The following is a 72,089-nucleotide window of genomic DNA, read 5'->3' on the forward strand; positions in this document are numbered from 1 at the left end:
TGCTGGAACCTCCTTCAGTAGTGCAGAGTTTACATTTCCTTAGTGCGCTCACCCCAATTAGAACAGCATTAACATACACACACATATATTACCTAAAGTGTAGACAATTTCCTTTCCTGTTGCTTTGATAGCAGTTTCTCTCTATCAGGATAGTATCTAATTCCCTGGGTGTGGGGCCAAAAGGCAGCAAACTTCAATCCCAGTTTCACATGTTTACCACTAAGTATAATCCAGGACAGGCCACCTTAACTCCTTGTGCATTAGTTTCCTTATCTGTCAATATTCAGAGCACTAAGCAAAATGAAAAAGACTGGTATAAATCAACAGTTACATGTGCCATAGACAGCTTGCCCTCAAAGAACTTAATTTAGTGTTTATTGTGTCCTTTAAAAGTGGCAGGGGACATTACTTCTGTCACTCTTATATAAACATTACCACTAGCCCATGGGCGATCTCTGTGCTTATAGAGGAATTGCTATCACAACTGTCCCTTTAAAGGTACCAAAAGTTTGGTAGACGGCCACCATCGGTTTTGACAACTGTATATCAAACTTTTTCTCACCGCTACCTTTTCTCTAGCGGCAGCAGACAGAAAAATATTACATCAGCCCTAAATTTGGCGGCTGTCTGAAGCCCCAAATCTGAAGGACTAAGCTTTCCTTTGACAGACCCAACGATGGCACCGCTGACAGAAAGCTGATAGGGCAGGCAGACTCAGAGTTGGGCAGACAGGGTTTGTGACAGTTTGTGACAGTGTACCCTGTCCGCCTAACTCTTAAATCAGACCCTTGGTTTTAATAGAAAGATCACTTTCAGTATACATACACGGAAAACTCCCACATCTAATAGCCAATGATAAGTATTTCTTAAATTAAACAAATTAAACAAAATATCAGTTAAAATCATAGTTCTTTGTCTCTCTATTTTTTTTTTTACAGGGTATATATCAAAGGAATAATCTCTGCCCTCAGAGAAAAACTCATAACATAAAAGGTATTTAAAAAAAGAAATTACAGGTAACTGACTACATTCATGGACACCAGCTTCTAAAAAGACACATTACCATTTCTGTTTAAAAAGCTACAAACCCCAGAGGATTTACACAACATCACATTATGTCCTGCCCCAAGTACACACCTTGTCAGTAGGCACTGCAACAACTTCCCTCCGATTCACTCTTGTGTGTTTTTTAAGCAGGACCCTCAAAAGCACTGCGTGGGTAGTGTAACCAGTAGGGACGTCCACAATTGTTTGATATAGCGGTCCTATCATGCCATTATTTAATTTCTCTGACTGCTGCCCTATGCTTCTTGTAACGCTCTTATGGCCTCCAATAAGAAGCATTGGCAAAACCAATAGGTCTTACCTATACAAGAGCTATTGGCTTTGGCAATGTTGTGCATCAGTGTGGCTGCTGTCTAACATGGATAAAAGTTAGTGGAATGGCGTATCAGGGTGGAGTTGGTGAGTAGAGTGTTGTAGAGTGAATTTGTTGGAGTGGCGTAGAGTGGAGTAGGGGGAGTAGAGTGTTTTAGAGTTGGCAGAGAGTGTTGCAGAGTGGAGTGGGATTGAGTAGGGTGGAGTGGGTTGAAGTAAATTGAGGTAGTGGGGTGAATTGGAGTAGACGGGGTGGACTGAGTGGAGTGTGTGGATTGGATTGGAGTAGGGCAGACTGAAATGGGGGTGGACTGGATTGGGGTGGATTCGAGTGGGGTGGATTCGATTGAATGGAGTGGGTGGTTTGGATTGGAGTGACAGGGCTAGGATGGATTGGATTGGAGTGGGGTGGACTAGATTGGACTGGAATGGGGTGGATTGGATTCACTGAATTGGAGGGGTGGATTGGACTGTAGTAGGGTGGATTGGATTGGAGTGGAGTGGATTGGAATGCAGTGGGGTGGATTGGGGTGGAGTGGGATGGATTGGAGTGGAGTGGGCTGGATGGATTGGATTGGAGTGGGGTAGACCTCAGTGGGATGGGGTGGACTGGATTGGAGTAGAGTGTGGTGGATTGGGGTGGATTGAAATAGCGTATGGTGGATTGGATTGTGGTGTGGTGGGCTGCATTGGGATGGATTAGATTTCAGAGGGGTAGATAAGATTGGAGTGGGGTGTGTTGGATCGGATTAGATGGATGGGAGCGGGGTGGATAGGAGTGGGTTGGAGTGGGGTGGATGGCATTGGGGTCGGATGGACTGGTGGGATGGATTGGAGTGGGGTGGATGTATTGAATTGGAGTGGGGTGGACTGCGATGGGGTGGATTGGATTAGAGTGGGGGGGATTGGAATGGATTGGATTGGAGTGTGGTGGATTGGAGTAGGTAGCCTGGATGGATTGGATTGGAGCGTGGTGGATTGGGGTAGAGTGGGGTGGATTGGATTGGAGTTGGGCAGAGTGGATTGAAATGGGGTGGGTGGATTGGGGTCTGGTGTACTGGAGGGGGTGGATTGGAATTTGGTGGGGTAGATTGGATTGGGGTGGCTTGTGGTGGATTGTATTGCGATGCCATAAAGTGAATTGGATTGGAGTGGGGTGGATCGGATTCAGGTGGATCAGATTGTATTTGGATTGGAGTGGAGTGGATTGGATTGAGTGGGGTGGATTGGATTGGATTGCGTGGGGTGGATTGGATTGAGTGTGGTGGATTGGATTGAGGTGGGGTGGATTACAGTGGATTGGCCTGGGGTGCGTTGGATATGAAAGCACTGGATTGGAGTGTGTTGGATTGGATTGGATTTGGGGAGGGATGGTTTGGATTGGGGTGGAGCAGACTGGACTGGGACAGATTGGAGTTGGGCAGAATGTTTTGTTTTGGAGGGGTGAAGATTTGAGTGGGACAGATTGTTTTAGATTGGAGTGGGGTGGATTGGAGTGGAGCAGACTGGAGTGGTGCAGATTGGAGTGGGATAGACTGTTTTGGATTGGAGTTGGACTGATTGAAGAGGGGCGGGGTTGAGTGGGACATATTGTTTTGGATTAGAGTGGGGCGGATTGTTTTGAATTGGATTGGGGCATGTTGTTTTGGATTGCAGTTGGGCAGATTGGAGAGGAACAGATTGTTTTGGATTGTAGTGCAGCAGATTGGAGTGCAGCAGATTGTTTTGGATTGGAGTGGGCAGATTATTTTGGATTGGAGTGGGTTAGATTGTTTTGAGCTGGAGTGGAGCAGATTGTTTTGGACTGGAGTGAGGCAGATTGTTTTGGACTGGTGCAGATTATTTTTGATTGGAGCGAGGTGAACTGGAGTAGAGCAGATTAGACTGGGGTGGGTTGGGAGGATTGGCGTGGGGTAGAGTGGATTAGATTGCAGTGGGGTGGATTGGTGTGGGGTGAAGTGGGGTGGACTGTAGTGAGGCGGACTGGAGTGGGGTCGATTGAGGTGTACTGCACAATTATGTGTTAAAGCATAATTTCAGAAATTACACATAATAAAGAAACAAAGTTGTTTTGCAATATTTAGAACAAGATAATCATCCTCTTTTGAGAACAGCACCCATAAGCAAAAACAAAAGAAAACATGAGAGCAAAAAGTGAGAAAAGATGACTTGGCAAGATAAAAGAAAGTTAGCTATAATAAAATAGAACATTGCAATTTTGTTTGCCCTGCTAGGAACATTTGTGACAGACACAAGCCTACTGTTTACAGAGCACTAGATGTTAAAAAGAACAAAATAGTACCTCCGTCACGTTGGGAACACCGGCGGGCACTGATTAAGTTGAATCAATCAGTGTTTGGCACCTGCGCCATACAGAGAAACGGAAATGATGCCAGGCCTGCAGTGACGAATTATAAGACTGCAAATAAGAGTGTCGCGCAAGCCAACAAATGGTAAGTGACAGGCGGGCTCCAAGCCCTTTACTGTACACAACAGTCTTGCAAGCAAGACACTTGCGCTAGCACATTTGCTTGCAGGATAGACCTTAAAAAGGGCGACCAAGGCACCGATGCTAAAGTGCAACACTTCTACATCACGGTCCTTTCATGAAAATACAAGTACTTTGTTGGTATAACATCGGGAGTCATTACTTTGAAGTTTGTAATTTTATTTTTTATTTACTGTCAAAATTTAAAAAAAATCTTTTTATTGCATGTTGTACAACAAGGAGACAGAAACAGAGAAGATAAATAATAAAAAGGAGATAAACAATGTAGCATCAAAACACAGCCGTGAGCGTGCCATTCCCCATCTGTATGCAGAATCTCTCCCCCCCACCACCCGTCCTCCCTCAAGTCTACAGGATGTATTAGATTGGTAAGTGTCACCTTTGTCGGCCATTGAGACCGGAGTTCTCCATTGGGGCACAAAGTCCTCCTTGGTGATTATTCCATTTCCCAAAAATGTTAGCCCATTTGTTGGGACAGCCGCTGCCTTCATAAACTGCTCGTTCTGCAATGATGCAGCAGTCCATATCCCTTTCCCTGCGTCACCTGTGTCGCTCTCCAAAGACGAATGATATTTTGCTTAGCTACCATCAGACCCAATGTTAGCCAAATCTGATCCATGCGGGTAACATCAGTGTTGTCGCAGACATTCAGGAGACATTATTTTGCGGAGACCTCCCTATTGCACCCACCCACATCACTGAGACAAGTAACTACCGATTCGCAAAACTACTGAATGGCAGGGCAACTCCATAGCATGTGGAAGAATGTCCTCTGTTGGCCACAGTTTCTCTGGCATAGAGCAGTCACTGCCCATCCAATATTTTTCATTTTAATGCAGTTATAATAACACCCAGGTAGGACCTTAAGTTGAACTAGACAAAATCTGTACCTTATAGGTACCTTTCGAGGGAAAGCTAATGCTGAATGCCATTCATCCTCTGCTAGGTTCATGAGGTCCTGTTCCCGTTTTCTCACAGTTTAGCTAAATTATCAGGGTTGTTGTTCATCAGTTTACGGTTTGTAAGTGAGATTGCCTTTCTGGGCACAGTGTTGTCTAATAGTCTATCCTCAAGTATGGAGGCTTCAGGGAGCCTCCACGCTTCAGGGAGGTGTACAGCACCTTCTTTTGTGGATGACACATTTGCAGGTAGCGATATGGCTCACTGGGAATTAGGTGGTACTCCCACTACAGTTGTGTGAACGGGATCACCCCTGCCATAGGTCTCCCATCTTGGAAATACCTATAAGGTCCCATTTATCAACCCCTCCCCCCCACGCCCCAGTGTGCCCAGTTTTACAGAGTCCCACAAGGGTGTGACTTGTATAATTTTATCGTGCCAGCCCAGGACATTCTTTACTATGTCTGAGATTTTGAGCATGACTGCTGTTGGGTTAGGGATTGGTGTACTACGCTTTCCTCCATATATGGCTCTTAGGAACCCCTAGGTTGCATAGCATACCTGTCCATTCGGAAAGCTGGTTTTCCTTCAGGGGCATGGACCCTTAGTGTCAATACTGAAACTATTTTTAAGATTCATTTTTACTTTTTTAATCAAATTCTTATAAAACTTATTTTGAACGTGTATATTCAGTAAACATGAGTACAAAAATATAATTTACGAGGCATTTTTACTCCCCATGGAAAATAAGCTCTTCAGCATTTATATTTTTCATAGATTCACGTGCTTCAATTATTCTCCAGCATCAGGCTTGGAATCTCCAGAAGTCAATATTATCATAGCAGTTTTTCTATACAGCAACTGACATTGAAAACAAATGGACAGACTTTCATAAACCATGAGCTTCTCATCCACCTCGTTTTATGACCGAAGTCCAGACAATCAGTTCAAGGAGCTCTGAGTTCCAACCACTGTTCCACTGTCAGATTTTCGGAGGTCAGTTGATTTATATAGGAAGCTTCATGAACAGGGAAAAGGGTAGGCATTTGTGAATCTAAGAAACTTTCCAAGGTGAAGAACTATCATTACAGATAAGTAACATTTTCTTCTTTAACACTGGATCATTTAGAGATTCACATGTTTCAATTAAGATCGCCAAATCAGTTAATGCGTTAGACTCTATGATAGGCGTGAATGAGACTCACTGTATTTTAACAGACTGCGTAGTACTGCTTTTTCACCTGTAGTTTTATTCTCTGATTGAATTTCAAAGCAGTAATGCTTGGATATGGTATTGGTAGAGATCCACGTTGCTGCTGCACAAATGTCCTTTAAAGGCATCCAGACAGCGTGCCACTGTGTTTAAAATATTCGTGGTGATATGCGCTCCAACTGCTTTTCTTAAAGAATGACCTGTTAAAATGTGACAAAAAGAGCTAGCCCTTGTTTTGACAAAGGGTTGATAGAGTTCCAGGCCTGATTGAGCCAAATGATGCAGGCAAGATGTCATGAGGATGCATTTCCTGTGGATAAGCATAATTTGCTGGTGCCCATATGCAAAAACCTTTCCAAGTAATTTGAATACGTGTTGACAGTGGAAAGTGTTCTAACTGCACCAAGAATCTCACAACACCATTGTGGTATATTCAAAAGGACATACTCTATGTCTGTAGCAACCAGGCATTCAGATGCTGAGAAACTGGATTATGATGAAGAGCTCAACCTTGGTTCTCAACTTAAAAGTAAGAGACGCTTTGAACTTGTTTTCAGTGTCTATTGAGAGATTCCAAAGGGCTGTGAGCCAGGACTACCTGGCCTCTCCTGGTGCAATGAGGATTATCTTGCAGTGTTCCTGCTTCAAGTTCAGTAAGATCCTGAGGATCAAGGAGAAGGGTGGAAAGGTGTAGGGAATTTCCATAACCAGGGCTTCAAAAGTGTTTCCCCCTGAGTCCCTAGAAATAACCACTGCTTGCCAAGTTTTGGGATTTTCAATTCAGTGGTGCTAAAGGATGAGTGCCCTTTATTTGAAAGATCAGTTGTGACTGTTGGCTGTCGAGTTCTATCTCATGACGTTCCTTGTTGTTCCTGCTCAAGGAGTCCGCTATGGAATTCTGAAGACCTGGTACATATCTACAGCTAATGAAATGTTGTGCCTTAACAGCCAATGCCAACATCATTGAGCCTCCTGTGAGAGCTGTAAAGATCTTACTTCTCACTGTTTCTTTATATAATAGAGCTAGGTAGTATTGTCTTCCATAAAGACTTTGATCCTGAAGCAACCACAGACCACACGTTCAGAGATATAGCAATCATGTCCCCCAGCTTTTCAGTGAGGCGTCTATTGTCAGATTATATTATAAAAATATGCTGACTTGCATAGATGTTGTTAGTGTCCTTCCGGCATTATAGGGCAACATTTATGTTCCTTAAATGGCATTGTGGCAGTAATAGAATGCATAAGGACATTTCTACCAAAACCTTGCTGGCTTCCTCCGGATTATCATTGCGGGGTTGATTGATGTTAAGGATAGTAGCTTTCTCTGTAAAGACAGAAGGTATTGCATGATCCTGGTTCGTAGAATTTTCTTTGAGCATTTGCTCTGCATTTGTAATAAGAAAAATCATTCTTCCTTTGCCGGAAACCCAGAGACCTGGCTGTAGCTGTATCAGTCTTTATAGCTTGGAGAGTATCCAGAGTCTTCTAAACAACTCAGCCGATTACTTCTTCTGAGCACGCCCGTTGCCTTCTGGCAAAATTAGTATTTGATGGGTCTAGGGCTGCTTCAATAAGAGTGGAGGACGTGTCTAGATGATGGCGTTTGCGGTTTTCCTGTGCGACCAGCCCTTGAAAGGAGAGATGCCATGCCACAGTTGTTAACCATACCTTGATAGTATGACTGTGACATTAGCTATCTTCACTGATGTTGCTGCGAATTTGCCCATTCTCTTGCCCATTGTATCTAAATGTTTGCTGTTGCAGTCTGTAGTGACCAAGCATAGAGCAGGAGGTTAGACAATCTTCTTTGTGCTGCTGCTGATATAACTCAGTCTGTTTCAATTTGATTTATTAAATTTGCCAGTGCAGTGTCTTGGGCTTTATTGTTTTACTCGTGAAGAGAAAGCAGCACTGCTCTTGTCACTGGATTTCTCATACAGGTCAAGCCCTCCTGCCATGGGGCTTGACCTGTATGAGGTCTTGTATCAGGAAGGACTTCACTGATCTGCAGGACCTACCCTTGAAATCAAAGAGGAATGTGGTCTTCACCACAGTGGCAACTAGTAGGCTACATTTTTGAGAGGTTTCATCAGTCATACAGTGAAGCTGTTGGATGCCATCGGATAGGGAGTCTCTTTATGAAGGTTCCAGGCTATGATCAAGAGCACATAAATCCCAGCACTGATGAACGGTTTCCTGAATATCTTCTCCTTTGTGACTGCAATTGTCATCATTAGCATCTGAACTGAAATCCTGTGGCCCCTTTGGTTGCAGAGTAGGTATTGGTGTTGGATGCACCATCTCATCTGAAAACAGTAACACAGATGATGGAGTCAAAATACTCGAAATATATCTTTGGTATGGGAGGGTTGCTTTGATGGTACCAGTGGTGGTAGGAAGGGAGCAGGCAGTGGCAGTCTTTCATAGAAATCCTTTATTGTTTGCCCCAGTGCTTGTAAAACGTCCAGTGAACTTTAGATCATAAATATTTGTGGTTACATAGGAGGCTTATCGAAAGGTTTCGGACCACCATAACCACAGGACCTTGTAGTGAAGACCTTGATCCTTTTTCATATCATCTGCTACATTATCTGTATCAGGATCATGAGGACCTTCTGCCAGAGAGTGTGCATCTGACTGAAGTTGTTCATCATCTGACCGAATGAGATCAACATCATAACTTTGTCTTTCTATGTTGCTCTGTGAGGATGAGGAATCATCCAACAGCCTTGGTGGTGTTTCATGTGTGATTCTGATGAGTGATACCAAACATAACATTGCAGATAGATAAGGTGTTTGAAATAGAGACAGAGTCAGCATAGTGGTCACTAATGCCAATAATGCGTTCGTCAATGATACTATTATTTACTGGGGCCTAAAAAGCTGTTCTCATAGACAGAAAAGACGCAATCAGTGAGATTTTTGTCAACAGTAGTGCCAAATGAGTCTTCATCAACAGAACTGTCGACTATGGTTTAGGTGACAAAGGTTTTCTCACTGATAGTGACAAACCTTTTTTTTTTAACGACGTTGAATGTAATCTGTGTAGACATTGTCAAAGGCGTAGATGTTTTTGCCGGGGCAACCTTTAATGTTGGCAAAGCCTTGGTTCAACAACAGTGTGTTTGTCAACAGAGATGTAGACGATGAGAAGCTTGTTGACGGAGTAGTTTCCATTGATGATTTCCTCAAAGGAAGTTTGCCTTTGCCTTGTCCAGTGAGGCTGTTGATGACTGCAGGTTTTCTACATGCTTCTTTGAATGGGTAGATACCCTCTTTTATTCTTTGAGCCACCAAAGCCAGAAGTCCTGAGACTTTGGGATAGACTCAGTGGGTTTTTAAGCAGGGGTCATCCACAGCTTTGCAGAAGAACCAACTTCCATGTCTCTATCCATTTTCAGATTCTTTGCCTTCAGAGATGGCAGATGGCAGAAGCAACGCTGTTAATTGAGGTTTTAGAAGGGGATTCAGCATTTAGTGCTCCGATAAGGTGACCTTCATCATTGTTCAGAGTCTTAGAACTGAATGTCCCACAAACAAAATAGGCTCTTGGGTACATGACCCATTTTTGGAAGGCAGTAAATACATTTAGTGTGGGTACACTCATTGTATATACTTCTTGCCCCACATGAAGCATCTGGCTTGACTTCCCAATCACCTGAAGAAAGAAGAAAGCATCTTCATGGTCCAGGGCTGGGCTGTACTGTTGCAGATAGATGCTGTATTTTTGATGTGTTGCATTCCTTTTGTTAATTTCTTGGTGTTTTCTAACATTTAAGAAAATACATAAACAAAACAAACAATATTTCATTAACTTTAAAAAAAGTAATTCTTAAAATTACATTTAACTTTAATATAAAGTTAACAATTATCAACAACAGAAAGACCAGCAGATGTGGCTGTGTAAGAGTGGTGCGCACTTCCAATATGTCTGCCAAAATAAATGGTTGAAGTTTATGCTGAGAGAGTCATTATTCGTGAGGAAGAGTGCTCCAGTGGTATCACACCCAGCCACAAGGTGTGAGGGTCGTAACCTATGTAGGTCACAGTCCATTTAAGTGAAACAGAAAACCACGGCACATCTCAAGGTCACAGTAAAGGCCATTTATTCCTTGGTGATTGTAGCAAGAGAGTTGGTGACCTGATCCAATGAAGTATACTGGGTACAAATACAGTTTTTCGTAATCGTAAGAGAACAGCCAAGTATTCACTGGTCCAATACAGTTTTTTATGATTGAAAGAAAACTGCCGACACGTGTTTCGTCACACTGGACTTTTTCAAGTCTGTAAACATATACAAATATGATGTGTGAGTAACAAAAATTATCTATAGATTGTTAGCAAAACAAATTGTGATGCCAGTCATAGAAAAAAACAGATATTAATGAGTGCCAAAGAGAGACCACGTGCCAGAGATACGTGATTGTGGAAAAACACAGGCTACACTAAAAACAAAGGGAGATATCTGCTGTCTGTTTCCCATAAATGTGGTAAGACACCAAAAACAAACGCCTATGCCGTCCGCAAGCCCAGGAAATGATCGTCAGACAAGGAATGAGCAAGGATGTCCCAAAGAACAGTAAACAACATGCGTCCAAAAAAGGGGGTGTCATACATCAAGTGAGTGATAAAGTGTTAATTGCTCTGTGCATGAAGAAAATCACCCATATGGTTTACAAGAAATCGACTCGTCTACGTACAAAACCATGCACAAAGAAAAAAGAAAAAGAAAGAGAGAGAGAGGAACATACCTTTCGAAACTTAGAGGTATTGGTAGTGTTATTATACTCCAGTGGTCATGAATATAGACCAGATATGTGTGGTATATCTAGCGTTAGAAGGGAGTCCGGAGACCATGATACGTCTGAGGACAGAAGAAAAAGGAAATATTTTCTCTCTTTTTAGAGGAAAAGGGAACATCTACAAAACGAACAAAGAGCCTTGTAGGCAACAGTAAGCAGTAAGACTAGGATCAAGTTACAGCTTGAATGTCCTATATGGTGAATGCCATTATTCGGCTATCAAGTCCTAACGCGGGCGCCCCCGTTCACCAAGGAATAAATGGCCTTTACTGTGACCTTGAGATGTGCCGTGGTTTTCTGTTTCACATAAAGTTAACAATTACTATAATAAAAATCTCATATCACAATTAAAATTAAACAACATTTATTATACAAATAAATATAATTTGGAAATACAAAATAAAATAGTATCCATTGACACTAAAGAGAAAACCAATACACACATTTATAATTATCAATATGCCATAAATAATTTTTATAAATATATATAAAAAAATTGAATACTATGTCATATAATAAAAAGTGCAAATGTAAAGCCAAAAAATCAATATTTAAGATTAATAATTTAAAGGTATATATATTTAGGATGGGAGTGGTCTGGCCGACCAAGATAGAGGACACACTCTAATAGTGCTCCGGGACCTTCACCGTCATCTCTGGAAATCCTGCCAAACTAACTTCAATTTGTTCCTCTTCCCACCTCTCTAATACACACTCAATGCTCCCTAAGGCCAGAGGTGACCCATGGCCTGCGATTGGAGAACCTACTCCAAGGGGCTCCTACCGCCACTTAAACATAGGGACTGCGCCTTGAGACTCTTGAATGTTGTCCTGACCCTTTGGCTCAGTGATGGCACGATCGTGTTGCAGGGCAGCCAGTCTGTGGACTCCATCTGTGACCCGGGTCTGCACACGCCTACCTGGTGGTTCTCATCGTGGCATCAGAGCAATGTGGCTTGAGAACGGAGCCTCGCCCTCATTCAGAGGCACAAAAGCACCCCACCTGTGGTGCACCACCTGTGACTGCCCACTCTGACTTTGTCTAACACTCCGATCAGGTACCCCTGCTCTGAACGCAATTGCAGCGACCTGTAAAACACACATTGTGCATTGGAACCTGCGGTGAGGGCCCACACATACTCTTCACTGGACTCCTGGCCTCATCAGTTATGAGTGGCAATGCAGCAGCCTTGTAATTCAGGGAGGTGATCAACCAGTCGGACTCACTTTCAGTAACCGAGCCTAGCTGAGGAACACCACCCCTCCCCCACCTCACTCCAGACTGGGATGCTGTGAGCTCAGCCCTTGCGGGGGCCCACATGCAATGTTTATCTTTGGCCCACAATGCCCCTTTTATCCTGCAACAAAGAACAGTCTCCTCTAGCTGATTGCTGCAGGGCAAAAGCCCTAACATTTACCACCCTATTTGACAGCCAACCCTCCCGCCTGCTAAGACAGCCGATTCACCTTCTGCCTTCCAATGGGCCTGACTGTTTGTGCTGCCCTTAATGGAAGGTCGGGGCAAGTGGGTTGGATGAAAAACTGTGGAGCCCAGCTCTTTCGTCCTCTTCTTCCTGTGACCAGAACCTCGTATACTGACCACCCTAACGTAGGTCTACTTATGGCTAATCCCTGTACCATGGGTATCAGGATGGACACATTCACATTTCCACATTCCGGGACTCAGGACCCACCCGGAGACCTGGTAATGATCCTACAGTTTACACAGGCCTCTAAGGAGAGACCAAGATCGGGGAGGTCAGGATCAATGTCTCACGCATTCACCAAGACCTCCGTAATGTCTCTGCAAGAGTTTCTGTAGCAGAAGGTTGAGTCTCAACGATGAAGGATGAGGTAGTATAACTGAAATCTACAGTGGCTGGTATTCCGTAGGTCACAATCAAACATGAAGACTGCGTGGAAAACAGGTTGTTGTGTGGGTTTCCCCAAAGGTGTGGGGACCGGTGCGTATAGGCTTTCTTGAGAAGTGTCTGATCTGGATACCCGAAGGTCGGCTATCTCCATGGTTTGTGATCGGACAAGCTCATTTCTCGCTAGCACATCACCTGTGCCCCCAAGACAAAGGCATAGGTGGTCATTACAACCGTGGCAGTCAGTGTTAAAGCGGCGGTAAGACCGCCAACAGGCCGGCGGTAAAAAATTTGCAATTACGACCATGGCGGAAACCACCAACAAAGACAGCCACTTTAACACTCCGACCGCCACGGCGGTACAAACAAACAGCGTGGCGGTCACCGCCAACAGACAGACGGGAGACAATGTACCGCCCACACTATTATGACAGGCCAATCCGCCACCTTTTCCGGGGCGGATTCACTGCGGATAAAAACACGGCGGAAACAGGAATCCCGAAGGAAAAACGCTCACCTCTACACACCCTGTGAGGAACGAGGACGCCATGGACCCAGAACTCCAAATTCTCCCTGCAATAGTCTTCCTGCTCCTCTACCAGGAGCATGAACACCGGCGGCGAAGACCACGGTGAGTACTGCACCTACGACACAGGGGAGAGGGGAGGGGGAAGGGAAAAAACATGAACACACACACGCAACACCTCCACCCCCACCCTCACCCACTACAACACACACACTAATGCATATCAATACATCACAGTTACACCCCCCAACCCCCCGGAAGAATGCAAAGACAATAGAAAATGAGTGTAACCAATGTAATATATTAAAAGCAAGTAGGCAGAAATATATATATACACCATGTACATAATATATACCAAGCATAGTAGTCCAGGTAGTGCTCTAAGAAAGTCCGTGGAACACTGGGACCACATGGTATGGGCGAGGCCCACACAAGATCCCCGACCATGATGGAGAGAACACTGCAGGGGCATCAGAGAGCAACTAAACAGGCACCTCAGGGGGAGGGAAAGGGGGGGAACCTCAGCCGGTTGAGTGCACAACGCCAAATCCACGAGGGGGCCACTTGCCCACTGTTACATCCTGGGGAGTGCAAAGCCAGTCTCTCAAGTCTCTACAGTGGGTGGTTTGCCCACTGTTCAATCCTGGGGAGTGCGAAGACACAGGCGGTCATTCTGACCGCGGCGGGCGGCGGTCGCCACCCGCCATGCGGTTACCACCGAATGACCGCCCCGCGGTCAATAGACCGCGGCGGCCATTCCAACTTTCCCGCTGGGCCGGCGGGCGACCGCCAAAAGGCCGCCCGCCGGCCCAGCGGGAAAGCCCCTGCAACGAGGAAGCCGGCTCCGAATGGAGCCGGCGGAGTTGCAGGGGTGCGACGGGTGCAGTGGCACCCGTCGTGATTTTCACTGTCTGCTAAGCAGACAGTGGAAATCTGTATGGGGCCCTGTGAGGGGGCCCCATAAAGGGGCATGGGCAGTGCAGGGGCCCCCAGGGGCCCCACGACACCCGTTCCCACCATCCTGGTTCTGGCGGTGACAACCGCCAGAAACAGGCTGGCGGGAAGGGGGTCGGAATCCCTGTGGCGGCACTGCAAGCAGCGCCGCCATGGGGGATTCCCTGGGCCAGGGGAAAACCAGCGGGAAACCGCCGGTTCCCCTTTTCTGACCGCGGCTTTACCGCCGCGGTCAGAATAGCCCAGGAAGCACCGCCAGCCTGTTGGCGGTGCTTCCGCTGCCCTCCGCCGCCAGGGTCGGAATGACCCCCACAGTCTCTCAAGTCTCTACAGTGGGTGGTTTGCCCACTGCTATATCCTGGGGAGTGCAAAGCCACAGTCTCTCAAGTCTCTACAGTGGGTGGTTTGCCCACTGTTCAATCCTGGGGAGTGCAAAGCCACAGTCTCTCAAGTCTCTACAGTGGTTGGTTTGCCCACTGTTCAATCCTGGGGAGTGCAAAGCCACAGTCTCTCAAGTCTTTACAGTGGTTGGTTTGCCCACTGTTCAACCCTTGGGAGTGCAAAGCCACAGTCTCTCAAGTCTCTACAGTGGGTGGGTTGCCCACTGCCATATCCTGGGGAGTGCAAAGCCACAGTCTCACAAGTGGATGACAGTCTCCACTGGGTCTGGAGGGGGCATGGTGCCCAGAGTGCTTCATCCTGCCAAGGATTGGGGTAGTGGATGCTTTTCTCCACTGGTTCTGGAGGGGGCTTGGTGCCCAGAGTGCTTCATCCTGCCAAGGATTGGTGTAGTGGATGCTTTTCTCCACTGGTTCTGGAGGGGACGTGGTGCCCAGAGTGCATCATTCACCCCGTGACGGATTCAGTTGCGTCAGTGCCCTTGCCGCTCATGGGCCAGCGGTGCTTGAGACGGCGGAGCCCTGTTCAGCGGTGCTTGAGATGGTGGTGCCCTGTGCAGCGGTGCTTGAGATGGCGGTGCCCTGTGCAGCGGTGCTTGAGATGGCGGTGCCCTGTTCAGCGATGCTTGACATGATGGTGCCCTGTTCAGCGGTGCTTGAGATGGCGGTGCCCTGTTCAGCGGTGCTTGAGATCGCGGTGCCCTGTTCAGCGGTGCTTGAGGCGACGGTCCCCTGTTCAGCGTTGCTTGAGATGGTGGTCTTCATTGCAGGGTCTCAGCTGCTGGCGGTCCTTCATGGCCCAGCGGGGCTTTTGCTGGCGGTCCTTCATGGCCCAGCGGGGCTAGTGCTGGCGGTGGGCTCCTGGGCAGGTGGGCTGGTGCTGGCCTCCTGGGCAGCTGGGCTGGTGCTGGCGGTGGCCTCCTGGGCAGCTGTGCTGGTGCTGGCGGTGGCCTTCTGGGCAGCTGGGCTGGTGCTGGCGGTGGCCTCCTGGGCAGCTGTGCTGGTGCTGGCGGTGGCCTCCTGGGCAAGTGGGCTGGTGCTGGCGGTGGCCTCCTGGGCAGCTGGGCTGGTGCTGGCGGTGGCCTCCTGGGCAGCTGGGCTGGTGCTGGCGGTGGCCTCCTGGGCAGCTGGGCTGGTGCTGGAGGTGGCCTCCTGAGCAGCTGTGCTGGTGCTGGTGGTGGCCTCCTGGGCAGCTGGGCTGGTGCTGGCGGGCCCCTCCTGGGTAGGTGGGCTAGTGCTGGTGGTCCTGTCCTGGGCAGCTGGGCTTGTGCTGGAGGTGGGCTCCTGGGCATCGGGATGATGGCAGTCTTCTCCGCCGTGCTGCTCTTCCCAGACTTGCCGGGTTTCTTGTGGCCCTTCCCCACCTTGGAAGGTGTCACAGCTGACTCCACACTCCCACCAGGACCCCTGGGAGTGGCTTTGGACGCTGGAGTCTTCCCCTTCTTCCGTCGGGCACTGGCCAACTACTGATGCTTCACATGTGGGGGACTGTCTGTGCTGTGGCTCTGTGCCACACTGGCTGCCCTGGTGGCCGGTGCACTCCAGATTCCGGTGACTACAGGCACCACTGGTCCCGGAGATGTTGTGGCTGAGGTGCTAGTTTGGGACCTATGAGACGGACGGGGTGGGGCAGGTGTGAGAAAGAGGTCAAGGTTGGACAGGAAAAGTTTATTGGACACACTGGGACGGGTAGCTGGAGAGGGTTTGGGAGTGGAGGAAGAGGTGGTGGTTGTAGCAGGTGTACGTTTGGTGACTTTGGGTGAAGGAGCTTGCGCTGGAGGCTGTCGTGAGGTGGATGGCTGTTGGGTGGGTGTGTGTCTGTGTTTGTGTATCTTGGGAGGGGGTGTCACAGACACACTGGGAGAGGACACAGGGGACGTGTGAATGGTAGTGGGGGTGGTGACAGCACATGAGCGGGGTGTGCTGGAGAGGGACGTAGTGGCTGTAGAGGTAGTGCATGCAGGTGTGAGTGTAGATTAGACTGGGAGGGAGGAGGGAGACGAGGAGGAGGGGGACACAGTGGAGGCAGTGGATGTTGGTGTGTCTGCATGTGTGTGATGCTTTCGTGAGTGCCAGTGGGATGTGTGGTGCTTATGTTTGCCTAAGCTTCCCTTGTGTGTTGACGTGTGTGCATGTTGGTCTGTAGGTGTGCTTGGGATAGGCTGAGGTACAGGGGATTGGGTCGGGGTGGAGGAAGTTGGAGGGGGGAGGCTAGAGACGGGGACAATGGCTGCCATCAGTGCTGAGGCATGAGTCTGAAAAGCTCGCTGAAGGGCCGCCTGACCAGAATGAATGCCCTCCAGGAATGCATTGGTTTGTTGCAACTGTCTCTCTACACCCTGAATGGCATTCAAAATGGTAGACTACTCAAAGGTGAGGGACCTGAGGAGGTCAGTGGCCTCCTCACTGAGGGCAGCAGGGGTGACTGGGGCAGGGCCTGAGGTGCCTGGGGCAAAGGTGATGCCCACCCTCCTGGGTGATCTGGCACGGGGCAAAGGCTGAGGGGCTGCTGGGAGGGCGGTGCTGGTAGGGGGGGTGGCGGCTGTACCTGTAAATGCGGGGGGCACAGATGTTGCCGCCACCACAGGGGAGCTCCCATCAGAGGACGAGTCCGTGGAGCTCCCCTCGCCCTCCGTCCCACTGGTGAACTCTGAGTCCGTAGTCTCGCCCTCCAGGGCCATGTGGGATGCAGCTCCCTCGTGCTCCGGTGCCACTGCTCCTCCACCTGATGATGCTAATGCACACAAGAACAGGAAGACCACAAAAAGGGGGGGGGAAGACAGAAGAAAGACATGTTGAGTGCATGCATTACGCTACCGTTGGTGGACACGACAGACACAGAAGCCCCCTGCACTACGCCGCACTCTTGGGGTCCACTGTTCAATTCCTGGGAAATGGCCTACAGGGCTATGAACGACATCTGCACACATAGATGACAAAGGGGCATGAGTAGGTGTACTTGGCACTCTACAGAGGTGGGGTGGGTGCCACATGGCCTGCCTTACGGAGGGGCCTTGCCTACGGAACTCGCCCTGGCCTAGGGAAACCCACAGCCCACCGCCCCCACCCAGACCCCTCCACTGCACGCAAAGTCACCAGAATGAGAGTGTACTCACCCCCTTGTGGCTGTTGTGATGCCCTCAAGTGCCCATCCAACTCCGGGTAGGCCACTGCCAGGATCCTGAACATCAGGGGGGGTCATGGTGCGACGGGCACCCCTCCCATGTTGGGAGGCCATCCCCAGCTGAGCCTCCGCCGTCTTCTTGCTCCAGCGGCGAATGTCCTCCCATCTTTTCCGGCAGTGGGTGCTCCGTCTCTGGTAGACTCCCAGGGTCCTGACGTCCTTGGCGATGGCACGCCAAATATCTTTTTTCTGGTGGGCGCTGACCTACATGAAATGTACAGGGGAAAAAGAGAAGTTACTACCAACTGCACCGTCAAAGTGATTGGCCCCCATCCCTACCCTTGCCATGTGGCACATGCATTCACGTCTTTCATGCACGCAGCACTCTCCCCCCTTCCTTCTTACATCCAGCCCTCTCCACACAGTCATAGCCCATACAACATGCTCCCTGTGTACTTACCTGTTTGTCTGGAGGACCGTAGAGTAGCGTGTACTGGGGGAGGACCCCATCCACAAGCTTCTCCAACTCCTCTGATGTGAAGGCAGGGGCCCTTTCCCCAGACACCCAGACACTCAAGCCATTGTCTCTTCCAGACCGAGGTCACAGCATCACTTGCAGTGTAGGTCCTCTCCTGTCGAAGATCAGGTATCGAGTGATTGAACAGATAGAAAATGGCGGTCACGTCCGCGGCGGTGCGTACCGTCACCGCCGGCGTACATCATCATTGGCTCCTGGGACCCATAGGGTCCAATGTTAACCAATGCAGCATTGCGCCGCGGTCTTCAACCGCCTACCGCGACGGTGTACAACGCCAGCGCTGTTACCTCACATCCCATTGTCCCACTTTAGAGGTCAGGCAGCCGCCATTTCAGGGGCCCACATGGCTTCATTTCCAACTGCGTCACACATACCTAGGCCTAGACTCAACACACATATAGGCCACCTTTTGTGTATGATTGGTGTTCTGGGTAAACTGTGGGTATGTACCTCTGAGTTGTTTGACTCTGTGCTCGCTGTTGTCCTTCATAGGCACCATCCGCTGGGACATGTGAGGAGATGGCGGCATCCTCCGGTGTACTGACCGTTGGTGGACCTGTCGACAATGGAAGAGCGACATGTGATTATCATATACAGGCTTGACCGTGCCACAATCCAGGAACTGTGTACCCATTTGGAGCCAGACCTGATGTCAGCAATCCGCCATCCCACAGGAATCCCCCCTCAAGTGCAGGTGCTGTCAGTGCTCCATTTCCTTTCAAGTGGGCCTTCTCAAACAACAGTGGCCATAGCATCAGGGATGTCCCTGCCTATGTTTTCCAACGTATTGTACAGAGTGTTGTCTGCCCTTCTGAAACACATGCGGAGCTACATCGTTTTCCCTCAGGTGGAGGATTTGCCTACAGTGAAAGGAGATTTCTATGCCCTGGGACATATCCCCAACATCATAGGTGCCATTGATGGCATTGGTGCCATGTGGCTTTGCCCCCCCCTCAGGAGTGAACAGGTGTACAGAAACCGGAAGAGTTATCATTCTATGAATGTACAGATGGTATGTTTGGCAAACCAGTACATCTCCCATGTGAATGCCAAGATCCCTGGCTCAGTGCATGACGCCTACATCCTGCGGAATAGCAGCATCCCTTATGTGATTGGTCAACTCCAGAGGCACCGTGTGTGGCTATTAGGTGAGCCCCTGGAGGCAAGTCAGTGGGAATGGTTGTCTGGGGATATCCCTCCAGGTTAGTGCGTGTCTAACAGTTGTCCCTCACCATTTGCAGGTGACTCTGGTTACCCTAACCTGTCATGGCTACTGACCCCAGTGAGGAATCCCAGGACAAGGGCAGAGGAACGCTACAATGAGGCTCATGGGCGAACTAGGAGGGTGATCGAGCGGACCTTCGGCCTCCTGAAGGCCAGGGTCAGGTGCCTCCATATGACAGGTGGATCCCTATTCTACTCACCAAAGAAGGTGTGCCAGATCATCGTGGCCTGCTGTAGGCTTCACAACTTGGCTTTGAGACGACAGGTGCCTTTTCTGCAGGAGGATGATCCAGATGGCGGTGTTGTTGTAGCTGGGGAGCCTGTAGACAGTGAAGACGAGGAATAAGAGGAAGAAGACATGAACAACAGGGACTCAGTGATCCAGCAATATTTCCAGTGAGACACAGGTAAGAGTACAGACCTGCCTACTACATGTACTTTAACACTACTACCTCTCTACTGTCTGTCGTTTTCACCCAGTGTATGGTCACTGAGTTGTCACTTTCCCTTACGATTTCACAGATGTGGGTCCCACTGTGTGACATCTGCTTAGATTCCTCATGGACTAGAGCTGTGTGACATAGGTATGTTGACATTATAATTGAAAATAGCATTTTGTCACTGCAATTGATAATACACTATTTCGAAATCACAGACAGACTCCAGATTGTTTTGTGCTTTAAGTGTGTTTATTTTAGTGCTCAATATTGGAGGGGGTAGTGAAATGGTGAGGGGTGATGGCGGAGGAATGTCCATGGCAGAGTCCAGTCTATTAGTCTCACAGGTGCATTACCCAAATGGGCTTAGGAAGTGGAGCTGGGGCAGTTTAAGTATGGACAGGGTGACAAAGTGGGACAGTAGGATGACAATCTGGGTAGTCTCATTTTTTGGCCGGAGTCTTGGCTTCGTGCTCTTTCTTTGTCCTGGATCTCAGGGACCGTTTGCGGGGTGGTTCTCCCTCTGCAGGGGGTGGGGTGCTGGTGTGGTGGTCCTGTGGCGGGGCGTCCTGTCCACTAGCGCCGGCGGAGGTGGTGGGCAGTTCATCGTCCATGCTAGTATCAGGGGCCCCTTGTAGTGCTACAGTGTCCCTCCTGGTGTTGAGTACTTCCTTACGATGGTGCCCAGGGTGGAGCTGATGGTTCTGAGTTCCTCCCTGAAGCCCATATACTGTTCCTCCTGCAGGCGCTGGGTCTCCTGAAACTTGGCCAGTACCATTGCCATCGTCTCCTGGGAGTGGTGGTAGGCTCCCATGATGGAGGAAAGGGCCTCGTGGAGAGTGGGTTCCCTTGGCCTGTCCGCCCCCTGTCGCACAGCAGCCCTCCCAGTTCCCCTGTGTTCCTGGGCCTCCGTCCCCTGGACCGTGTGCCCACTACCACTGCCCCCAGGTCCCTGTTGTTGTTGGGGTGGTGGGTTATCCTGGGTTCCCTGTAGTGGTGCACACACAGCTGATTGACATGTCCTGGGGACGGAGGTATGGGCCCACTGGGTGGGTGCTGTGCTGGTGTTTCCAGAGGGGGGAAGGTCTGTGGTGGCCTGTGACTGGGTTAGGGGAACCGACTGTCCAGAGGTCCCCGATGGGCCGGGCTGGTCATCTAGATCCAGTTGGACAGAGCTGCTGTCATCACTGTGGGCCTCTTCTGTTGGTGGTGTGGACATGTGTGGACCTTCCTGTCCGGTGACGTTGGGTAGGGGTCCTGCAGGGGTATAAAAGGATGGTTATTACATCTGTGTGTGTCATGGTGTGCAATGGGTGGGTGACCCTGTACCCCAGTGCTTGCATTCCTGTGTGGGACCTTGTGTGATGATGGTTTAGGGGGTTGTATGGGTATGTTCAGTGGCCATGCTTTAGTGATGGGTGTCCATGCTTTGTTGTTGCATGCAGGGCTTGGTGTTGGGATGGGTGGTTTGTGATGTTGGGACATATGTGAGGAGTTGGGGTGCTGGGGGTGAGGGTGAAGGTGGGGGTATGTGATAGCATGCAGGTAGGGTGGGGGATGTAATAATTAAGATTTGTCTTACCAGAGTCCATTCCTCCACCTACTCCTGCGAGGCCCTCAGGATGCAGAATCGCCAAGACCTGCTCCTCCCATGTTGTTAGTTGTGGGGGAGGAGGTGGGGGGTCCGCCGCCAGTCCGCTGAACCGCCTGGTGGTATCTTGAGACCATGGAACACACCTTCCCCCGTAGGTCGTTCACCTCTTCCTGATGTCCTCCTGATTTCGTGGGTGCTGTACCACTGCGTTGACCCTGTCCAATATTCTTCGCCATAGCTCCATCTTCCTTGCAATTCAGGTGTGCTGCACCTGTGCTCCGAATAGCTGTGGCTCTACCCGGACGATTTCCTCCACCATGACCCTGAGCTCCTCCTCCGAGAACCTGGGGTGTCTTTGCCGTGCCATGGGGTGGTGTAGGTGATGTTTGGGGTGGAGTGTGTGGTGATAAGTGTGCTGGTATGTAGTGGTGTGTTGTACGTGGAAGTTCTGTGGGTGATTGTGTTGTGTGCCTGTGGATGCTGTTGTTTTTGCTGGTGGTGTCTCTCTCTGGCCTTCTTTCGGAATTTTTGGTCGTGGGGGTTTGTGGGTGATGTGTGTGTGTTTTATATTGTAATGGGTGTGTGGGAGTGGTGTGTGTATGTGTATCAGGTGTGTGTATTTCGAATTGTCCAATGTGGTAGTGTTTTGTAAGAGTGTGTGTATTTTGAGCGTGGCGGTGTGTACCGCCAATGGAATACCGCGGTTGAAAGACTGCCGCGTGGATTCGTGTGTCGTGATAGTGTGGGCGTATTTCTGTTCGCGTGACGGTGGAGGTTTTGTTTTCGCCAGTTTCTCACTGACCTTTGGTGTGGTGGACTTGTGTGGGTGTCTGAATTTTGGCGGATTCCGAAATGTGGGTCATGATAGCTGTGGTGTAATTCCACGGCCGCTGCAGTGTGTTGGCGGTCTTCTGCACGGCGGTAAGCAGCTTTTACCGCCAATGTTGCAATGACCGCCATAATCTTCCAGAAAGGTCATAAAGCTGGTGATTTATGATATCAATCATCTAGTACCATTATCTTCCCTGATTATAATGGGCGGTCCAGCGCCAAGAGAAATAGTTCAACAAGGTCAAACAAAAGCTCTGTGCTATGATTCTTCAGTATATGTTAATCTTCCCTGCCTGGCTCTAAATCTTCTTTGAAGGTGGTTCAGTCTTTTTTTTTACTGTCCTGAGTTGGCCTGGGACTGGATGGCCGAGAAACAAGAACCCAGGAGTCTTTCCTCACTTGTCAACAAGCTAAACTCTTGCCAAATCAACCACCCCCAATCTACACTGCAACCCTATTCTGTGTGTCAAAGGAGGACTGGCCGAGTCCACAGGACATGAATGGACTCACCTGATTCCTTGGGCCCAAGGTGCACCCCGCGTAGGGCAACCCCCTGCCATGATTGCTGCACTCTAACCCTCTGCCCAAAAAATTGGAGAACTCTGCCGAAACAATGAGAGGGTCAGTTACTGCACTAGAACTGCACCTCCTTAGTCTTGCTGACATTTCTGTGTACTGTCTGGTACAGTATCCTTTTTCTTGAGGAGGTCCACCTCTAATGCCTGATATTCATTGACAGTATGTTTCGTTTTGTTCGGAGTTTGGAGACAACAGAGGCTTGTTGGGGGGAAGTGTCGGGTGGCAGGGGATGCAGTGTTTGTTTCATTACTGTTATTAATGATGTTGTTTTCCATTCCATCCATGTACTAGGCAATCAGATCTTCCACACATTACTTTTGCATTCTTATAGGCCTCTTAGTACGTTTCAATGACTCCCTCTATGGCCTCCAACGGGAACCTCCAGACGCCGGTGTCTTGGCATATTTTCTACACTCACCATATAATGTCCTTTGCGCTCATGTCCCGGAGTGTAAATTCAGTAATGGACCATATTAAACAGACTGCAATCCTTTGCTATGCCAAATGTGTGTTTCTATCAATTCTTATGCTACAAGAAACACACCAACTGGGATCCACCTGTTCTTTCTTTTGTTGTTTCAGCTACAACAGGGTCTTCCACTCTGCTTTACAAGGGGGTCTAGAGGCTCTGCCTTCCTATTTCTCAGGATCTTCCTGCTGATTGCTACTAAATTGTATACACATGGCAGGTTCGTCAGAGCAGAGGGCCTGTTGGAGGGCAACTTCTTGTGTGTGTACATACTTCCCCATTTACTGGCCCCCACTCTCAAGGCCCTTGAACCAACCATTTCCTCTTCCTCCAGAGAACTACCATAATTGGGAGGGACTTTAACGCCTACCCTGACCCTGAGTTTCACATTTGTGGATCCCCTCCACCACATAGAGTCATTCATGAGCCCAGCAACTTTGGTCCTGGATGGACTCGATGGGCCTATACAACGTTTGGAGGACCTGGCACCCGTACCCCATGGAATACACTGTACCTTTGCTGCTCATAAATCAGTTTCACACATTAACCACCTTCTCCTTCTGGCCCCGAAATAATATGAATCAGCTTGGTCGCCATCCTTCCGAAAGGTATTTCGGACCCCTCCCCGCTGGTGCTTCACTTTGGGAAGTTGGATGCAGCCCACTGATGTGATGGACTTTCTCTTCGTTGAACTGCACTTCTACTTTGATAATCTGGCATGGTCACCTACCCCAGTGTCCTCTGGACAGCCAGCAAGCCTACAATGAGAGGGATCGATAGGAACTATATCAGACAGGGAAAAGTTAAAATGCGTCATATGTCCAAACTCGAAACCCGGATCCTACAGTGGGGGAAAAAGAAACTAGGAAGACTAATCGCATGCCACCAGCTGGAGCTCTTTTGCACCTCCCAATATCAGCTTGCTATGAAGGAGGCTCTCCAATGTTGGCGCGCCTCAACCAACGGGTGTACAAATGTGGAGATAAGTCTGGGAAATTATTGTGCTGGCTGGCAACCAGGGACATCTGCTCTATGTCTGTTAGAAGAATTCAGAGTTCCTCAAGGTATATGGTCACCTGTTCCACTGAAATAGTCACCATCTTCAGTGACTACTGTTGCAAACTCTAAGCCCACTATCTGCAACCCCTGTTATGAACAGCACTTGCCATTACTTATGGAAATCGCACTCCTGTCACACTCCCAGGGGCCCCAAGCAGAACTCAACACACGCATCACAGTGGAGGAAATCCTGGTGATGAATATGGGAAAACCCTGGGCTCACACAGCTTTCTCATTGATTACTGTTGAAAGTTTTGCACAATTCTGACCCCACATCTTCTTGCCCTTGAGCAGTAAGTGCATTCCAAAGGGACCTTCCCAGAACAGCTGGACACTGCAGTCATAGTCGTTATTCTCAAGAGGAGCCTCTCCGAACCTCATTTTACTGCATAAGGTCCCACCTCATTGATCAGTGCTGAGAGTAAAATGTTTGCGAAACTCCTTGCAAACACACTCCAATGCATTTCGCTGACTTGGTCTGTCCAGATCAATGTGGCTTTAATACACGCCATTGTATTTGGTGTGTGCAGGTGGCATTGGTCCACCTCTGGGAAATATGAGATCTGTGCGACCTACTTCTCATACACTTTGAGAAGGCCTCTGACTCCGTCAACTGGAACTTTCTCAATACGGCGGTCGCTCGTATAGGTTTAGGTCTACACTTTCGCATAGACAGGAATAGAAGGGGTTGATAGGACAATTAGAAGACCCTGACTAGCGAGACGCCCTGTTGCCCCTCTGGTAACACGAGATCTCTTCCCACCTTTGGCTAATCCAACTCAGCTACTAACATGCAACATACCTCACCCCCTCTGGCTAGCAGGCAAGGTTCCGCATCCTACATGCCTTTGCTGCATTCACTGAGATGCTGACTTTTTTCACCTGGTCTGGCAATGCTCTAATATAGTTATTAAGCAGAATTGGTCTCGACCTATCCAAAGTCCTCCCCCGACCGACTGAGCTGACACCTCATATTGCATTGCTGGGCATCATGGAGGGTCTTGGGGGTCTTGGGGGTGTTCCTGAGGAGACTGAGCCATGGCGGGCAGGGCTACTCTGGTCACAAAGAGAGACATTGCCAGAAGATGGGGGTTCCCAACTCCTACACTCTGTGAATGGCGCAGTGGACTAGACTGGTGTGCCAACAAGAGGAACCTATTTATTGCCCCCAGAGAATTCCCCCAGAAACACACCAGTATGTAGGGCATGTAGTGGGATTATTATGGACTAGGCCTCTGCAACTTGAACAGTTGACCATCTGTTGTGCATCTCATGACAACTAAGTACTGCATTTCACTGGCTGTTTCTGGAACGTTCTGTTTTTCGTTGCCTTTGTATCCCTTTCTCTGTTATTAAAAACAATAAATATGTGCTTATCAAAAATGCATAGTTCTAAATTAAAAACCTCAGAATATTTTATAAAAATCCAGAATGAGGTAATAAATAGTAACCTAACTCAAATCTAAAAACAGTAATAAAATAAACAACAAATAAAAAATTCAAGTACACTACTTTAACTACAGTTGCACAAGCTATGATGATAATACATAAATAGAGGGGCAGAGAATGAGATTTACAATAGGGTGAAGATGTGATAAGAAGGCTTTCTGCAGACAAAGTACTGCTGTCTTTTTCTCTTATGAGGATTTGAATATAAATACATGAAGCTGACTGGCAAAGATTATTTATTACGCAGGTTGAGTTAATTTATGGGTAGGCAGGTTTCAGTAAAACAGTGAGGTGTGTTCTGAGAAAGCATGAGCTGCTCCGTTGGTAACCAATACATACCATTTAGTAATTTCAAACTTAGTAAATGTGAAGGGCAACCCTGTAAATGTTTATTTTAATAAAGCTCTCAACCAGTTAGAGCAAATTAAGGCCAGTTCCCTTAGTTGTTCTGGATTCCAACGGCCCCTTGGAGGATTAAGGAGGATCGTCTAGTTCACCGTAATGAATTCCTGTCATGTGAGGAATCCCTTAATGTCTCTAAGATCTACCAAGAGGCATTTGCTGCTGCAAACAGCTTTAGAATTGCTATTTTACTACACTTTGAGATTCTGAAAGGCAAAATAGGTAGATCAGTGGAAACTGTCAGCATATTACGGGTAGGCAAAAGCTGAGCGCAAAATAAGAATGAGCCTCCCCAAGCTGCTCCTGATTATAATCACCGCCTTAACCCTAAGGTACTGATGTAATTTGAGGAGAGTTCACACTCTGCCTGGTGCTTCCTATAACACTGGTGAAGAGGTAAAATTCTTGGTACAACCAGGAAGCAGACTAGTTAATGTCTCCTCTATTGGTAATCTCTAGGTGACTTGGCCAGCTGCAGAACCTTTCCAGCGCAATTCTCGTGTGGCACACCTCACTCCTCAAAGACTGTCTACAAAGACCAACACCCCACTGCTCTATCCGACGGGCAGTAAACCATTCAGGTTTCGAGGTGACATTAAACCACTGACTGTGACACCTGGAGTCAGATGGGGGCCAGGCTGTGTGTCATCCCTTGGGTGTTAGACGGGCAAGGGTAGGCGTGTTGTTGCCTCTCCTGGAGTCAGATGAGTGGAGTACTGTGAGTGTCATCACTTCTGAAATAACACGGGGCCAGGCTGTGTTCGTCGTCCCTCCTGCAGTCAGCTGTGGACCAGTCTGCGAGCGTCATTCCTACTGCAGTGAGATAGAGGGCAGGCTGTGCGCCTCATTCTTCCTGCAGTCAGAAGCAGCCATGCAGTGCACGTGTGCCCTCCTGCAGTCAGATGGGGCGAGGCTGTGCTTGTCGTCTCTCGTGGAGTCAGACGGTGGAGAAGTGTGGCTCAATGGTTAGAGCGGCAGACCCTGATGCAGAAATCTGCCCTGTGACCAGGGTTCAGTTCCCGCCGTGGTGTGTCTTGCGCTCAATTTCCTCAGACCTGATAATTCTTGCATCAGTGCCTAATCTAATTCATGGGTCCCACTCTGTAACTCTGGGCAATAGCTTGCTTAATCTCCACAACGGCCCCACCAGCACTGGGATGCCTGGCTTCACCTTGGAGGTTACCTAGGAGTGGGCACCTCACAGGGAAAAGCCAGGAGGGGTACCACAGCGGTATGTGTACAGCACCTTGAGACCCTAACGGGTGAGTAGTGCGCTATACAAGTACAAAGTTTATAGACAGGCAAAACTGTGTACCACTCCCCTCCTGGCGTCAGGTGGGCAGACTTTGTTGTCCATGTTAATGTCATTCCGAAAGAGAAACACGGAGAGAAACAAAACCTATCATTCAGAACACCAAACACTGTGCTTCAAAGAAGGAGATTTTTTTTTACATTTAGCCAAGTCTGACCTTGTCTTTGTCTAGCAAGACTTACCATCCCTATCACTTCAGACTGCCTATGGAAGTTCAAGCATCAATTTACCGTTTCTAGGCCCTATTTCGGAGACCTCCATGGACATCCCAAGAGCATGACCCTGGAATGGGAGGTGGCTGCTCACTTTATTGGAGTGTTGCCATTGTCTGGGCATATATGACCATCTGCCTGTGAAAGCCCAGATCCCCGCCAGGAAAGCCACCCTTTGCCCAGCTGGAACCTCTAAACTTTTGATTTTTTTCTTTGCACACCCTACATGCTAAAGATGCTTTTGTGATAGTTTACTTACCACATTTCACATCAGATCCTCACACCCAACACTGTGGCATCCTTCAGGGGTCCACCATATATCCTGAATTATTCAACATGTCCTCTTACAAGACCTGATTGAATCACTCAACTTCACCTGTTAGAATTCTGCAGATGACCTGTAAATCATTCTAAAATGGATGGCCCTGAAGACCTCTAGAATGCAAAACTTGACGACTGCCTTCACTCCATGAACACAAGGATGATGAGTAACCACCTAAAGCTCAACACCACAAAGACAGAGACCACCTCCTACAGACAATGGCAAAAACAGCCACCTACAGCAATATGATCCAAGGAACTCAAGGCCCCTACAGCAACATCAAGAGAATTCAAAAACCTGGGAGCAACCATGGATTTAAACCTACTCTTGATACCACATGTTAACAACACCATAGAGTGCCTTCTACACAATTGAAACACTACATCACATCATCCCATACCGTGGATACCATCAAAAACTACAAAGTATCCTCACCCCTGTAATCTCTAAGCTTCACTATGCCAACAGCCCATACTTTGGCACCACCAGATTAATCATATGCAATGTACAAGTAATCCAAAATGCTACTACACAACTCCTTCTCTGCCTTTACCCAACAGAATGCATGACTCCAGGCATATAGCACTCCACTGGTTACCTATAGCTAGAAGAGCGATGTTCAGGACACTGTGCATTGTCCACAGAGCATCCCAATGAAAAGAACAACAATAGGTACAGGTTAAATTCAAGCAATGCTAACAAAGCAGTACAATGGCCCAGGCATGCACCACTGATTGTCATACCACCTTATCATAAACAAATCCATAGGAAGCACTGCTTTCTCAGTGCAAAACTCCAAGGACTGGAACTTGCTATCAGCCAAGATCTAAAGAATTCAGGAGCATGCACACTTCAGAAGATAGTTGAAAACATGGCTATTTCCAAGTAAACTACATCATCCCACAACCCTACAATAGAACACAGAAAGATAATCACACTACTTGATACAGTTTACAGCCTATAGGTGTGGAACAGCCGAAGCAGCACAATTCTTACTAGGGAAGCTGAGAAGAGCTGACCTAAAGCCTGGGTATTTTTTAGTAATGTAATTACATATATAACCCTTCTAGCCTACACTAATACCAATTGCAGAACACTCTGCAGTCAGCAGCCAACTGCTGCTTAAAAGTTTTAGTCTCACATAAGATATATCTGATGCCAGTCTTGTCCTTCACAAACCAAACTGTACTGGCCCGTAAACCAGCCATTACCAACTGAATGGATTTTGTATATCCGAAGAGATCTGTCACATACGGCTGGCCAGTTAGATTACTCTAATTTAGTCTACTACTGCAGGTACCAATTAGCTACCTACTATGGCCTCTTCTTTACATCTCACAGTGACATATAGAAATGGGTTGATACTAACTAAATCTATCTCTGCAGATCTCCCCACAGCTTCTCTCTTCAACCATACTTGTGTAGGACCATAAAATATCAAGTAACAAGCCACATAGACTATGATCATAATAAGTACAAAGGGCCCTGCAGTTCTGTTCAGAACTACCTGCTTGCTGAAAAATACTAACTGCGCACCTATCTCTTACACTCTTTCACCACCACCCTCCTAAGTGCTGCATCCCAACATGATAAACACACTTCGTGGTCATCAAGCACAACATGGAAAAACGTCCTACAGAAGATTAAAAAAAACAAAGACAACCCCATCAAACCACACACCAGACATGGCGTAGCTTGCTTTCCTTCCAGGCAAGAGGTTCAGTGCCCCACATAGGGGTAGTAAGTGCTATATAAAAGTGTACACTTTTACAACTTGCCAAACAGGACAATTAACTGGAATTGCACTATTGACTATGTAAACCTCATTAAGAAACATTTTTAAAAGGAAAAAGATGAAGGAGAGGACAGTGTAGTCCTATAGGCTGCAGTTGTGCAGATTTGAAAAGAGATTCTGCACCCTTAAGGGCTCACAGCCCACCAGTATGTCATCATGCCCAGCAGGTGACAGTTGCCTCAATCCTTTTTACCAAAGCAGTGGAAGTATTAGGTAGCGAAAATGAATGTCAATTAATGCTCTCTGTTTCCTCCACCAGGAAGGAAGTGTGGGCTGCTTATGATTTCAATTGATATTCCCCTGAGAGAACTATGATTACAGGTAAGAAACAATTCCTTCTCGCTCAGAGGATCTCCATTGATAACTATAGCACTGAATAGAGTAGCAAGTCCAGCCTTACAAACCGCAGTGGAAAGAAAAGAGACAACTCATAGACCAGATTAAGCGAATGGATTTCTCTGAGGGGCCTGCCCTACTTAAACATCTGTTCTAGCATCTGAGTCCAAACAATAGTACATTGTGAAAGTGTGAACAGATTTTCACGTAGCTGCTTTACATACTTCAGCAATGGCTATATTCCTCATTAAAGCAGCTGTAGTCAATTTCCCTCTAATGAAATGAGCTTTAGGGTTCCTGGATAGAACCTTGTTTGCTTTCAGGTACCATATGAGGTTGCAAGACACTATTCATCGAGATATAGAGTGTTTAAATGTGGCTAAACGTGTACGGACTAGGCCATAGTTTACGAACAGTTGATCAGACTTGCAGATATCTTTTGTTTGCCTATGTAAACTTTTACAACTTGCCTGGCCGTCTGAGTATGAAGAATTCTTTCAGCTGGAGCGGAAGGGTGCTGAAAGAAATCAAGCAGAGAAATGGTCTCTTTAATGTGGAGATCCGAAGCAACTTTGGGTAAGAATTTCAGATGAGCCCTCATGCTAACTTACTACTAAGGAACACTGTATTTGGTTTGTGAGAACATAAAAGTCCTCTTCACGACTTTGGCGGTCCTTTAACAGCTGCAGGCCGAAGCCGCTGCAGGAAAAAGACGGCCAGTACTGGAGGTCTTTTTCCCACCATATTAGGAGTGTTCTACTGGGCCAGTGGGCGAAAACAGCATTTTCGCCCGCTGGCTCAGCGGAACACTCACCACAACATTGACGCCGGCTCGTTTTTGAGCCGGTGGCAATGTTGTGGTACGTCGGGTGCGACACCACCCATCACGCATTTCACTGCCCATAATTCGGACAGTGAAATGCACGATGGGGCTGTGCATGGGGACCCCTGCAATGCCCATGCCAAGTGCAAGGGCAGTGCTGGGGCCCCAATGGGCCCCCGACACCCCTATTCCGCCAGCCTTTCCATGGTGGTGTTTATCGCCATGGAAAGGCTGGCAGATGGGGACTCATAATCCCCAGGGCAGCACTGCTTGCAGCCCTGCCCTGGCGGATTACAGCCGCCGGGACCACCAGGCTACAGGCTGGCTGCAGCCTGGCAGTGTCAGCAGTTGGACCCGCCATGGTCATAATGGGGCGATCCAACTCTCCCTGCCTGCGGCAAACTCGTAATGTGGCCCAAAGTCTGAATTTTACTGACCCTATGTGCTGATATAATAGTTGCGGGGAAAGCAGCTTTCCATGAAATGTTCAACTCCCAAGGAGGGGAGGGACAACATATTGGAGAAAAAACCTTTTTCAAACCCTCTAAGAAGCCTTTAATAATAGAAATTTCGAAAAAAGAGGTTTGTGAAGGATATTTCCTATAGGCAATAACTGCCACCATATTAACTTTAATAGTAGAGAATTGTAAGGCTGATTTAACCAAATAAAGAACATATGGAAGAATAGCTTATTCTTGACATTTCATTGGATCAGAGTTCTTGTCAGAATACCAGATACAAAATCTCTTCCATTTGAAAGAATACGCTGAACTCGTTGATGGTCGTTTAGCCCCCTTGAGAATGTGAAAGTTTTCTTGTGGAAGATTTAAAAATTGTTCGAGCCTAGGAGCTATTCTGCCATACTCAAAGAGGAGAGATTAGGATGAACCATCTGACCTCCAAACTTCACAAGAAGGTACGGTCTGCGCGGCAGCTTCATGTGTGAACACCCTGATATGTGAAGAAGGTCTGTGATCCATCATTGTCGGGCCACTCAGAACTCACAAAACCATTCTCGCCCTCAAGTAAGATATTTGATGATTACTGATAGAATCAGGGTGATCAGAGGAAAAGTTTAGAGAAATTTACCAGACCAGTCCATCCATTGGGCATTCCCCAATATTCTTGGTTGGTACTACCTCAAGGTAAAGTTTGGGCATTTTATTTTTTCTGTAATTGCAAATTAATCTATGTGAGGAAAACCCCACATGCAGAAGATGCTTTGCAGTACCTCGTTTGTAAAGAGCCCAATCGTGGTTCTCCTGGAGACTTCTGCTTAGGGAGTCTGCTTGAACAGTTTGAGTTGAGATGGGTTGCAGTGATGCTCAGGTCTCTAGCGATCAACCAATTCCAAATTGTATGAGCTTCGTGAGACAAGGCTCTGTATCTTGGTCCCCATTGGTTGTTCAGATAGCACATTGTTTTTGTGTTTTCTGTCTGAACAAGAAGAAATTTTGCCTTAAAAGACAGAAGAAAAGCCTTCCGTGCTTGATGAACCGCTCATAGCTCAAGATTTATGTGATGTTGTTTCTTTCGGAGACCAGGATCCCTGGATTTGAAGGTGATCCATATGCGTTCCCTAACCTAATAGAGAGGCATCTGTTACAACTGTGTGAGAGGGAACACTTGATGAAAAGGCATTCTTTGAAGGATATTTTTCAGCTTGCACCACCATTTGAGGGACTGCTTCAGTTTGAGGGAAAGTGTGATCTTGTCCTCACAGTTGCCTGAGTATTGATCCCACTGATACTCTAGACATTCTTGAAGTGTGAAGTGGTCTCACGTGGAGAAGGCATTTTGTGTCAGAAATATGCACAATGCCATCAAGGCTAGGAGAGATTACACTTTTCTCACTGTGGGATGAGATGCTTTCATGAGAGATTGACATTTCAGACGGGGAGATAATGGTCTCTCCTCTGAAGGAAACACTCTTGCTTGTATGGTGTTGATGATGGCACCTAGATAATGCAGAGACGTGACTGGAGAGGGAGTTGATTTGTTGTGATTGACATGCAGGCCTAAATGTTGGAGAGTACTGATCATCATCCGATAATAGAGTTGTGCTTCTTGTTGCATTGACGCCTTGATTAGTTAGTCAGCTGGGTGTAGATAAACTAATATACATAGTACCTGAGATGTGCAGCAACCACTGTCATGCACTTTGAAAAGGTTCTAGGGGCTGATTTAAGGCCAAAAGGAAGTACCCTATACTGGGAGTGATTGTGACGTACTACAGATCTCAGGAATTTGCAGTGTTTTCTGGCTATTCGAACACTAGGCGAGTTTCAGATCTAGTAAGGGCATGAATCAGTTTTTAGGCCTTTCTTTTTCACCATAAAACAAATAGGAATAATTCCTGTGCCTCGATGGTTGGGAGGAATGATCTACACTGCGTGCTTCTTCTGAAAGATGTTAACTTCTGATCTGAGTATTTGTAGATGTTGTGTGGATGGTTTAGGTGGAATATTTGGTGGAGGGCTGGTGAATCTGAGACAACCATTCTGTTCAATATTCAGAACCTGGGCATCTTTTGTGATGGATTTCTGCTCTGACAGATACTGAGAGATACTTCCCCCTACCGAAGTGGGTAACAGAAGGGGAAGCAGAGATTCATTGCCTTGGAGCCTGCAGGACGCCTTCCTGCTTGGGTAGGATGATGGCCAGATCTTCCTTTACGTTGACATTGTTGGTGCTGCTGGAAAGGTCTTTACTTTTTTTTTTTTTAAACCAGATTTTATTGGTATTATAACATTTCCATGGTTCTCATACATATTCTGACTTTCCCGATGGGCCGGCGGGCGCCCGCCAAGGGAGCGCCCGCCAGGCCCAGCGGGAAAGGCCCTGCAACACAGAGGCCGGCTCCGAATGGAGCCGGTGGTGTTGCAGGGGTGCGACGGGTGCAGTTGCACCCGTCGCAATTTTCACTGTCTGCTATGCAGACAGTGAAAATCATGCTGGGGCCCTGTTAGGGGGCCCCTGCACTGCCCATGCCAGTGGCATGGGCAGTGCAGGGGCCCCCAGGGGCCCCACGACACCCGTTCCCGCCATCCTGTTCCTGGCGGTCAAAACCGCCAGAAACAGGCTGGCGGGAAGGGGGTCGGAAATCCCCATGGCGGCGCTGCTTGCAGCGCTGCCATGGAGGTTCAGCCCAGCCAGGGGAAATCCGGCGGGAAACCGCCGGATCCCCTTTTCTGACCGCGGCTTTACCGCCGCGGTCAGAATGGGCACTGAAGCACTGCCAGCCTGTTGGCGGTGCTTCCGTTGCCCGCGGCCCTGGCGGTCTTAGACCGCCAGGGTCGGAATGAGGGCCTATATCTTGTTCTCAATGGTACATGATCTGGTTAGTAGTACTTATTCATAATACAATGCAAATTCTTATAATAACAAAAACTCAACGTCCCTCCCCCCGATCCCTCCCTAGCCCTTCTGTCAGAGAACCATGATTCAGCATTGATAATTGTTTTTGGCAGGGTATCTAGTCGTGTTTGATTAGAACTTAGGGGTGTTCAGCAGAAGTCTGAAGTGTTATTTTTTTCTGGTCAGGTGTGTGTCTCGACCTATGTCTAAAAGTTGTGTGTGCTATTGTATTTGCTATTTATTATGTGGTCCTAAATGGTTTTTACTGGATGAGCTCTAATGTATGAACTTCGATCTGAGTGTGTTCATTATTATCTCCCATTCTTCTGATACTTCCGGGGGTCTGCTCCCGTTTTAAGCCTCTCGTTGAAGTAGTGTGCCTTCTGCAATTGCCCACTTAAGTAATTCGTTTTTCCAGGTTATTCTTCTAGGGCCCTTTGGGTTTTTCCAGTTCATAGCTATGTCTCTCTTAGCCAGCGTTAAGGCCAGATCTATGAATCTATCTGAGGCTTTGTGTTTCGTTGAATGCGTAAAGGAGTGTAAGAGACAGTAATCCATAGAACAAATCGTGTTTTTGTTCAGTAGTTGTGTCAGTTTTTGGCAAACCTCAGTCCAGTAGGGTGCCAGCATGGGGCAATCCCAAAACATGTTTTTAAACTCAGCATCCACTAATCCGCATCTTGGGCATCCCTCAGTAGTTTTATTGAAGTATTTATTTATGCGGGCAGGCGTTAAATAGGCTTGGTGTAGGATATAGAAATTGATAAGTTTAAATCTAGCGTTTTGTGATGCTTTGGGGAAGTTTCGCAGGATGTGTCCCCATTCTGCCTCCTGGATGTCACGATTGAGATCTTTTTCCCACTGTTGTTTGAGGTAAGGTACGGGTTCTGTGATGTCTGCTCTTATCAAAGCATAAAGTGTTGATATTACCTTAGTTTTGTTGCTTGGGGATGCCAAATATGTGCATATTGCTTGTGCGGGGGGTTCAGTGCCTTTCGTTCGCCAATGATTGTATATGCTGGCTTTTATAGCCCCATATGTTAAAAAATGTTTCGCCGGAATATCGTATTCCACTCTGATGGCCTCAAATGTCATCAGTTTATTGTCCTTGAAAAGCATGCCAACCGTAGTAATTCCGGCCTCCAACCAGTCTCCTAGTTCGAGTCCAGTTTTTCTCTGCGTTATTGCTTGCAAGGAGCTAAGGGGAAGCTCTGCCGAGTATGGGGTTTCAGTTTTAATCTTACATAAAAAGGTTTTCCAGCACTTAGTTAGTATTTTTAGCTCTGGGGTGTCTTGCTTCTCGTCTATAGGGGACCCCAAGAGTATCTCAAATAGTCTAGTCCCCTGTGGGTGGAAATTTTAGCGTTTCTTAATGCCAATAGTCTATCCGAGATCCAGAGTGCCAACCACTGTAATTGTGCTGCAAGATAATAGGTCTCGAAGTCTGGTGTTGCCAGACCCCCATATGTTGATTGTCTTTGGAGTTTTGCCAACGCTACTCTCTTCCTACCTTTACCCCATATAAATGAGCTTACCATGGTGTTTAATTCCCTAAAGAATGATTTAGGAATCCAAATTGGGAGAGCTGAGAAATGATATAGCAATCTCGGTAATACAATCATTTTGAGAATCGAATTCGCCCTGTTACTGATATTGCTAGTGTTTGCCAGAATGACATGCAGGTTTTTATGGAGCGGATTGTGCCATCTAAATTTCCATCTAGGATATCCCGGAAATCATGCTAAACTTTCACTCCCAAGTATGGGAGCCCATCTGATATCCATCTGATCGTTCCCAAATTCAGGGGTGGTGGTTGCAGTTTTTTAAGAGGGAGTAAGCCTGTTTTGTCCCAGTTTACTTTTAGGCCTGAGTGGCTTTCAAAGTTATTTAGCATTAGCTGTGCTAGTGGTAGATCCCTTTGGATGTCTTCCAAGAATATGAGGCGGTCGTCCGCATAAAGGGCTATGTGATGTCTCTCGTTTCTGGCCAGGATACCTGGTCCCCCCTCTCCTGCCCTGGCCGCGGCAACCAGTGGTTCCATCGCCAATGCGAACAGCAGGGGGGAAAGGGGGCAACCCTGTCTAGTCCCGCGTTTCACTTTGTATCTGTTAGATATTATGCACCCTGTGTGGACTCTGGCTGAGGGGTCATTATATAGTAATTTCACCCATGAGATGTATTCAGGTCCTATTCCAAGTTTGGACATGACCTTATAAAGGAAATCCCAATCTAAGCTATCAAAGGCCTTTTCTATATCTACTGCCAGGATACCCGGGGTCCCAGCGGTGGGAGCTACGTCTCTCATGATGGCAATTAATCTACTAATATTCCCCGCTTTATTGCGCCCTGGTATGAAACCTGCCTGGTCTGGGTGTATTAAAGAAGGCATCAGTGGGAGAAGTCTTGACGCCAGGGTCTTGCTAATGATTTTGTAGTCAAGGTTCAACAGAGAGAGGGGTCTATACGCTCCCACTCCTGTTGGATCTTTGCCGGGCTTAAGAAGAGGGACTATGACCGCTTCTCGAGAGGATTCAGGTAGAAGGCCCTGGTCTCTGGCACACGTAAACATTTTTTCTAGTCTCGGAGAGAGAATTCCAGCAAAGACCATGTAAAACTCAGCGGGGAGGCCATCTGTTCCGGGTGTTTTTCCCCTTGCCATTCCTTTCATGGCATCATTAATATCATCTATTGTGACATTATCCTCAAGTGTCCCTTTGGTATTGGTTCCCGGGGTTTTAGGTTTAGTGCCGTTAAATAGTTTTCAGTTTGTTCTCTGTTTAAGTTAAGTCTTTTTTGGTATAATCTCTCATAGAATGACATAAACTGTGTATTAATCTGCTCTGGCTCGAATAGTTGGCTCCCTGTCTCCGAAATCAGGTTCATTATGGGAGGGGGGTCTTTCAGATTGCGAAACCACCCAAGGGAGGAGTTTGCCCGCCTTATCCCTTTCGCCATGAGCCCTTGTGAGGTAGTTTTTGTGGTCAAAGCATCTAAGACGTTCAATACAGTGCGCCACTTCGGCCCTGAGTTCTTGTATTAGGGTTTGCAGGTGTGGATTCCCAGGTCTGTCTTTCTCAGCCTCTCTCAACTTAGTCTCGGCCTGCTCTGTATCGCCCAACAAAGTTTTATGTATGCCCACTATCTCGGCTATGCACTTCCCCCTTATTACTACCTTAAAGGCATCCCATTCTATCAGTGTATTGGATGCAGTGGCATCATTATCTTCAAAATATTGTATTGCACATTGGTGGAGTTTTCCGGAAGGGAGCATCCTCTAATAATTCGGGTTTGAGTCTCCACGTGGGTATGCGGGGAACGGAGGAACCCCATTTCAGAGATAATAATAGGGGATTATGGTCCGATATTATACTAGACAAATACTCCATGTTTGATATTGATGTGTGTATAACAGGTGAGCATAGAAAGGAGTCTAATCGTACAAGCAGTTCATGAAGGCTAGAGAAAAATGAATTGTCCCTGACATTAGGGTGTAATTTACGCCAGGCATCTATTAGGCCCCAGTTTGTCTGCCAGGTAGTGAACTGTCGTGCCGCTCTCACCAATGGAGAGTTGGGCAGGGGAGGATGCGATCTATCTACATTGAGGTCGCTTACACAATTAAAATCACCCCCAACTATCACTGGGGATTTTAAGTATGACGCTAGTAAGCTGGTTAACCGTGTTAGGAATTCACCTTGCTCTGTGTTGGGGGTGTAAACATTAATCAAAGCCAGTTCTCTCCCCTCTAGTCTGCCCTTGATCGCAACAAACCTCCCCTCTGGGTCTATATGTCTATCTGTTATTTGGAAGGGGACCCCCGCCCGGATCCAGATCAGGGTGCCTCTCGAGTATGCTGAGTATGTGGTATAAAATGCCTGTCCCCTCCATCTTCTCTGCAAAGCCTTGCCCTCAGCTGAAGTTAGGTGGGTTTCTTGGAGCATGGATATTTGAATTCCTCTCCTTTGTAAATATGATGAGATCTTATACCTCTTAACCATTGAGTGCATACCTCTGATGTTCCACGTAAGGAACTTATATGGTTTTGGTGTTGTCATGTTGATGGGTTTTTTCCCCGCTAATCAGTTGATATTTCTGAGAACCCAGCTTCAGTTCATGCCCCGTCATGCTATCATAGACCCTGCTCAGTTCTGTATTTTTCATAAAGGTTCTCGGTGTATTATTTAACCCCAGATAAACCCCCAACAAAGAAATTACCCAACTCCCCATCCCCAGGACAAAAGTCAAAACCTCTCTCGCCCAAACTTGTATAGAAACGTTAACCTGTCCAATAATGTGGGGGGTGCTCCGGGATGGAATCCGAAGCTCAGCAAGGCGGTTCCTCCTCAACCCCCGGGTAATAAGCATACTGGATTCCTTGTCCCCAAGATTATATTCAGTACGGGTATGTCTTGTCCAGCGGGATATCCTGCAGCCCATCCTGACGGCGCGGCCCTGGGTGCCGCCGCTGTGTTCTGTTTTTGATTTCAGACATTCGCGATTCTGTGGTTATGGTTCACACTTTTTCATTAGATGATGTTATCTGATGTTCCTGGGGGTCACGTCCGGGCCCCTCTTGTCGGATGCAAGTGAGTGTTCTGATTCTTGTTCTGATTACGATTGATCCATATCATCCTCGGTTTGCTTAGGTAAGCCCTGTTCTGAGCAGCTGAAAGATGCAGCAGCTTCCATAGCTTTTTGGCGATCATTTAGAATTTCTAGAGGGGATGGGCTGGTCCGTTTGATAGAGTTGCCGAGGTCATACTTTCCCTTCCGATTTAAATGGTGCTTTTCCGGGCTGTGGTTTGTCTCTCCAGATGCTTGTTTGTCGATCCAGCTCCATACTTCATCTGCTGTGCTGAAAAAATGTGTGCCTGCTGCGATCCCTATTCATAATTTGGCTGGGAACAGCATCCTGTATTGAACCCCCATTTTGCGGAGTCTCTGTTTGGTCTCCCTAAAGGAGGCTCTCTGTCTCTGTACCTCTCGGGAGAAATCGGGGAAAATTCGGATCACATGGTTGTCGACCATGCAGTCCCCTTTTTTCCTGCTTTGAGTTAGTAGGTAGTCCCTGTCCCAGTAGTGGAGCAGTCTGGCTATTATTGGTCTAGCAGGGGCGCCCAGGGACCCTGTGGGCCCTCTCCACTGCGAAGAACTAGGAAAGGCCCTCATCCGCCACATTTTCCCTCAACCATTTTTCAAGAAAGTCTACCATGTTGGCTCCCTCAAATCGTTCTTGCAGCCCTATGATTCTGATAATATTTTGCCTGGGATCTATTTTCGACATCTTCAGCTCTTAGTTCTAGTTCTCTAATCCATTTTTCTATCTGGCGTGCTATTTTGGAATTGTTTTTTATCTCAGGCTTTAGTTCTTCCATCTGTTTTTCTGTGGTACTCACCCTATCTGCCAGGCGGCGATGATCGTCTCGAAGTACTGAGAAGTCAGACACTAGAGAGTCTATTTTCTCCTAAAGCGCAAATCTGGAGGCAGTGATGGCTTGCATCACGTCTTGCAGGGTAGGTTCGCTTGCTTCGTTTCACTCTCCTGAAGGAGATTTCCTCAGGTTCTCCCTTTCTGATGGGGTCCTGGTGGGAAGGTCACTGGTGTTGTCGGCATTGCGACGTCTGCCCGTTTTGCCCATTGTGTATGACTACAAGTGTATTCAGTGACGGCAGTCTTCCTTTAGGTGATCGTTGGCCACTTGAAAGATAAAGAGCAGTTTGCCACTGTTGTTAATAAATACCAATTTGCCTTTTGGATTTCTTTTGGTGTGGAAGGTCGATGGTTACCTCAAAGAGGAGATTGTTTTCCCGTTGAGGGCGCCGCTTCCTTCTACGAGCCAACAACCGGCGTCCGTGCGTGATTTTAGATCAACCTAGCGATCGCTCTGGTGTTGTTCTTCCACTTTTGTACCACAGATTGGCTCCTCTGTTAAACGGGGCTGACTGCCCTCCCTGGGCAGCAGCCAACACCGGGGTGCCGGGCACCGCAGTCCCCAGGGCCCCTCCACCTGAGGCTGCACCTCCTAGCATCTCCCCAGCAGGGGCAGCCGGGCTGCATGTGCGGGATTATTGATGCAGCCCCCCCCCCACAGTCGGACAAGGCAGGCGCCCCCCCTAGGCCTCCACTGTAATATTGGGTTGTACTGGTCGCGGGGCAGCGCCGCTCACCTCGATGTGGCCAGGCCTGTCCTAACCTCTGTGGCCCTCTCACGATCTACTGCAGGGCCTCCACTGCCCCACCTCAGTCCACCAGCAATGGGAGAGATGTTCCGCGGGTCTAGCAACGGAAAGCCCTCTCCTTTCCCGGTCCGCGGGGCCGCTGTACACTTGATGTCTGCTACCACTTCGGGACGTCTCTGTCTCCCCGACCCCCAGGATCTGCCCGCAGCTGTGTCCGGGGCGGTCACCTCCAGACCCCAGGGCAACCCCCAGCACATGAGTGCCGGGTGCTGCGGAGCCCAGGGTCCCGCGATGGCGGGCCCCACCTCACTGCGCCCCCCAGGTAAGGGCAGCCGGGCCCTCTGGCGTCGGGTCACCAGTCCGGTCTTCTCGGGGTCACGAGCCAGGCAGCCCAGATGTCACGATCTGGCTCCCAGCCCAGCGCCGGGTCTTCCCTCCTCCTCTCACCGACGTGCCCTCAGGGCCGGGCCGCCCACTCCAATGTGGACCGGTCCGCTGCACACTCTCTTCTCTCCGCTCCCAGCAGTTCGCAGGATCTGCTGTGGGCCGCCACCAACCTCTGCCCCGGTCTCTGGAAGTAGGCCAGGCGCCCAGCGGGGCGGACCAGGAAAGGCCCCTCCTCTATTCGGCCGCACTGCACGGCCGGGCCGCGGAGCACTCAGTGGCCGCCATCTTGGAAAATCGTTCCTTCCTCATCGCTTCCTGGAGCCCGCTCGCGCCGGAGCTCAAATCGGTCATTATCCGGTCTTTAGTTCCATTTGGAGACAGTCGGAAGGATCACCGCACCCTCCGCTTCAGTATTGGCTGTTTTGGGGCGATTCAGGATACTGTAACCCCGAGGGTGAGGAGAGAGAAGCGGGAGCCTCACAGAGAAGCTGCAACCGCCATAGCGCCATAGGCCACGCCCGCGCTGGAAAGGTCTTTGCTGCTGCTGTTAGTGGTGACCTTGTAACCATTGAGGGATTTTAACCCTCTGCGGGTAGAAATGTCTTTCATAAGGCTTGTAAGTCTGTCTATCTGCATTGTTCTTTGCATTTTTCTAGATCCACTGCCTTCAAGGTCTCCATCTCGGTTTCATCAGAGCAATTTTGCCATCATTATGACTGACACATAAGGTGCTGCCTGAGTCGGGAAGATTATGAATCCTCTGCTGAGATTCTTGATTGAGGGCTGTAAGACAAAGCCAAGAATGCTGTCTAAGGGCCAACCCATGTCAGCATCCAGCATCCATGGACTACCAGTAATCAATCAATCAATCAATCAATCAAAGGCATTTGTATAGCGCACTGCTCACCCGGAGGGTCTCAAGGCGCTGGGGGGGGGGGAACGCTACTGCTCGAACAGCCAGGTCTTGAGTTGCTTCCTGAAGGCGAGATGGTCTTGCGTTGTCCGGAGGTGGATGGGGAGGGAGTTCCATGTCTTGGCTGCCAGGTAGGAGAAGGATCTTCCTCCGGCGGTGGCTCTGCGGATGCGGGGGACGGTGGCGAGAGCGAGGCTGGCGGAGCAGAGCTGGCGGGTGGGCTTGTGGAAGGTCAGGCGGCTGTTGAGGAACTTGGGGCCCAGGTCGTGGAGGGCCTTGTGTGCATGGGTGAGGAGTCGGAAGTAAAGAAGAAGCAGCAGCACCACTAATACCTTGGTTGGAGACCATCATGCCCCTATTAACCACTTCAAAAAAGTCCTCTCTACGATATCTCAGGAGGTCTTCTGCAAACTGCTGCAAGGACTCCCAAAAGCCTCTGTCATATTTGCCCAAAGGGCAGATGCACTTTCTGCTTTCATGGCAGTGGCAGGTGTACCATTTACCTTGCATCCCACTGAATCAATCTTCTTTCTCTCTTTGGAGGAACTATGGATGAAGGAGTAGCAGAGTGCACTTTTTTTTTGCTGCATGGATGACCACTGAATCAGGGAGAGGATCTGAACAATGGAACAATGGGTTCTGCTCCGGAGGTGTATACCTTTTCTGGTCTCCCCGACCCCCAGGATCTGCCCGCAGCTGTGTCCGGGGCGGTCACCTCCAGACCCCAGGGCAACCCCCAGCACATGAGTGCCGGGTGCTGCGGAGCCCAGGGTCCCGCGATGGCGGGCCCCACCTCACTGCGCCCCCCAGGTAAGGGCAGCCGGGCCCTCTGGCGTCGGGTCACCAGTCCGGTCTTCTCTGGGTCACGAGCCAGGCAGCCCAGATGTCACGATCTGGCTCCCAGCCCAGCGCCGGGTCTTCCCTCCTCCTCTCACCGACGTGCCCTCAGGGCCGGGCCGCCCACTCCAATGTGGACCGGTCCGCTGCACACTCTCTTCTCTCCGCTCCCAGCAGTTCGCAGGATCTGCTGTGGGCCGCCACCAACCTCTGCCCCGGTCTCTGGAAGCAGGCCAGGCGCCCAGCAGGGCGGACCAGGAAAGGCCCCTCCTCTATTCGGCCGCACTGCACGGCCGGGCCGCGGAGCACTCAGTGGCCGCCATCTTGGCAAATCGTTCCTTCCTCATCGCTTCCTGGAGCCCGCTCGCGCCGGAGCTCAAATCGGTCATTATCCGGTCTTTAGTTCCATTTGGAGACAGTCGGAAGGATCACCGCACCCTCCGCTTCAGTATTGGTTGTTTTGGGGCGATTCAGGATACTGTAACCCCGAGGGTGAGGAGAGAGAAGCGGGAGCCTCACAGAGAAGCTGCAACCGCCATAGCGCCATAGGCCACGCCCGCGCTGGAAAGGTCTTTGCTGCTGCTGTTAGTGGTGATCTTGTAACCATTGAGGGATTTTAACCCTCTGCGGGTAGAAATGTCTTTCATAAGGCTTGTAAGTCTGTCTATCTGCATTGTTCTTTGCATTTTTCTAGATCCACTGCCTTCAAGGTCTCCATCTCGGTTTCATCAGAGCAATTTTGCCATCATTATGACTGACACATAAGGTGCTGCCTGAGTCAGGAAGATTATGAATCCTCTGCTGAGATTCTTGATTGAGGGCTGTAAGACAAAGCCAAGAATGCTGTCTAAGGGCCAACCCATGTCAGCATCCAGCATCCATGGACTACCAGTAAAGAAGAAGCAGCAGCACCACTAATACCTTGGTTGGAGACCATCATGCCCCTATTAACCACTTCAAAAAAGTCCTCTCTACGATATCTCAGGAGGTCTTCTGCAAACTGCTGCAAGGACTCCCAGAAGCCTCTGTCATATTTGCCCAAAGGGCAGATGCACTTTCTGCTTTCATGGCAGTGGCAGGTGTACCATTTACCTTGCATCCCACTGAATCAATCTTCTTTCTCTCTTTGGAGGAACTATGGATGAAGGAGTAGCAGAGTGCACTTTTTTTTTGCTGCATGGATGACCACTGAATCAGGGAGAGGATCTGAACAATGGAACAATGGGTTCTGCTCCGGAGGTGTATACCTTTTCTGGAGCCTCGACGGAGCTCATTTAGCAGCAGCCGGTGTAAGGAATAGCTCCATGGCTGGTTTCAATAAACTCGGAACTGGACGTTGCCAGCTGACAAAGTGTCTCAAAACTTACTGACATTTATGTTGTTGTGGCAGGCAATGGAATGTTCAACTTTGAAGCCCCTCACAGAAGCACCTTTTGAAAGGTGTTAACGTCATCCACTGGAGACACCGTTGGCTGGGAAGAATTTGTCAGAGTTGGTGAATATCTTCCAGCATTGGAGAAAGAAGTAGAATAAGGAGATAATTGTTCTGATTGTGTTATAGAGTTGAATCTTGATGCAGGACATTAGTGATGCATGTGATGAGAAGATCGGTGTGAAGAAAATGTCTCAAAGGCACTTATGCTCTTGACCTATGACGGGATCTGGAGGGAGGAAATCTTGATCTTCGAGGAGAAGCCAAAGGTCTCGTTGGCAGAGAGGCTTCCATAGGTGTCTCAGGTTGTGGAAGAGGAGTTGATGAAGTAGGTATAAGAGGAACTGGAGGAGGTAAAGGAGGCATAGGAGAGTCCGGAAGCAAGATGGGTTACAGAGGCGAATATGTCCTGGAGTCAGAGGTAGATGGTAAACCTCTTGATCTTGGCTTTTGTGACTCCACACGTCTGGAGTGTTCCAACGTCGACAGACATCTCAATGTTAATTTTCTCCTATACCTTGACGCCAACAGGCTTCTTGATGTCAAACTTATCCTGCTTCTCGACGTTGTGGTATCCTTCGGCATCAACCTCCCATTCTCTACATTGAACGTCACCTCCTTTTCGACGTCGACCCAGTTCTTGAAGGCGAGCATGCAGGCACTGTACCTTATCTCGATGTTGATGTCCTTGACAACATCGTTTTTGATGGTGGTCTTTCTTTTTAGATCTCCCTCGCCTGAAGTTCTCAGAGGAAAGAGAAAGAGCCCTGGTAGAGGACTGACTCTCTCCTCACTCCTTTGATGTCCCACCTTCAGACTGTGCCTGTTGTTGTCTGCACTGCTCTTCTGCCCCATGGAGGCAAATCTTATCCCTCTCCTTCAGGGTACGGCTGGAAAAGGTCCTGCAGTGTGAACATCTGTCAGGAATATGGCTGTCAGTAGGGCAGATGATTGAACCGTCACATAGATCTGGCTTTGCCTTCTTTCTTTCACAGGCAGAACACTTGCCAAATAAGGATAGCATTTTAGTTGACAAAGGAAAAAAACATTTTTGTCAGAAAATGACAGAAAGACACTTGAACAGATGAAATCCTTTGAGTAAATTAGTTGTCAAAAAATGTTAGTGAGATTTTTGAGAAGAAAAAGCCAAAAAGCCGGACATCTGTGTTCCAAGATCCTGTGACCGTGAGCCGGAAGACAGAACTAAGGCAACTGCCACCTGCTGGGCATGACAGGATACTGGTGGTCTGTGAACCCTTAAAGGTGAAGACTCTCTTTTCATATCTGCACAGTTGCAGCCTACACTGTCCTCTCCTTCTTCATCTTTTTCAAGTTTCCTGATTTTCTTTTTATCTATTACCCTTTTTCAAATGAAATCTGAAGCAAATTGGCTAATATGGCCTTCTTATAGGCTGTAAAACATTAATATCTTAAGTGTTTTTCAGGCCTTATTGAAGAAAGGCGAACATCTAAACTTAAGAAGATATATTGTAAAGAAGTGCTCTGGGATTCCCGCACGTGGGCGAGACTAATCAGTGCTTATGATAATAAAAGGAGACCCCCTGCAAGAGAGACATTAATTAATATGCTGTTTAACGATCCCCCAATAATCCCAACCCAAACTTAAAATGTAATACATATTTGAAATAATTATTATACTTTAAAAAATAACTAACAATGTTAGCTTATAATATCATTCATAAATTAATCAAGTATTATTAATTTAAAAAACACTACCCACCCAATCCCCCAATAAAGTCCAGCAACCCAAAAATATATATTCCTGTCAGATATTTTTCAAAGAGCTACAATACATTTTACAATAAGACGAGACAGATGTGTTCTCAAGGCTCTCTTCTCGTAAAACCTAATGGCAGTGAGCCATTGTTTTGGAAGTGACAACATAGCTAGGGCCAAGTTTAGAGACTCTCCATGTAAAGTTCAGGAGCCCAATGTGAAGGGAACACTACAATTATCCATCACCTCTTCCCCTGGTGTGTGATAGCCATGTGTTTGTCTAAATCGTGGCTGACAACATAATTATCTGGAGAGCCCCCTTCCATGCCTCTCTGTGGGAGATCTCCACAAATCCTCCAGAAACAGAACATCCATATTCAACATGTATGATCTATTACTTACACCAATTTTCCTCAGAGCAAAAGAAAGCCTCGGAAGATGCAAGCCTGTGAAGATTCAACCAGCCTAACTGCCAGGAACACAATTTTCTGAACTGTGCACCCAATTTGATTGTCAGTGGGATTTGCCCAATTGCCATGAACTAGAAATATTAACTGCTGGAGTTACACGCGGCCTGTTCTTTTAAACTCACCCTTAAGCCTGCGGTTCTTTGTGGTCATGCCGCTGTATGTCCAAGTGTTAATTGGGAATACAGCTCAACAGTGGAGATTCCTTCTAGGTCTTCTACCTGGCAACTGCATGATCTTGTCAGGGATACTGACGACACACATAAGGTGTCCTTCTCTCTGATGTGTTTACTGAAAATAGGATGATCTGTCTTTACAAGGTAGAGGTGTAATGCAACATCAAAGTAAGCATGCACCTCTGGGGGAGCATAGGGTAAAGCAATGGAAGACATGGGTGGGGGTAGCCCGTCTAGGCATTGGGTATAACCCCACCCCTCAAATGACCAGTAACAGCCTTTGTGCTCCCCTCCCTCCCAGGGTGGGCAGATAAGAGGACTTTAACTCCAATCTGCCCTGTTGGGAGGGTCACAAAGGCCACTAGACACCAAGGACTTTTTTATTGCTATATAGTATAAGGATGGCCTAGTGTCACTACCCATATGACCCTGACAGTCTCTCTGCCCTCTTGGGGACTAAAGCATCCCCATTTTTGGCAAGAAGGTCAGTTTTGAATTTGGATGGGTATTTTTTATACACGTGGTGTAGCAGTGTTACGGGCTAAGTCCCAGTTTTGTCCTATTTCTATGATGAATTTGTTTGTAACACTTTTATTTTACTGGCATTTTATAGCAAGCAGTTAAATCACAGTGTAGGAAAGTGCCCTCTTTCTTGGCATGGTTACCTCCATTTTCTGTCTGTCGTCAGTGTGTTTGAGTCCGTTCACTGGGATCCTGCTAACCAGGACACCAGTGAATATGCTCTCTCCTCCAAATTTGGTTGCTACTAACCTTTTCTCCCCACAATTGGCATACTGATGCCCCTACGTAAGTCCCTAGTATATGGTTCCCAGGTACCCAGGGCATTGGGGTTCCAGGGGATCCCTATGGGCTGCAGCAGTTATTCTGCCATCCATAGGGAGCCGATTCAAAGGGTTCTGCAGGCCTGCCTTTGCAGTCTGCATGAACCGGGTGCACACACCCAGTTTCACTACAGGTCACTACACCAGGTTACTATAAGTCATCCCTATGGTAGGCCCTCACAGCCCAGAGGGCAGGGTGCAGGTACCTGTGTGTGAGGCCACCCTGCACTAGAAGAGGTGCCCCCACAAACTCCAGCCACATTTTACTGGACTTGGTGAGTGCGGGGATGCCATTTTATATGTGTACCAAACATAGGTCACTACCTAAGTCCAGCTGCATAATGGTAACTCCGAATCTGGACATGTTTGGTATCAAACATGTCTGAATCATACCCCAATACTGTTGCAAGTATTGGAAGTATGATCCCATGCACTCCGGAGGCTCCTTAGAGGAACCCCAGCATGGCTACCACCAGTCTTACAGGGTTTTCCCGGGCAGCCCAGATGCTGCCACCCCTTAGACAGGTTTCTGCCCTCCTGCTACTTGATCTGATCAAGCCCAGGAAGGCAGAACAAAGGATTTCCTCTGGGAGAGGAGGTAATACCCTCACCCTTTGGAAATAGGTGTGACTGGCTTTGGAGGGGTAGCCTCCCCAAGCCACTGTTTTTGCTTTGAAGGGCACATTTGTTGTTCTGGCGTGAAACTGGGCAAGTGAAGTGACCACTCCCCTGTCCATCACAACTTCTGGGGTGTTGCCCAAAACTCCTCTAGGGGGTCCCTGGGTTCTGCCATCTTGCTTCCAAGATTGTCAGGGAACTCTGGGAGCATCTGAGTGTCCAGGCCAGGCAGGTGACATCAGTGGCACTCTCTGATAGGTAGTTACCTGGTTAGGTGACCAAGCCCCCTCTTTGGGCTAAATAGGGTCTTCTTCTGGGGTGGGTCCTCAGATTTGGCTTGCAAGATTCCAGCAGGTCTCCCCTGCAACCTCTGGTTCGACTTCTGGCCTTCAGAACCACGACTGGACCCTCCAGGAACCTACAAGCTGCAGATTCACAAGGAAGACTGTTCTGCAACATTGTATTCAGAATTCCTGCCAGCTTTGGAACATTTCCCCAGCCGTGCATCCTCAGAAGACTGCTACTCTTCAGCTTGCACAAGAAGAAGAAGGAATCGCCCCTGGGGTGAAGGCATCACTCCCCTGTAACTACAGGCTGCAACGACGACCAGTTGCATGGATCTCCCCTCAGCCTGAGTGGCGTGGGTCCTGCATCACGGGTGGTGGTCTGGAGAGTCTCCCTTGGTCCTCTCTACCAGCTGTCAAACTTTGGTAGTGGTAAGTCCTTTCCACTCCACACAAAACAGTACCCCTGTGCACCGCGTCCTTTGCAGCTGCCAAGGCTTGTTGCTTCACCTCCAGGGGGAACTTCAGGCAATGTGTAGCTTCAGCCCCCAGCACTCCCTCCTGCAACTCCTGGGCCTTTGCGTGGTCCTCTGATGACATGGGAGCAACTTCTGTGGTGCTGCTTGAGCTGCACTTCTGTGTCCCTGGCCTGTTGGGACACCTGTGGGCTCTGCTTCTGCTCATGTGGACCTTCTGCAATGCAGAGAGTCCCCTGAGACTCCCCCTCCTGGGTAGAGTCCTCCTGGACCTTGTTGGTCCCCGGCAGCACCCCTTTTCCTCCAACCGCGAGTTTGCCTTTGTCAAGGCTTGTTGTTGGAAATCCTTCACCGACACCCATCTGCAATCCAGCTTCCAGTGTGGGACACCTTTTGCACGCATCAGGAACTCTTCTCCGGCTTCTGTGCTGCAGCGCTGACCTGTCTTCCTTCTTCGTCGACCAACTCCAAAAGGGACCTCTGTGGGTAGAATCTCCTACTCCTCCTGGACTCCACAGGCACTTCTGGACTTGGTCCCCTCTCTCCACAGGTCTCCGTCTTCAGTATTCTACTGCTGGTTCCTTGCACGCTGTTCTGGATGTCTTCTTTTTCTTCTTTTCATCCTTTGGGGTGGTTGGGGGGTACTGCATTATTTACCTGTGTGGTTTCCTAGTACTTCCAGCTCCCCTTTCCACAATGTACTTACCTAGGTGTGGGCCCTGTGTTCTCATTCCATCTTCTTAGTATATGGTTTGGGCTCCCCCAAGGGCTACTATTACTTATTGCTATTTACAGTTTTCCAACTTTTTCATGCCTCTTACTGTTTATTAGTATATATTTATATAGTGTATTTACTTACTTCCTTTTGGATGGTTGCCTCTCTAGTATTTTCTGATGGTGTGTTCCGAAAATAAAGTACCTTCATTGTTGTACAACCAAGTTTTTTCTTTCTTGTGTGTAAGTACTGTGTGACTGTAGTGGTATTGCATGAGATTTGCATGTCTCCTAGATAAGCCTTGGCTGCTCATCCACAGCTACCTCTGGAGAGCCTGGCGTCTAGACACCGCCTACATCACTGAGAGGGTATACCTCGACCTGGTATAAGGTGTAAGAACCATAGGTACCCACCACACACCATGCCAGCTTCCTACATTGGTGTGATACTCACTTGCAATTGCCTTACCACTTTTTCACTTGGTGCTTTCTGTAAGAAAGACCACTTACTAGTAAGGTTAACACGTAAACTTAGTAGCAGGGATAGTCTCTTAAAATTTGGGTAAGAGAGGGGTCTGGCATGGCTCCTGCTCCAAACTTCTCCAAAAAGAGACTAGAAGTTAGAGAGGTTAGGCACACCGTACACCACTCTAACATGTGTTCAGTACCTAGCACATCTCAGAACATGTATTCTCCCTATGAGGATCTCACTTTCCAGGAACTAAGGGAGTGTGCAAGAGTAGAAACCTGAAGACAGGGAGGAATCCTAATAAGACTCTGCTTCTTGGCCTGCTCCTCCAGGGTGACCAGGAACAAGCTGGTAGCCAGGAGGAGGAAGAAGAGTCAAACCCCCCCACCCACCCCCCACCCAGGGTTTGAAAGAGAGGATCTGAACACTGAGGAGGGTCCCTAAGAGGAGTACAGGGTCTCTAGTAAACTCCCTAGTATAGCTGGGAGCACTACCGGTAGTGCCAAGGGTGGCCATGTCAGTAGGCCCACCTTTGTTCCCAGGGGACTAGTGCAGAGGTTTACCAAACCTAGGGACAGATACTCATCCTGTCACCTCTGTATCAAATGGGACAAACTGCTCAACTCGATATAACTCCTTAGATAGGGAGCTTAGGAAACTAAAGCTGGAGGAGGCCATGCTGAGGCTGCAGCAACAACAGGTAGCCCTAGACAGTGAGGCCTTTGCAGTGGAGAGAGAGCAAGGCAGGGATTGGGGGCTATCACCCCATGGTGGCAGCAGTAACTTTGGTTTCAGGGAACCTAGGGTCAGGGAGGACTCTTTTGATTCTAGAAATCTTAGTAAGGTTGTTCCCCCATACAAGGTGTGGATCACATCCAGAAGTGGTTTGCTGCTCTGGACAGGGCCTGTAAAGTTTAGTAGGTCCCCGAGAGACAGAGGCCGCTATTCTTTGGCTCTCCTTCTCTGAAAAAGTTAGGGATAGGATTCTTACTGTCAGAGAGGAGGATACTGATAGTTTTAAAGTCTGCTCTGTTAGAAGGATTAGGTCTTACCACTAAACAGTACAGAATTAAGTTCAGGGAGACTAGGAAAGAGTCCTCCCAGGATTGGGTTGATTTTGTGAACTGCTCTGTAAAGGCTTTGGGAGGCTGGTTACATAGTACCAAAGTCATTGACTATGAGGGCTTGTACAATCTGATTTTGAGAGAGCAAATACTGAACTGTGTCTCATTTGTTGCTCCAGTACTTGGTGGTCTGACCTCTCCCCAAGAAGTTTGTAAAAAGGCAGACAAATGGGTTAGAACAAGGGTGAGCAGAAAGGCTAACACTTGGGGAGGGGTGACAAGGACAAGAAAAAGGAAGCAGGTAAGTCTCAGGACAAGGGTGGGGACAAAACTAAAACTAACGAGTCCTCATCAGGCCCACAAAATTCCTCTGGTGGGGTGGGTTCAAATCCTTCCTTTTCCCACAACAAAAGGCCTTGGTGCTATGTCTGTAGGAACAAGGGCCATAGGCCAGGAGAAAGCTCCTGCTCTAAGAAAAGCATCAAACCACCCACCACTACAGCCCCCACCTCTACCACTAGTGCCCCTAGTAACAACAGTAGTGGTGGCTAAGGCAGCAATAGCAATTCCAAGGTTGCAGCCGGGCTCACTTTAGGAAGTGTGGTGGGGGTTGGCTTAGTTAGGGACACTACTAAGACTGTTCTAGTCTCAGATGAAGGGAATTGATTTTGCCACCCTTGCTGCCTGTCCCCTTAATATGGGTAAGTATAGGCAGATGCCCTTGATAAATGGTGTTCAGGCAGAAACAGGGACACAGGTGCCAGTGTCACTATGGTGACTGAAAAACTGGTGTCCCCTGAGCAACACCTAGTTGGTCAGCAGTGCCAAGTGACTGACACCCACAACAACACTGTATGCCACCCCAGGCAGTTGTTTTCAGCTGGGGGGGTGTTGACTGGCCCAAAGAAGGTTGTAGTGTCCACAGACTTACCTGAAGAGTGTCTCTTGGGGATTGACTTGGAGACTTCACCATGGGCTGGAGTTGGGGGCCCAAGCAGCAATGCTGGGCATCCCAGGGCATATTTTTGCTTTGACCAGGGCTCAGGCCAAAAAACAAAAAGAGAAAGGAATCTTGGTGCCTGGAACAATGGCCCAAGAGGCTGCCAAAGCCAAAGGTAGGAAAGGCAAAATGTTGCCCCCTACTCCACCCTCCAGTGAGGATTCCCCCTTTGAGGAGGAGGAATCCACTCCCTTGGTAGAACCTACACCTGAGGAGGTTGAAAATTGATACAGCTTACCTTGTAGGTGCAAGGAGGCCTGCCAGGGAGGTGTTCAGTAGGGCACATCAAACATGTCCCACTCTGGAGGAGTTAAGACAGCAAGCTGTCCTTCAGGAAGCAGGAGATATCAGTAGTACCCACAAGGTATATTAGGAGGACAATCTCCTACACTCAGAAGCAAGGGAGCCCAAACATGGTGCCACCAGGAGGTTGGTAGTACCTCTGCAGTATAGAGAGTTTTTGTTGAAACTGGTACATGACATACCCCTGGCAAGTGACTTTGGGCAAAGCAAGACTTGGGACAGACTTGTTCCACACTTTCACTGGCCCCACATGTCTGAAGATACAAAGGAGTTTTGTCGCTCCTGTGTCACCTGTCAAGCATGTGGCGAAACAGGTGGCACTCCAAAGCCCCCCCTTAATTCCACTACCAGTGGTTGGCATTCTCTTTGAGAGGGTTGGGTTGGATATTTTTGGCCCCCTAGACCCGCCCATTGCCTCTGAAAACAGATTTATACTGGTGGTGGAGGACCCCGCCACCAGGTATCCAGAGGCCAAACCTCTAAGGACCACTACAGCTCCAGCAGTAGCAGAAGCCCTCCTGGTAATCTTCTTGGGTGGGCTTTCCAAAAGAGGTGGTATCAGACAGAGGTACAAACTTCATGTCTGCATACCTCAAAGCCATGTGAAAGGAATGTGGTGTTACTTACAGGTTCACGACCCCTAACCACCCCCAAACCAATGGTTTGGTTGAGAGATTTAATAAACTCTCAAAGGTATGATTATGGGACTCTCTGAAAAACTCAGGAGGAGATTGGATGCCCTATTACCATGCTTCCTGTTTGCCGACAGGAAAGTTCCTCAGAAGGGAGTGGGTGTCAGAGTACCTTGATTTGATTTCCTCAGTAAGAGAAGATAAATCCTCAGACCCAACCCAGACTACTTGCAACAAAATCGAATCTCCGTATTGAGCACTCTGGAAGCGGAAAGGGGAATGGGATTCAGAGAGACTGCCTCAGAGATGATGTTTTGTCAAATGCTCAGTCTGCTACTTCACGTCTTGTCTAACTGGATAACGGCACCTGAAATATCATATTCACAATTACTATGGACACAATATTAATTGTTACTATGCTTTCTTATTAATTTACAATTAATTATTTCTGACTTTCAGTATTATACTCACTCACTCTGAGCTCCCTGAAGTTTTGCTTCTCTCTTTCTATGTAAATGTTTGTTATGGATATAATAATGCAATTCGTGGAATAGTTCTTTATGGCTCAGTGGATGGAGTGGTCCTAGCAGACTGCCTTTCTGAGTCTCAGAAGGAAGACTGCAGGAACTTCCTAGGCCAGTTCTCTGAACCGTTTTCGCTGACACCTAGTCAGACTTCATGGTGTGAACACACAATTGACACAGGGGACAGTTTGCCTGTTAAGAGTAAAGTTTACAGGCAACCTGTTCATGTTAGAGATTGCATCAGAGTTGAAGTGCAAAAGACGCGTAACCTAGGAGTGATTGAGCACTCTTACAGCCACTGGGCTAGCCCAGATGTACTGGTACCAAAACCTCACTCACAAAATGGGAAAAAGGAGATGAGATTCTGTGTAGATTATAGATGGCGTATCACAATCACAAAGCCTGATGCTCATCCTATCCCTAGGGCAGATGAGCTGATAGATACACTGGCATCTGCCAAGTATCTAAGCACCTTTGACTTGACTGCAGGATATTGGCAGATCGAATTGTCACAGGATGCAAAACCCAAAACTGCATTCTCAACATTGGAGGGCATTATCAATTTACTGTTGTGCCCTTTGGTCTGCAGAATGCACCTGCCACTTTCCAGTGGTTGGTAAATACAGTCCTTCAAGGTTTGGAAGCCTATATTGCAGCTTAGCTTGAATACATAGCTGTCTTTAGCTCCACCTGGGATGACCACCTGGTTCACCTGTGGAATGTTTTAGAGGCCCCGCATAAGGCACATCTCACTATCAAGGCCTCTAAGTGCCAGATAGGGCAGGGGAACGTTGTATATCTGGACCACCTGGTAGGTGGAGCCAGATACAACCACTGCAAGGAAAGATCCAGACTGTCTTAGACTGGGCTTTCCCTCTAACACAAACCCAGGTAAGAGTGTTCTTAGGCCTCACTGGGTACTACAGGAGGTTAATTAATACTTATGGCTCCATTGTAGCCCCTCTTAATGACCTCGCATCCAAAAAGATGCCCAAGAAAGTTTTGTGGCCAGCTAGCTGTCAAAAAGCTTTTGAGGACCTGAAATAGGCCATGTGCTCTGCACCAGTGTTAAAATGCCCTGATTACTCCAAGACATTCATTGTCCAAACTGATGCTTCAGAGGTAGGGGTGGTGGCAGTTCTTGCTCAGCTCACCACTGAGGCCAAGATCAACCAATTGCTTTTATCAACAGAAGGATGACCCCCAAAGAGAAGATGTGGTCAGCTATAGAAAGGGAGGCTTGAAGAAGCTGAGGTCATACCTGTTTGGCAGTCACTTCATTGTTCAGACAGACCACAAGCCCCTTCTACGGCTCAAACAGATGAAAGATGAAAACCCCAAATTGTTGAGGTGGTATATATCCCTTCACGGAATGGACTGTAAAGTGGAACATAGACCTGGGAGTAGCCACTCCAATGCAGATAGACTCTCCATATATTTCCACTTAGAAAATGAATACTCATCGGAGCAAGGTTTGCCTTCTTGTCCTTCGTTTGGGGGTGGAGGAGTTGTGTAGGAAAGTGCCCTCTTTCTTGGCATGGTTACCCCCATTTCCTGCCTGTTGTCAGTGTGTTTGACTGTGTTCACTGGGATCCTGCTAACTGGGACCCCAGTGATTATGCTCTTGCCTCCGAATTTGGTTGCTGCTAACCTTTTCTTCCCATATTTGGCATACTGGTACCCCCATGTAAGTCCCTAGTATATGGTACCTGGGTATACAGGGCATTGGGGTTCCAGGGGATCCCTATGGGCTGCAGCAGTTATTCTGCCACCCAAAGGGGAGCCCATGCAAAGGGTTCTGCAGGCCTGTGGTTGCAGTCTGCATGAACCGGGTGCACGCACCCGGTTCCACTACAGGTCACTGCACCAGGTCACTGTCACTCACCCCTATGGTAAGCCCTCTCAGCCCAGAGGGCAGGGTGCAGGTATCTATGTGTGAGGGCACCCCTGCACTAGCAGAGGTGCCCCCATGAACTCCAGTCCCATTTTACTGTACTTCGTAAGTGCCGGGTCGCCATTTTATATGTGTACCGGACATAGGTCACTACCTATGTCCAGCTACATAATGGTAACTCCGAACCTGAGCATGTCTGGTATCAAACATGTGGTAAATATACCTCAATACTGTTGCAAGTATTAGAAGTATGTTCCTATGCACTCTGGGGGCTCCTTAGAGGACCCCAGCATTGCAATCCCCAGTCTTACAGGGTTCTCCCGGGCAGGCAAGCTGCTGCCACCCCTCAGACACGTCTCTGCCCTCCTGCTGCTTGATCTGATCAAGCCCAGGAAGGCATTCCAAAGGATGAGAGAGGAGGTAACACCCTCACCCTTTGGAAATAGGTGTGACCGGCTTGGGAGGGGTAGCCTCTCCAAGCCACCGGTTTTGCTTTGAAGGGTACATTTGGTGCCCTCTGTGCATAAATCAGTCCACACCGGTTCAGGGACCCCCAGTTCCTGCTCTGGCGCAAAACTGGGCAATGGAAAGGGGAGTGACCACTCCCCTGTCCATCACTACCTCAGGGGTGGTGCCTAGAGCTCCTCCAGAGGGTCCCTGGGTTCTGCCATCTTGATTTCAAAGTTGGCAGGGAACTCTGGGAGCAACTGAGTGTCCAGGCCAGGCAGGTGAAATCAGAGACACCCTCTGATTGGTAGTTACCTGGTTAGGTGACCAAGCCCCCTCTTTGGGCTAAATAGGGTCTTCCTCTGGAGTGGGTCCTCAGATTTGGCTTGCAAGATTCCAGTACGACTCCTCTGCAACCTATGCTTTAACTTCTGGCCTCCAGAATGGCAACTGGACCCTCCAGGAACCTACAAGCTGCAGATCCATGAGGAAGACTGTTCTGCAACATTGTATCCAGAATTCCTGCTAGTTTTGCAACATTTCCCCAGCCGTGCATCCTCAGAGCACTGCAACGCTTCAGCCTGCGCAAGAAGAAGAAGGAATCTCTCTTGGGGTGAAGGCATCACTCCCCTGTAATTACAAGTACCTGGCTGCCACGACAACTGGCTGCGTGGATCTTCCCTCATCCTGAGTGTCGTGGGTCCTGCATCGCAGGTGGTGGTCCGGAGAGTCTGCCTTGGTCCTCTCTACAAGCTGTCGCACTTTGGGGGTGGTAAGTCCTTTTTACTCCACACAAGACAGTACTCCCGTGCATTGCTTCCTTTGCAGCTGCCAAGGCTTCTTGCTTCACCTCCAAGGGGAACTTCTGGCGACGTGTAGATCGAGCCCCCAGCACTCCCTCCTGCAACTCCTGGGCCTCTGGGTGGTCCTCTGATGGCGTGGGAGCAACTTCCTTGGTGCTGCATGGGCTGCTTCTGTGACTTCTGTGTCCCTGGCCTGTGGGAAATCTCTGGGCGCTGCCTCTGCTCCTGTGGGCCTTTTGCGACACGGAGGTCCCCTGTGACTCCCTCTCCTGGGTAGAGTCCTCCTGGACCTTGCTGGTCCCTGGTAGCACCCCTTTTCCTCCAACTGCGAGTTTGCCTTTGCCAAGGCCTGTTGGTGGAAATCATTGATCGACACCCACCTGCAATCCAGCTTCCAGTGTGGGACACACTTTTGCATGCATCAGGAACTCTTCTCCGGCTTCTATGCTGCAGTGCTGGCCTGTCTTCCTTCTTCGTTGACCAACTCCAAAAGGTATCTCTGGCTGGGTAGTATCTCCTACTCCCCCTGGACTCCACAGACACTTCTGGACTTGGTCCCCTCTCTCCACGTGTCTCCATCTTCGGTATTCCACTGCTCGTTCCTTGCAGGATGTTCTAGCTGTCTTTTTTTCCTTTTCATCCTTTGTGGTGGTTTTGGTGAAATCCAGTATTTTACTGCTGCATTCCCGGTTGCGGGGGTACTGCATTACTTACCTGTGTGGTTCCCTAGTACTCCCAGCTCCCCTCTAGACCATTTACTTACCTAGGAGGGGGCCCTGTGTTCGCATGCCACTTTCTTAGTATATGGTTTGGGCTCCCCCTAGGGCTACTATTGCTTATTTTTATTTTACACTGTTTTCCAACTTTCTTATGCCTCTTACTGTTGATTCGTGTATATATATATATATAGTGTATTTACTTATCCCCATTGGAGGGTTGCCTCTCTAGTATTTTCCGATACTGTGTTCCAAAAATAAAGTCCCTTTATTTTTGTAGAACCATGTGTTTTCTTTCGTGTGTGTAAGTACTGTGTGATTATAGTGGTAGTGCATGAGCTTTGCATGTCTCCTAGATAAGCCTTGGCTGCTCATCCACCGCTACCTCCAGAGAGCCTGGCTCCTAACACTGCCTACAGTTCATGGAGAGGGCATACCTGGACCTGGTATACGGTGAAAGTACCCACCACACACCAGGCCAGCTTCCTACACGGTGTATGCTTTATAACCAGTATGTATATGTATCATTATTAGTTATATCTGTACACAAAGTTCAGTAGCACTCTTGTCATATTATAAGTGGCATGGTATCCCCACTGTCCCCTATATATGCATCTTGATAGTAGGGTGTTGAGTGGGTATATGGACTCCAGGAAGGAGTGACAGAGGCTATGGTTGGATTGGGGTCGGGTATGGGTGAGCCTGTAGCAGATTTTAACAAACTGTTATCACACCCAGACAATTCATGCCAGTTGTGTAGAATTAGTAAACCAAAAAAATGTGAACTAGTAACTTGCTTGTGTTAAAAACATACTACTGGATGTCTAGGGTGTCAATAGCCCATGCAGGATGCAGCCTCTATGTGGCGCCAGTTATTGGTGCAGTGGGGGGAGCCCAGCAGGGACAGGCAGCAAGACACCAAGATTAACACTCTCCCCTCTGGCCCAGTCTGTCTGTCCTCTGCGCAAGTGTCTTCCCCGCTAGGTCATCCCTACCTGGCTACTTCGTCACTCCCTGTAGCTCTATCCGAGTATGACCCTCCTCCTGTGTTCGAGATCTCCCAGCTATTAATCACCTCTGTCCACAGTGGGGCAATCGGTCTACGCCGTATCCCCCTACTCTCCTCCCTCTTCAGAGCTCTCTCCTCTGCTCTGGCCCACTGTGTCACATCTGTTATCCACGCAGCAAGGCTGGGTCCCTTGTTATGTTTCCAAGCCAGTTATATCCTGCACTTAGCCAGTACTAAGGCTTAGTCCACAAATCTGTTGCCCATTTTCTTGAGACGTGGTCTATAGAACAATCCCAACAAACAAGTCTCCATTGAATTTTCAAGTTGCCTATTCAGCACACGGTTAAGTTTTTGTATGACCTTCTCCCAGAATTCTCATAGCTTTGGGCAGCCCCATGTCATATGGCCAAATCCTGCATCAAGGAGCAGGCAGCAGGGGCAGCAAATCTCTTTGCCTCCATTTATGAGCCTGAGCCAGTGTGGGGTAAGGTAAGTCCTATGAGTGTAGTTATATTGTATGTATTTTAGTCTTGTGCTTCAGGAGACTACGGGGGCGTACGCCAGAATCTTCTTCCAGTCTGCGTCTGTAAGGGTCTTATTTAGGTCTGTCTCCCACCTGATCCGAAGAGCATCTAACGGACTGTGCATCATTCCAATCAACACTCTGTAGAGACGGGAGACCAGGTGATAGCCCTCTCCAATGGACAGCGTGGTCTGAAGAATGCTATGTGTGGGTGATTCACCCACTGTATCGCCCCAAAGGTCCCGGATAGCTTCCACCACTGCTTTGTAAGTCAGGAATTGGCCACTGGGCAGTCCAGTCTGGTTTACTAGATCGTCAAACTGCATCACTATTCCATGACAATGCATCTCCCCTAGAGTGTTTAGGCTAGCATTTGTCCAATGACAAAGCTGTCTACTCGTAAAGCAAGAGTATGGATCGCCGTGCATGATCCCCACCAGAGGGGTAGCCGGTGCATAGGGGACTTTTGTTTTTGTTTTTTAAGCACTCTCCCCAATTAGTTAGGGCTGTCGATAGTAAAATACCCGGCTTGGGGCCCGCAGATTAGGTTTAAGCATTCTAGCTTAAGATTCTATTCCGGTTTGTATCGGTCTCATTGACTACCAGCTCCGATAGCCCTACCCCACTGAGCCAACACCTAGGCCACTTGAGTTGGGCTGCCAAAAAATAGAGCTCAAAATCATGTACTCCAAGCCCCCCTCCTCCGGGGGTAGGTGAAGAGCGGCAATGGCCACCCGCTGACATCCCCCATCCCACAGTAGTTCCCTAAGGATTGTATCTAATGATCGAAACTAGGAGCCCGGAAGTGCAACGGGTAGGTTGGTAAAATAAAACAGCAGCCTGGGGAGCACCACCACTTTAGTGAGGGAGACACGTGCCATAGCAGGTAAGCAAAGGGAGCGCCAAAACGTGACGGCGGACCACAGTGTTCGAAGTGCTTTCCCCACATTGCCCTCTCAAATATCTTGTAACTCATTATAAACCTGGATACCCAGATAGCGAGTGATGCGCCCATGTCACGTCTACAGGGCAACAGTCCTGGCGGCGGACACCACTGACCATCGGAAACACACATGTCTTTTTGTGATTTAAACGTAGGCCTGAGCAGGCCCCAAAGTCATCTAGCAACCTAAACACCTGTGGTAGCACTGCCGACCCATCGCCGACCCGTCCCTGAGATAGATAAGGAGGTCATCAGCATATAGGGCTACTATGTGAAACTGCCCATGCTGATATATTCCCCATTCCTGGCCCATGTCCCAGAGCTTCGCTGCCAGGGGTTCCATGGCAACAGCAAATAACAATGGTGATAGCGGGCATCCCTGCCGGGTGCCTCTATGAAGTAATAGCTGAAAGACATTGTCTGTCCTGTCTTAACACATGCAGTAGGGTGCCAGTACAGTAACCTGACCCAGTCACCCCACGCCTTCCCCAGTCCCATCTTCAACATAGTGGCCCTCAGGAAGTCCCAGCTCACAGTGTTGAAGGCCTTTTCGAGATCTACCGACACTATCATTGCTGCTGGGTCTGGAGCGTGGGTGTCGTCGTAAAGCAGGGAGTAAAGTCTACGGAGGTTATTAGATGTGCTACGGTGGTAATAAACCCGTTCTGATCTTCATGTATGAGATTACTCATATGAGGTAGCAATCTGGTAGCTACAGCCTTGCTGAGGATCTTAAAGTCAGTATTAAGCATTGACAAGGGTCCAAAGTCTGTGACCCTCTTGTCAATCAGTGTGGATTTAGGCAATGGGACCACCATGGCTTCCCAGGTCGAGGTCGGTAGGGTCCCGGATCCATAAGCCTCAGCATACATCTCCACCAGCCGAGGTGCCAGAACGTTGCTGCGTAGTTTATAAAACTCTACTGGCAAGCCATCCTTGTCTGGGGTCTTACCCTTTGCCAGTGTTTTTATGGCTGCCTTGACTTCCTCCACCGATAGCTGTGTCCCCAGGGTGTCCCTGTCCATCTCAGAGAGAATACTTTGAGGAAGTGCGTCCAGGAAGCCCTCCCTTCTATCAGACGTGTCTACCTGGAAGTGACCATATAGACATGTGTAGTAGGTCATAAATTTGGTATTTATCTGGATGGGCGAGTATAGTATAGTACACCCCATGGTAGTCAGTCAGGTAATCGGTGTTCCCCTGGCTTTCGGATGAACCAGCCAGGCCAATAACCTCCTTGCCTTCCCCTCTTCTTCATGTACTCTAGCTATGTACTTCTTGTAGTCATGGCAGCGAAGGGGTTCTAGTGCCACATTGTACAGCTCTGGGGTCTCCAGCAGCTTTGCCTGTGACTCTGGTGTACCATCAAGGTTGTTGCCATGTTGGTGTAGTCTGTCCTCTAGACTTGTAATGTCCCGTTCGAGGTCGCACGTGATGCCCACTGTTTGTACTTTGAGGGTCTCCCATTCAGTACCTCCACTAGATGCTGACCAAGGATTCAGTGTCAAATATTCAGACAGCCTATTTATCAGTGCCTCTCGGTAGGCATCATCTTCCAATGCTGCAGAGTGTAATCGCCACGTCGGGAAGGGCTGACAGCTATCTGATGTTTGTAAGTAGATCAGCAGAGGGCTATGGTATGATATGGTCCTGCCCAGATATTCTGTGTGCGTCACCATACCACTAAGGGGAGCAGAGCAGAGGATACGGTCTATTCTGATGTGTACTTGGTAAAGGTGTGAACAGTACGAGTGGTCCTTGCCAATTGGGCTGTGATGACGCCAGACGTCCACCATGTCCCACTGGGATATCCAGGTTGTCATACCCACCGCCACCCTACATGCTGCCTAGCCACACAGTGGTGGGGTGGATCGATCTAGTAAGGTGTCTAAGACTCCATTGAAGTCACCCCCAATAAGGAATGGAACATCTGTGAAACGTGCCAGCTGGGCAGACAGGGATTGCAGAAGTTGGAAATTATCCTGATTGGGGGCATAAATGCTTTCTAATACTAGGGGCTTGTCATGAACGTAGCCCTCTACCAGTACATACCGGCCCTCATCATCCACGTCTACTGTGGAGGCTTCAAAAGGTACCCCCACTTTCACCCAGATTGCCGCCCCCCTTGCAAAGGCTGAGTATGTAGTGGAAAACAACTGCCCCTGCCTCTGCCTGTGGAGGCGATCCGCTTCTATCTGGGTGAGGTGTAATTCCTACAACATGGCAAAGTGTACCCCCCTGCGTTTCATGTAAGAGAGAAGTTTATGGCACTTCACCACTGAGCCCATACCCCCAAATGTTCCAGGACATTATTCTAAAAGGAAATTTTGTGGCTGCCATACCATCCAAAGAAAGCATCAGGTAGCGTAGTTCTCCACAAATGCACTGTGTTCCCTAGGACAACCACGAGCTAAAACATATAAGGTAGACATAGCAAACATACCCCAACTTCCCTTCCCAAGGGAAGCCGAGCAACCGATGGCCGTCCAAACCATAAGAACCGTTATGATTGTCATCATCCAACTGGAAAGTCCGATGGATGATCAAGAAATAGGCGGCAGTAGTATCAGGGCGGCCCATCAGGAAGCAGGTCGGCCCTTTTCCTTAATTCAGTATCTAGTCACAAGCAAAGGCAGAACCCTATATCATTAAACTATGTTATCTGCTGTCTGGGTTGTTACGTAGGGGAGCCTTTGCATGGCTCTAACCACAGAGTCCTCGTCGGTGGAGTCCTCTATAGCCGGGGGGTCTGGCCCAGACCTGAAGTCCTTGTCCAAGCCTCCCGTTTCTACCAGAGAGGCTGCCGCCTGGAGTGCTGCCCTCTTCACCTGGCGCGGCTGCTGCTGTGTGTGTTTTGTCACTTGTTTATTTTCCGTCTGGTCTCGTTGACGCCTTCTTTTGCCACGGCACCCGGGGGCTTGTGTTCCACAGCCTTGGTTCCGCCAGCACCTACACGATACGTTTCAAGGCTCTTGCCAGAAGTGGGTGTGGCCCTCCAACATAATCTTCAGTTTAGAGGGGAACATCAGGGAGTACCTGATACCTTCTTTTTTTTTTTTGTTAAATCTGTTTATTGGTATTTTAAGTTGAATAAAACATACACAATAAAGCATCTCTGTGTAAATGATCTGTTACATATCGTTATCTGGTTGTTATACAATCACGCACAGCGGATAAAGATTATAGTTGTGGAGAAGGAAAACATATCTGCACCAGTCAGGTATTACCCATTAACGATAGTAGGGCATAAGTAGGGCGGTGCATCGTGCGTGAATCAGATGTTGAGAGATAATGTATTACATTCATGCATAATAGAGAAAGTCAGAGATACATGAGCTAATAATTGAGTATACACTATTCTATAAATAGAGACATTATGGGGTGTACTGTAGTCCAATGCAGGAAAAATATATAATAAGCAACAGGGACCAATAAGGTCTAAAGGAAAAAAAAAAAAACAGTGAAAACAACAACAGAGAGCTGCCTGGTGAAGAGGAGGTACATCGGCGCACGATTTGGATAGGTACATCATCGAGGGGGGCGCAATAGTTTGACGTGAAATAATTGCGATCGGAGAGGGTGGGGGGGAGAGGGAAACAATAAATGATGCGATACAGTGATTGTAAGGTCGGGATGGAACGATGTGAGGAGGCAGCGAGTTCAGAGCGCGAGAGCTGCTGTTGGGTTGGGACCATGGAGCTGACACATATGATTAATTTAGCTAGGGTTGGATGAGGTCTCCGCACAAGGTGATGCGATGGGGGCAGGAGCGGCCAATTTATCTTCTGCTTTCACTAGATACGTGTCCCATAGTGTAATCCCACCTTCGCCCCCACGTTTGCGGTTGTCATATTCAAGTGCTTGTGCTTCAATCCTAGCCCAGTGTAGCACCCCTCGAAGCCATTGCGATATGTCAGGAGGTTTCGGGGCCTTCCAGTTCATAGCAATCAAGCGTTTAAAGAGGATAAGGGCGAGATCCACAAACTTTAAATAATACTTGGACAATTTGGATCTGCGAGTTATCCCTAAGAGGCATATCAGGGGGTCTAATGGGATGGGGACGTCTACAATATCGGAAATATGCTGCACAACGTGTGCCCAGGTGAGGGATATATCAGCGCATTCCCATCTCATATGTAGGAAGGTGGCATTGTTTTGGGCGCATCGTGGGCATACCGAGAGAGCTCCCTGAAATATTCGATGCAGTCTGTGGGGGGACAGGTAAGTTTGATGGATGTAATTGAAGTGTGTAAATTTCAGTCTGGCATTCCGCAATACGTATTTGACTTGTTGTAAGGCCATCGTCCATTGGGGGTCTTTGAGGGTCACTCCCAGGGTCTGGTCCCATCTAGATCTACTGTGAGAGTGGGGAACTACAGTTGTGTCTCTCAGTAGGGCATATAAATTAGTAATTGCTTTCCTTTCCCAGTCCTAGTCAATAAATGGTGGAGTATGGCGTGGGTTGGAGGTTCCAAGGAACCAAGGGACCACATTTGTCGAACTACAGCTTGTAGAGCTGCATGGGCTAGGAATTGTCCGGGATCTAGATGATAGAGGGTGCTGAGTGTCTGGAAAGTATGTAGTTTCCCATCTTGAAACAACTCACCGACGCGGGACAACCCTCCTTCGCGCCACACGTGAAAATCATATCGTCGCTGGAGGTCATGAATCTGGGGCAGTTCCCAGATTGGGAGCTCCGGGGAGTAGGGAAATCGCTGTTGACATCTATGAATAAACTTAACCCAAGTGGCTTTCGCCGTGCGAAGGAGCAGGCCCACGCGTATGCCGAGCTGAGGACGGTCAAAGAGCCAATGCAGTGCCCCCGCGCCACCTGTCATCTGATGAATCATGGTCCCCTCTATGGATGGGGTCTCTGATAGCCACGTCATAAGCCAATGGAGTTGAGCCGCAGTGTAATAACGGCACACATCCGGAATCGCCATACCCCCATCCTGAGTTGGGAGGTGTAATATATTGAGGGAGACCCATTTGCGGCCCGAGCCCCAGATGAGAGAGGTCAATAAACTGCGTGCCGCTGCGAAAAAAGGTCGCCCCAGAAAGAATGGAAGGGCCATGAAGAGATATAAGAACCGGGGAAGTATTAGCATTTTGGCAATAGCCGCTCTACCCATTGGGGAGAGAGGCAGACGCAGCCAGAAGGGCATGGACCCACGAATGGAAGAGAGCACTCTATTATAATTGCCTTCCACAAAATCTGTGGTAGTGTGATATATATCTACACCGAGATAGCGGAAGCTGTTTGCCAACCACGGAAGTCTGTCCTGAGGAGACGTCCAGGATGCAGCGTTGCTTTCTTTGCCGAGGGGGAACATACAGGACTTACTCCAGTTCACTCGGAGGCCGGACAACTTGCTGAATTGGTCTAATAGTAGGAATAAATCGGCTAGGTCAGCAGTCCTATCGCGTAGATAAATTAGTACGTCATCAGCATATAAAGAAGTAATGTGCCAATTACCATAGGCCCACAAGCCCCACGCGGTTTCCTCCTGCCGTAATCATATAGCAAGAGGTTCCATCGCCAGGGCGAAGAGTATCAGTGATAGGGAGCATCCCTGATGGGTCCCCCTTTGAATGGGGAAGGAATCAGATACGCAGTGTCCAGTACGAACCCTAGCACAAGGAGCTGTGTAGAGACATTTTATCCATCGCAACATTTGGGGACCAACACCAAAGCGCCCCAGTGTCCACAATAAGTATGGCCATCCCAAAGTATCAAACGCCTTCTTAAAGTCTAAAGACACCGCCACTGGGCAGCCATCTCCCCCGGACAGTGTATCAATGAGGTGGCAGAGACGTTGAACGTTACCATAAGTAGTTCTATGAGGGACAAAACCATTTTGGTTGGGATGAATCAAGGAAGGAAGTAGGGGGAGCAACCTGTTGGCCAATAGTTTACTAAGGATCTTATAATCAATATTGAGCATGGAGAGGGGACGATAGGAGCCCACTTCGAGGGGATCCTTACCAGGCTTTGGAAGGACCACAATGAGTGCTTCGTTCAATGTAGAGGGGAGTGCGCCCAGCTGGTACGACGTCTTATACAAAGTCAATAATTTGGGTGCGAGAGTGGTCCCATAAGAGGCATAGAACTTTACGGGGAGACCGTCTGGGCCTGGAGTCTTCCCCCTAGCCAGCTGTTGTATTGCGAGGTTCACCTCATCTATTTGCAGTGGAAGGTCTAGGTCGTGTCTCTGTTGTTGTGTAAGGGAGGGCACCCGAAGATCCTTTAATAAAGGGTGAAGATCAAACGTGGGGGGGGTCGGCCGTGCTGTATATAGATTTTTATAATAATGAGCGAAGGTTGCGTTAATTGCTTCCTGTGTATTGACCACTGTACCATGTTCATTATGGATTGCACCTAGTACTGTTCGTGGAACCTCAGAACGCAGTAACCATGCTAATATACGTCCTGGTTTGTCACCCTCTTTGTGTTGTTGCAGAGAGTATTTCTTATAATCTAATTTGCTGAGTCTGTGGGAGTCCTCCCGGTGTTGGCGGCGCCGCGTGGATAGACATTGACGGACGGAAGGGTCAGTAACAACTGCAACTTCCAATTGCCGTATTTCGTGTTCAAGCTTCCCTATACTGTGGGTAAGGGCCGATCTTGCTCCCCAGGAGGAGGCCATGCAATGGCCTCGAATCACAACCTTCATAGCATCCCATTCTGTTCTAGGGTCCCCAACAGATCCTTCATTGTGTTTAAAATACTCCGTAACGGTGGTACCAAGTTGAGTTTTAAACGGCGTGTCTTGGACAGCTGCCACTTGCAGCCTCCATAATGGGATTCGCGGTCTGGTTGGCCCCCATTGGAACGACACTCTAAGGGGATTATGGTCCGACCAAGTTCTACCCAGATATTCAGAGCTACGGATGTGTGGCCACAATAGGGAATTACAAAATATATAGGGGGTCATTCTGACCCCGGCGGCCGGGCCAGGGTTGGCGGGAGCACCGCCAACAGGCTGGCGGTGCCCCACAGGGCATTCTGACTGCGGCGGTTTGGCCGCGGTCAGATGCGGAAAACCGGCGGTCTCCCGCCGGTTTTCCGCTGCCCAAATGAATCCTCCATGGCGGCGCAGCTCGCTGCGCCGCCATGGAGGATTCTGACACCCCATACCGCCATCCTGTTCCTGGCGGTTCGCCCGCCAGGAACAGGATGGCGGTATGGGGTGTCGTGGGGCCCCTGGGGGCCCCTGCAGTGCCCATGCCAATGGCATGGGCACTGCAGGGGCCCCCGTAAGCGGGCCCCACTTTGTATTTCAGTGTCTGCTTTGCAGACACTGAAATACGCGACGGGTGCCACTGCACCCGTCGCACCTTCCCACTCCGCCGGCTCAATTCTGAGCCGGCGTCCTCGTGGGAAGGGTGTTTTGCACTGGGCTGGCGGACGGCCTTTTGGCGGTCGCCCGCCAGCCCAGTGCAAAACCCAAAATACCCTCAGCGGTCTTTCGACCGCGGAGCGGTATTTTGGAGGGGGGAACTCTGGCGGGCGGCCTCCGCCGCCCGCCAGGGTGAGAATCACCCCCATAATCTAGTCTAGTGTGTATATGGTAGCTAGGGGCATAATACGAATATTCCCTATCGTCTGGGTGGTGTAAACGCCATATGTCGGATAAGTGCATAGTGTGTGACCAGCGTTGAAAATGTTTAGTGGCTAGGAGACCAGGGGTGTTTGGCATGGGAGGAGTCTAGCGATCCATTGCAGTATGCTGAATACAGTTAAAATCGCCACCCCATAAACTAGGAGTATTGGGATCTAACAATAGGGTAGGAGTTTAGTCATCGAAAAACTTGCCTTGTAGGATGTTAAGGCCATATATAGAAGTCAAGAGAATAAGGCGCCCATTTAGGAGGCCGTCCAATATGACATACCGGCCCTCCCGATCCACATGAGATCTAGTTCTCTCGTAGGGGATTTCCATGTATAGTCATAAGCACTGAATAGTTCTGCGCGCCTGCGGGGACCCCGGAGCACTGGTGTGAAGTATATTCTTAAGTGCAAATACCAACCCTTTGAAAAAAAGGTTTGTCAAAAAACACTTAAGAATAACACTGTGCAGCCTATGTGAACAGCTACACAGGCCAAATTGTTAAAAGAAAAAACAGTTATAGTGTAAATTCACGTTTAAACATCTATTTATTTTATAAATATATTAACAAATACATTCTCAGATTTTATTTACACCTCTCATGAGAATAAAACAATGCAGGGCAGTGTAGCCCATAGGCTGCCATTATACAGAATGAAAATAGAGCTGTGCCTTTAAGAAAGTAAAGTCTTCCTGTTTCCCATCATGCACAGCAAAAGGCAGTTGCCTCAGTTCTTTTTTCCGGCTCCTTCTGACAGGACCCTGAAGCATAGAGCTCTACCTCACAAAGTTTTTTGTGACAGAAATTCATTTAAAATCTTTTTGAATTTCAATTTCACTTGACGTTTTTAACATTGAGTGATCATTTTCTACTAGTTTCTGTTAAATTCTGACAGAATTTTGAGGTTTTTCTATTTTAGAAATGCCTTCACTTTTTGACAAATGTCCTTCTTGTGGCAGAAAAAAGGCTAAAACAGATCCACATAGGGTCTGCATAATTTGTCTTCCATCCAGCCACAAACCAGAGTCGTGTGACATCTGTAAAACCTTCTCCAGAAGAACTCTTCGTGATAGGGAGAAAATCCGACTTCAGGCGAGAGAGGAGAGAAGAAAAAGTGGCCATTCCACCACAGAGCGAGGAGAAGGTCAGGCTTCTACCAGGGCTCAATCTGTTTCCTCTATAACATCCTACCAGACCTGCTGAAAAACGGCACAGGTCTCCGACGACGTCGAGGGCGTCGACACCGAAACAGGGAACGGCGCCAATTTGTTCGCCGTCGAGGAGTGGTTCGCCGTCCAGGAAAAGACATCGTTCGCCGTCGACAACCATTTCGCCGTCGAGACGACGTGGACACACGACGTCGAAAGGATCTGGGTCGCCGTCGACACGGCGAGGACGTTCCACGTCGAGGAGATCCGAGTCAGGCTCGCCGTCGACACGGCGAGGACGATCGACGTCGAGAGAGAGTACTCGCCGTCGGAGACGTTCGCCGTCACCACAACAACGTCGAGGGTCGTCGTCGAGGGGTTCTCCACGGCGAGAGGAATCGACGTCCAGAGGTCGCCGTTACCGTTCTTCGACGTTGAGGAGTGTGTCGACGTCGAGACGACAATCAAAGAGGCCTAGAAGGGTTTATACAACATCGGAATCCTCGGCCTCACTTATCCTGCTTCCAGCGTCTCCACAGCTCTCGCCTCGGCAGTCGCCGTAGCCGCAGACACCGGTAACACCTACGGCTCCTCTTCCGGCTCCTCCTTCAGAGTCTGTTCCGAGGACTCCAACGCGATCTGTAAGGCGTTCTGGACATTCTTCTAGACGTTCTTCTTCCTCTCGGCACCATCGTCATGAATCACGACAGAGATCTCAGCATTCACATCATAGACATTCTTCTTCGTCTACACAGGACTACTCTCCAACCCTATCGGACTCACCGTCCCCGAGAGTGTCCCCCATAGATGATGTGAATACATTCCAGGAGGTCTTGGTGCGAGGGGCAACCAAACTGAATATTCCGCTGGCGGTGCCGGCTTCATCGACGTCAGTAATCTTCGAGACCTTGCATCACAGGACATCTTCAAGACCTTTGCTTCCACTGGTTCCGGGTCTTATTGAACCGGCAATGGACATTTTTCTTACACCGGCTGCAACAAAGTCTGCTCCTTCCAGACTTATTAAAAAATACCGTCCACCAGAACAAGATCCTCTATTCTTGAGGTCGGACCCAGTACCGGACTTGGTGGTTATAGTGGCAGCAAAGAAATTGCATTCTACGTCACCGTCTTCCTCTTCACCTCCAGATAAGGAGAGCAGAAAGATCGATGCGGCAGGAAGAAAAGTATGCTCTACTGCATCCATCACCATGAAAGCAGCCAGTTCCACTGCTCTATTAGGGAGATATGATCAAGCCCTCTGGGACTCTGTACTGCAGTTTGCGGAGCATCTTCCTAAGGACAAAAGGGAAGATTTCCTGGAGGTCGTGGACGAGGGAACTATGGTTTCTAACCAAGTTATAAGTGCTGCGGCGGATTCTTCGATACTATCCGCACATAACTATGCTCACGGAATAGCGCTCAGGAGACATGCATGGCTGCGACTTACATCGCTTAAACCTGAAGCACAGCAGAGAATACAAAATGTACCTTTCTCAGGCTCCACTTTGTTCGGCTCTCATGCCGATGACGAGATGGCCAGAATGAAGTCTGAGCTGGATACCCTGAAAGCAGTAGGCATGGAACGACCGAAAGAACAGCAAAGGGTATTCCGCCCATATCAACGAAGACTGTTCACCCACAGGTATCAGACTCCACATTGGATGTCTTCACGTCCCCAGCAACAGCAACAGCAGCAGCATCATAGGGGTTTCTCCACACAACGAAGGTCGACAAGGGGTCGTTCAACACCTCAAACTCAGGCAACTCGACAGGCTCCCGCGTCGAAGCCCTGAATCTTCGCTTCCCCCTCCTCCGTTCTCCACTCCGGTAGGGGGAAGTATCTCAAATCATCTGGACGAGTGGCTACGCATCACAACAGACGCCTGGGTATTGAATATTGTGAGACATGGTTACGTTCTCAGATTCACCAGTCTTCCACCATCTGTTCCACCCAAAACAACCAGCCGACACCTCGAAGCTCTTCAGTTAGAAGTCACCATTCTATTACAAAAAAGAGCCATAGAACCCGTCCCGATCAGCCAACAAGGGAAGGGGATTTATTCGAGGTATTTCCTTGTGCCCAAAAAAGACAAGCAAGAGTTTCGTCCCATTTTAGATCTAAGGACAGCAAACAAGTGGATTTGCAAAGAGAAATTCAGGATGCTATCCTTGCACCAAATTTACCCACATCTTCGTCAGGGCGACTGGCTCTGTGCAATAGACCTTTGCAACGCTTACTTTCATATTCCGGTGACCAAGAAACATCGAAAATTCCTAAGGTTCACCGTCGGAAAACGTCATTACCAATTTGCGGTTCTGCCCTTCGGCCTCAAATCAGCGCTGAGGACTTTTTCCAAATGCATGGCGGTGGTAGCCGCCCACTTGAGGAAACATCGAATATTTGTCTACCCCTATCTAGACGATTGGCTCATAAAGGCATCCAGTTATCTTGAGGCACAACAACATTTCAAATGGACTCTACAGCTGTTGCAGAAGCTAGGTCTTCAAGTAAATCTCCTGAAATCCACAGCAACACCTGTTCAGAGGTTGCATTACTTAGGGGCCATTATAGATACCAATCTAGGAAAGGTGTTTCCTTCAGAGGAACGACGATTATCGATTCTCCAAAAGTGCAAACAACTGCAAGAGACTCCACAGACCACTGCAAGAGTAATAGCTTCTCTACTGGGCTCGATGGCGTCTTGTATCCATCTCGTTCCCAATGCTCGCCTCCATATAAGACCATTACAGGAAAACCTGGAGGATCAATGGAGTCAACTAATGAACGAATGGGAGAGCAAAGTCCTACTTTCTCCCCACGCCCTACAGTCCCTCAAGTGGTGGTGTCTACCCGACAATCTCTTGGTGGGGATTCCGTTCCAACATCGGCCTCCAGCTCAAACCATCGTAACAGATGCGTCACTGCTCGGATGGGGAGCGCACATGGAACATCTTCGAGTCCAAGGCAAGTGGTCACAGAAAGAGAGTCTCTATCATATCAACCTGCTGGAGCTTCGCGCAGTCCACCTTGCGCTCAAAGCTTTCCTTCCCTCTCTGAGAGCGGAAACTCTCCTTCTCCAGACGGACAACGTGGCCACTATGTACTACGTAAACAAACAAGGAGGCACCAGGTCCAGGATTTTATCCAGAGAGGCTCAGACAATCTGGCATTGGTTTCTAGCCAGGAACATGTCGCTAGTAGCAACTCACCTGCCGGGCATCCAGAATGTTCAAGCGGATGCTCTCAGCCGCGTAATGGACGAGAACCACGAGTGGGTTCTACACGACGACGTCGTTCATTCCATTTTTGCACTATGGGGTACCCCCTCTATAGATCTATTCGCAACCCCAGAAGACAAAAAATGCCAAGACTTCGCCTCCAGATATTACCATCCAGGGACACTGGGGAATGCCCTGTGGATAAGCTGGTCAGGAGCATTTCTATACGCCTTTCCGCCGCTTCCCCTGATTCCGGCGGTCCTCCAGAAGTTATCCAATGCTCAGTCCAAAATGATCCTGAT

Source organism: Pleurodeles waltl, chromosome 6 (assembly GCF_031143425.1).
Source record: "Pleurodeles waltl isolate 20211129_DDA chromosome 6, aPleWal1.hap1.20221129, whole genome shotgun sequence".
Taxonomy (NCBI): Eukaryota; Metazoa; Chordata; class Amphibia; order Caudata; family Salamandridae; genus Pleurodeles; species Pleurodeles waltl.